We start from the raw sequence: 72,089 nt of genomic DNA on the forward strand, positions 1-72,089 counted from the left end.
CCACATTTGTTTGTTCCTTAGATACCCTCCTTCAACCCTAGGGTTTTTTGAGTTCTTTTTTATGGTCTTTAACTTCCTATAACTAGTTATATAACTTCCTATAGTTAATATTAATATAATATAATTATTAATATAATAATAATTCCTATAAATAGTTAATCATTTTTGTACTTAATAGTGCCTGTCGAAATTGCTCTGTGGTGTGTTGTCTTCTGGGTGGACTTGGCTGAAACACTAGTAGAACTGAAGTTGTATAACATGTAGGACCCAGCAGTTGTGTGTGTGTGTGAGAGAGAGACAGACAGAGGCAGAAAGAAAGAGAGAGAGAGAAAAAGAGAGGAACTTGTATATGTATGACAAAGTAGAAATACAAAAATATCCATAGCAGTGTTGGTCAGGATAATCTAAAGCTGAAAATAAATCCAGTCATCTGTCAATAGGAGACAGACTTGTTGCAATATTTGAAAAAGAGAGAGGAGCCAAGATCTCTAACCTAAACAATTGGAAGATTAGAGCTGCTATTCCCTGAGATAGGAAAGTCTGTAAGAAGAGCAGGTTTTGACTTTAGAGATAGTATCAGAAGCCAGTTTTATACATACTAAGTTTGAGATGCGTATTAGGCATTCGAATGGAGGTGTCAAGTGGGCAGTTGGATAAGCAAGTCTGGATGACCCTGCCTGGGTGACGGTTGAAATTATATATTTGTAGGTCCTCAGCATACAGAGTCCTTGAAGTCAAGCGATTGGATAATGCCACCAAATGAGTGGATAAGAAAGAGAGGGACAGTCTTCTTAGATGACTGCCACTGTCTCCTCACTCCACCTGCTTTGGTGGTCATGCCCACGCTTCATTCCGACCACAAAAAGGTCATCTTCTCTTACCATCCACAGTGATCTTCTAAAAGCAGGATTCAGGTTATATGACTCTGCGGTCCGAGCCTCTGCAATGGCTTCCTGTTGCTTGTAGACTAAAGTCCAAACTCTTGACCACGAAGCTCTGGCTCCTCCCATGCCTCTGCCTTACTTGACTTTCATTCACTGTTCTCTACAGATGGTTCCTTCCGCTATGTAGTGCTATTTATTCCTCAATACATGGGTCTCTCTCAGGGCATTTGAACTAGCTGTCCCTTCTGCCTGGATGGGGAAGCTCATCTTTGCAAGGCCAGCTCCTTCTCTTAATTCAAATTTCAGCTCAAAATGCTGCTTCTTCATAGAATCCCTTCCTGAATACATTCTTTAAAGTAATTATCCACTAGCCCCTTGATAAGCACTTTTTCATGGCACTGATATCTGACATTATCTTATTTAGCAGCTTATTGTCTGTCTCCCCTACTAGAATCTCAGCTCCCGCATGGCAGTGATATGGTCTTGTTTACTATTACGTGTTCCCAAAGCCTTGAGCAGCACTGCTACCTGGTAGAGTGCCAATAAAATATTTGTTCAATAAATAAATATGGGACTTACAGGATTTTGCATCCTTCTCAGCATCCTTCTTAGCTTCCAAATTTAGGGAGAGAACCCAGCATAGACAATTTTTCTTTGTCCAGGCTTTATCTTTCTTCATGTCCTCCTTGTATTTCTTCACCAGCTCCCCCAGGGTCACAGAAGGCTAATGGTGCTGTAAAAATATTAGGAAGAATACTTTCTTCCAAAGCCTGTGAATCAGAGGATTGTGTAAAGAAGTTACTCTAATCTAAATGTCTCTACACAGTGGAATGCAGCAGGTGGCTCCAAAGGGTGACTGACGTGCCTCCGGAGTAGCCACGCCCTTGGAGGTCTGTGGAGGGGCCAGACCAGGTCTGAAACTGGTCTAGTGCAGTCATGGGGGTGGCTCTGGAACAGTTCTTCATTTTCGTAGGGCTGCTGGTGTGCCTGGTGTACCTGGTGAAGTGGGTGAGATTCTCCAGATATATTTTCCGGCACTTCTGGAAAGTTTTGCCGAAGTCTTTCTTGAAGTCAATGGGACAATGGGCAGGTAAAGACAGCTTTCCATCTCTTGTTTCTTGGTATGTCTCATTATGATACATATCTCAAAAGATAAATTGCATTTTTCCCCTTTTGAGAGCAAAGATGTAATTGCTTTGAGTGACTTTTATTTAGGTGCCTGGAAAGTATGAGTGAAACTGGAATTGTCTAAAAGACAAGCTGTGGGGCATGAGAAGAATTAACTGGAAGAATGCCACCCAATTCTTGCCTCTGTGCTTGTCCTCTTGTCCTTATTAGTTGGGTTCTCGCCTTTTGGGAATTTCTGGTGACACAAACAATATGTAGTGCAGAAATTTCTGCATTCTTTTCTACAGATTTTTGAAGCCTCAAAGTACTACCATTTTGTGGAAGGGTGGATCAAAATTCAGAAATACAAAGAATTTTACTTCACTGTATTAAAAAAAAATTCTCCAAGCCCTTTCATGAAGTGAGGGTATTATAAAATCAAGGTAACAAATGCCCCTATAGGAAGAAATGTTCAAGATGGTTAGAAATGGAATCTGGGTCTGGTTTGTGTCCCAGGTAGATTAATCACTGCTTACCAACGGGATTTATCTTCTGGAACTACCACACAGAATGTCAGCCTGATGACTGGGTTTAAGGAGAAAAATATGAGGCTCTGGTTTTAGTATCTCTTTGAATGACATGCAAAGGTTACATGAAGAAATCCAAGAATTACAGTGACTTAAAAAAAAACACACAAAAAAAAAAACTAAAGAATTTAAACAGCTTTAAAAGTACAATGCCACGGGGCACCTGGGTGGCTCAGTGGGTTAAAGCCTCTGCCTTTGGCTCGGCATGATCTCAGGGTCCTGGGATTGAGCCCCACACCGGGCTCTCAGCTCAGCAAGGAGCCTGCTTCCTCCTCTCTCTCTCTCTGCCTACTTGTGATCCCTGTCTGTCAAATAAATAAATAAATAAATAAACAAACCAATAATTTCCAATGTCACTAGATCAAATGTATATTTTAAAATCCTCATCCCTTGAAGAATGTAAAATATTAAACTGACATTTTTAAATTTGAAAGGAGAGAAACAAACTTCATTTTGTATGTAAACCAAGCTTTTTTAAAAAGAAAAGCTCAATTTCATATTATGGTCAAGTCAGAATGTGAGAAGGGGAAAACTTAAGAATGTTATCAGAAAAAAGGAAAAAAAATGAATAAGATTATACGGGCACCTGGGTGGCTCAGTCATTAAGCAGCTACCTTCAGCTCGGGTCATGGGCTTGAGGCCCACATCAGGCTCCCTGCTCCAAGGACTCTCCTGCTCCCCCCTGCTTGTGTTCCCTCTCTCTGTGTGTCTCTGTCAAATAAATAAATAAAATCTTTAAAAAAAAATTATACTACAGTCCAAATGATAAATGCCAATGTTAATAAATGCCAAAAGTAAAATTTCATAGACCATTTTTACCTTATTCTACTGTATTTTGAAATTCTATTAAACTTATTAACTATTGTCCACATTTCTTTAATTGGTTTAGTCATTGTATTTATAGAAGTTCCACCTTAAATGGATCTCCCAAACCCCCTATTTATGTAGAACTTATTCTCTGAGCTTTAAGAAAAATAACTAGAGGGGTGCCTGGGTGGCTCAGTGGGTTAAAGCCTCTGCCTTCGGCTCAGGTCATGATCCCAGAGTCCTGGGATCAAGCCCTGCATCGGACTCTCTGCTCTGCCGAGAGCCTGCTTCCTCCTCTCTCTCTTTCTGCCTGCTTCTCTGCCTAATTGTAATCTCTGTCTGTCAAATAAATAAATAAAATCTTTAAAAAAACCCAAAACTTTAAAAGTACCATGCCAGGCTAAATAGGAGAGATTATAAACAACCTTATAGGGCTTCCAGATAAAATATAGGTCGTAGAGTTAAATTTGAATTTTGGATAAAGAAGGAATGATTTTTTTAGTATATGACTTCCCAAATATTATATAGGACATACTTATATTAAAAAAGTATTTGTTGTTTTCTTGAAATTTAAATTTAGCTGGGCATGCTGTATCTTTAGTTACTAAAGCCGGCAACTGTACAACCTTAGTAGCAGATATAAAAAAAATTGCCATATGAAAGTTGTTTGGGATGAAAAATGGGTTTTTAAACTGTCGCATGTTACATTTGAAGAGTGTGTGTGTCTGCAAACCCGCTTTCACTCTTGGGGCTATATCTCCAGAAAACTTGCTAAATAGCTTGAACTTCAGCATTCTGGATCCAAATATCCTGTTCCACACAGATCCAAATGCTCACACACTTGGCTGGGGGTGGGGTTGTTCTTAAATCTCCTTGGCTCACATTTAAAAAAAAAATGTAATCTTGGGGAGCCTGAGTGGCTCAGTGGTTAGGCGGCTGCCTTCAGCTCAGGTCATGATCCCAGATTTCTGGGATCGAGCCCCTCATCTGGCTGCCTGCTCAGCGGGAAGCCTGCTTCTCCCTCTCTTATTCCCCCTGCTTGTGTTTCCTCTCTCACTGTGTCAAATAAACAAAAATCTTAAAAAAAAAAGACCCCCCAAATGTAATCTTAACCTATTCTTTGAGTCAATATTGAATAGAATTATCACTAGCAAGATTAAGATGTCCTTGAGCCTAGGCAGATCTCTGGGACACCATATATTTCTGGTGGAGAGCCAGAAGAAAATCCAGTTACTAAAGAAGAAAGTGTTTAACTCCTCAGAACTCTGTAGTTGATTAGGAAATTATCACTGGTGTATCTTTCTAGAATTGCGGCCCCCAAAATCAGATAGCCGGGTTTCAAACCCTGTTGTCATCATTTTTAGCAATGTGACATTGACTGAGTTACTAACTTTCTCTCCCTCTGCTTCTTCCTCTATAAACTGGGGGAAACAATGGTCCCTGCATCATGAACTTGTTTTGAATAGTAAATAAGATAACGCATCTAAAACACTTGAAACAGTACATGGCCAAGAGTAAGCACTCAATAAAAACCAGCAATTTACTGATCTTATTACCTTGTCTATAGTACAGACCCTATACTGGGTGAGTTGGAAGATTCCCATAAGGTGGGGAAGGTGAGGTAGAAGATGACCCTGAGCACAACACTGGGGGGAACAAGGTAATATGCACAGATTCACCTAGGAGGAAAAACAAATAAGCAAGTGAACAAATAAAACTATCAGCAGTTATGAAAATGAGAGTGTCCTGGGGCAGTTAAGTGGCTCAGTTGGTTAAGCATCTGACTCTTGATTTCAGCTCCGGTCATGATCTTGGGGTCGTGAGATCAAGGAGAAAGTTGGACTCCATTCTTAGTGTGGAGGCTGCTTGTCCCTCTCCCTCTGCCCCCCACCCCCTGCTCACACTGTTTTTCTCTCTCAAATAAGTAAATAAGTAAATAAATAAATAAAATCTTTAAAAAAAGAGATAATGAGAACGTTCTGCTAATGTGTTTCTGGAACCTTGCACAGCTTGGCTCTTATTCTCCAATAAGCTAAATGTATGTTCTATTCACACTTGGAAAGTATACGCTCTGATCATTGTGCAAAGGTAAATTGCAGATGCGTAAATGCTGAACTGTAGCATAATTTCAAATTGTGACATTCGCTTAAATGTGGTTTACCTTGGAGCTCAGTCATAAAATATGTGCGTTAATGTTGGATATAAAAGAACTAAGTCAATCTGATTTTTACATGTTAATCAGTAGAGACTCTGACTGCAGATTCTTCAGGTCCCTTTATTTCATTGTATCCCTTTTTTGCATTTCTGTGTTTTCCTCTTTGTTAAGTTCCTTATCTTCCATGGCCTTTGAGTGCTGCTGTCCTGTGGGGGTGGGATGGAAAGAGTGAAACACTTGACTTTAGGAAGAATCTTGAAATGTCCTTACTGTGACAGTTGGGAGTGTGGGTTGAGAGATAATAGGGTACACTGCTTGGGGTCTGAATGAAATGTGTCTGGCTGAGGTTCTTTGTTTTGTTTTGGAGGCTATCCTCCCCAGCTTTACCAACCCCTCCAAAAAAAGCGCTTCTTTTGGGACATTGAATGAGGGGCATCAGGGCTGGAAGCTCCAGGGCTGAGTGGAGTAGGGGACTGTATAGCAGGTCCCAGGCAGGAAGCCTGCAAAAACACATCGCTGGGGGAAGAAAGAGCACTTTAAAGATTATGTCCTTTAAAAGCATTTCTGCTTTTTGCAGTGATCACTGGAGCAGGAGATGGGATTGGGAAAGCTTATTCATTTGAGGTAAGTTGTGTCCTTGGAGAATTTCCCTTCCCCTTGTACTGAACACACCATGATCACATGACAGGCACCCCCAACGCTAGGTTTCTGGTTATAAAATCCATAGACATGAATTTATGAAGGCAACTATTTTTCTACAAAAAAGGAAATTTAAAAATCATAATCTCACTCTATGGATATCTTTCAAAAAAACACAATGGTATTTAGAGGTGTCAGCCATCCCTTAGGAGCTGTTTTAGGAATTTCTGGAGACACTGTTATTTTCTAGTGTAATTATAACATAAAAGTTTATATGTTTAAATACAATTAAAACTATGAACTCCTTACTTCATAGGTAGGGTATACACTGATTTTTCAAAGAATATTTGTGTAGGCAGGACATATTACCTACAACTGGCATCTCAAAAAGATGAATAGGCATTCTAAAATATTACATAAAGAGAGGATATGATAGGGCTGAGAGTCACTGGAATTCAAGTAGTGTCTCTGAGTATTTCCTTCCAGGCTTTGTGTTTATCTGCAGATAGATAGATGTATGGGTAGTTAGAGTTTTTAAAAATGCACTTATGGCATGTATAGTTTTGTATGTTGCCATTGTTGTTATGATTATTATTCTTACAAAGTCCACATTTTCATTCATGAAATATTGTTTCCTGGAATTCCTATTATTTTATTTCTTCATTATGCTGATTACACTGACCTCTAAAATCATACAACAGAAGAACGAGAATCATCAAAATTATGACAGGATAAAAAAATCAATAACGCTTACATCTATAATGACAAGCACTTCAATTACAGAAGCTACATTCAATGACAGTGCATCCTCCTGTCCCCAAAGACTTGAGTCATGATAGTGTCAAACCATCTTGTGTGAAATGGACAGTGCAAGGTACATCAGAGTACAGAGTACAGAGTACCTGTACAGGTCTGTCCCCTAACTTCCAATATAATTTCTTTGGTGCGGACATTGTGCTTCAACTCTTTTTTTGAGTTGAAGTGTCCTTTGCTCTTTTTTTTTTTTTTAAGATTTTATTTATTTATTTGACAGAGAGATAGAGTGAGAAAGCACAAGTAGGCAGAGTGGGAGGGAGAGGGAGAAGCAGGTTCTCTGCTGAACAGGGAGTCTGACTTGGGGCTCGATCCCAGAACTCTGGGATCATAGACCTGAGCCAAAGGCAGGCGTTAAATGATCTGAGCCACCCAGGTGCCCCAAGAGTTCTTTGCTCTTATCCTAATTTGTATGTAGCAACTTTCTGATGACTGGTAGTGCCCAACATTCAGGAGGTTGTGGAGGTTGGGGAGACCTCTCAGCAACCACTTTCCACAGCCTTGTGTCTTCCTCACCCAAAAACCAGAAGGAAAGCTTTTCTGGCTGTTTGCATTAGAACTATATCACCTTTTACATAACTATTTTCCACCTTAGACCAGGTTTCTGAAGAAGGCCTAATCCCTCATTCAAAAGATCTATGGCCCTACCTTACCAAGGTACTAAGATTCTCTGGATTGCATTGAAATCCAGATTCTTTCTTCATGATTTTCCAGATTCTTTCTTCAAATTCATGCTGATCTGACCTACTAAGGGTCCCCTGATGGCTTAAGACTCAGACACTTTTCTTTCTAGTTAGAGGAGACATTGTGAAAACTTAGCCATTCGTTTCTTTACTGCTTCCAAAAGCGATGGCCTGTAGGTCAGGAGCTGTCGGTTCCTTCCCTTGCTCTGGTACCCACTGTCTGGAGATTTTGGACAAGTTGCCCATCCTCTCTGGGATTTTGTGTCTTTACCAGTGCAAAAGATACCTCCCAACTTCTAAATTGTTTCTGTTCTAATTCTTGCTTTGCTCTTTCTTGTAGAATCTTTTTCTTCATTTTCTCTTGTTCTTTTCTAAGTCTGTGTTAAACAGATTTCTGGGTTCCTTACTTCCCCTTCATTCAGGCTCTTCGCCTTCCAGAGAGCCTGCTCTGGTCTGCTTGCTAATTGCTTTTCCAAGGGAATCACTTCAGAGTGAGATGCTGCAGACCGACTGACCTAGAGGTTAAGAGCCCAATGTTGGGAATCAATCAGACATCTGTGCACTCAAACCCTACTACAGAGTTCTCACACTGATAAACCAGAAGGCCCTGGTAATCCCACTGGGGCTTTTGTAAGGGTTTAATGGGATGAGGCAGGCAAAATACTTTGCCTGGAGTAAGCTCTCCAGGGTTAGCCACTATTATTACTGGATGTTTAAACTGTTCTTCTTTTTCCTATATTCTGCTTTTTTTGAGAGGGACGATGTATTATACTTACCCATATTTGTACTCTTTCCTTTATTCTTTCTTTCCCCCTGATGCTCCAAGGTCATTTCTTTCATCATATCCTTTCTGTTTAGAGAACTACTTTTAGCTATTCTTTTAGGGTAGGTCTCTTTGTTTTCCTTCATCAGAGAATGTCTTTATTTCCCTTTCATTCCTGAAGGATAATTTTGCTGGGTATAGGATTTAGCACTGGCAGTCCGTTGCTTTTTGCACTTGAGAAATGTATGGTTTTCTTCTTGCCTCTCTGGTTTCTGATCAGTCTGGTGTAATTTGAATTGCTTTTTCCCTGATAAGGTATTTCTCTCTCTCACTGCTTTCAGGACTTTCCCCCTTGACTTTAGTTTTCAGAAGTTTAGTTATGATGTTTCTTGGTGTGGACTTCTTTAGGTTTATCTTATTTGAGTTTTGCTCAGCCTCTTGAATTAATTCACTATTCTTTGAATAATTTATCTGCCTAGGCTGCTTCTCTTTTTCTGGGACTCCAGTCACATGGATGTTAGCTCTTTCTTACAGTCTCATGGGTTTCTGAGATGCTGTTCATTTTCTTCATTGTATTTTTTTCTGTTGTTTAGAGTGGGTAATGTCTATTGTTTTATCTTTAAATTCACTGATTCTTTCATTGATGCCCTCCCTTCTGCTACTGAGCCCATCCACTGAGTTTTTAACTTATTTTATTTTATTTTTCAGCCCTAAAGTTTCCATTTGGTCTCCTTTATATCTTCTATTTCTTTACTGAAATTTTCTTTTTGCATTTGTTTTAAAAATGTTTGTAATTGCTTGTCAAATCATTCTTAGGATGGCTGCTTTAAACCACTAAGTATTTACCCCAAAGATACAGATGTAGTGAAAAGAAGGGCCATCTGTACCCCAATGTTTATAGCCACAATGGCCATGGTTGCCAAACTGTGGAAAGAACCAAGATGCCCTTCAACGGATGAATGGATAAGGAAGATGTGGTCCATATACACAATGGAGTATTATGCCTCCATCAGAAAGGATGAACACCCAACTTTTGTAGCAACATGGACGGGACTGGAAGAGATTATGCTGAGTGAAATAAGTCAAGCAGAGAGAGTCAAGTATCATATGGTTTCACTTATTTGTGGAGCATAACAAATAACATGGAGGACATGGGGAGATGGAGAGGAGAGGGAGTTGAGGGAAACCGGAAGGGGAGGTGAACCATGAGAAACTATGGACTCTGAAAAACAATCTGAGGGTTTTGAAGGGGTGGGGGGTGCGAAGTTGAGGGAGCTAGGTGGTGGGTAATAAGGAGGGCACGTATTGCATGGAGCACTGCGTGTGGTGCAAAAACAATGAATTCTGTTACCCTGAAAAGAAAAAAAAAACACAAAAAACACACACAAAAAAACAAAACAAAAAACAAAAAAAAGTATGGCTGCTTTAAAATCCTGGTCCAAGGGACGCCTGGGTGGCTCGGTCAGTTAAACATCTGTCTTTGGCTCAGGTCCTGGGATTGAGTCCTGCATCAGGCTCCCTGCTCAGCGGGGAGTCTGCTTGTCCTTCTGTCTGTCCCTCCCTCTGCTAACTCTCTCTCTCTCTCTCTGAACAACAAAATCTTAAAAAAAAAAAATCTTCATCCAAGAACCCTAACATTGGTGTCATCTTAATGTGGGCATCTATTGATTGTTTTTAACTCACTCAAATTGAGATCTTCCTGGTTCTTGGTATGATGAGGAACTTTTGAATTGTGGTCAATTTTGGTTTTCTCTTATGAGAGTCTGGACCTCCTTTAAATCTGCTTTGGGTCTGTACCCTGCTTCAGCAGAAGGAGGAGGGGGTGCCGGCTGGTTCCTAGCAGCTAAGGTAGAAGCTCAGGTTTTCTACTTGGCCTCCATTGGTGGGTATGGCCTCCTTGGTACTGCTGCGTGGGGCTAGGAGTGTCAGCTCCCTGCTGGGCCCCTCAGGGTGGAGAGGCAAGAGTGCCTCCTTACTGCTCCCTAGGAGGCTGCCCGTGGTACTTGGAGGAGGTGGCCTCACCACCACTAGCATGGTAGTGAAAGTTCTGACCCTCCTCGAGGCTTCCTCTTTTTCCATCCCAGGGGAAGAGGGAGGGGAGGGAAGGGAAACGTCACCTTGGTATTGCTGGGTGGAAGCAGAAGTTCAGGTCTGCTGAGATGGGAGGAGGAGGCTGGGATGATTGTTCTACCTCCCCATTCAGACTTCCCTGATGCCAGCCTGGCTGGGGGGCGTCTCACAGGATGGAAGTCTCAGGTCCTGACTCAGCCTTTATGGATGAGGGTGGGTTGGGACCACAGGTTTTTTTGTTTGTTTGTTTGTTTTTGTTTTTTAGCTGTTTACCTGCAGTAAAGCACTTCTTTTCTATACTTTTCTGCCTTGCTAGGCTGTCTCTTTTCTGGTCCTTTGGTTAGAGAGAGCAGACTTTTGTTGGGACTTTGTATGTCTGTACCTGTGGTGTTTCTGAATTGCCAGCTTTTCCACCAGTAAGTCTGGGGTATATGAGGGAAAAGAAAAACCCAGGAACTCACCACTGTGCTGTTTCTTGGGTCTTGGCCCCTACCTCATCTTCTCCCTATCTTTTAGAGTCATTTAGGTGCATATCATGGTAGGAATGGGGAAAAGTACTTCTCCATCTTTCTGGGAGCCTACTCTACATTGCATTTTAGCTTAATCTGTATTTATATTTGGTGTGGCAAGAATGGCTTTGCCTCCTGCTAAGGGAATTTCAAGTAGTACTGGAAGAAGGTGGAAAACAATTGTGGTGAGGGGTGGGCTGGGGGAGGAAGCACGAGAGGGGTCCACTACTCCCTCCCTGTGAGGCCACTGCTTCACCCCGTCTTCACACCAGTTTTGTTCCTTCAGCACCTGAATTTCTTTTATTCACTGCCATACAGAGGAGGCCTTGTTTTCCCTTGTGTTCCCACCACCTGTTACAGATTAGCAGTCACAAGCCCCTTCCCTGAGGCAGGCCATAACATAAAGAAGGAAACAGGGCACATTCATCTCTGAAGCAGCCCTTCTGTAGGACGGTGCCACAGTGCATTCTGGGAAACGGAGTGCTTCTGTAGCTTAACTCCCTAAAGGAAAAGAGGCAAAACCTGTGTATGGAGCCTGTCAACCAGGACATTCTAGAAATAAAATTGAGCCCTGCTCAAGTGGACAAAGGGAACAATGCTAGACCAGACAAGTGTTTTCTACACCACCCCCTCCTGGCCCAGACCACTTCACATAGAACCTTTAAAATGTCTGTGGCTCTTGAGAGGAATGGCAAAACTCAGGAGAGGCTGGAAGCCCACCAGGAAGCAAGCATCCTTTGTGCTGAAAATGTAAATTGCTTTCCATTTAATGGACAATCTTCTCTTCAGGAGGCTGATGAAGAGAATTGTGAGACAAAGGTACCTCATTCTTTGACCACCATTTTGATGGATTCCAAGGCTCAAAATGAGTGTTTGGGGGTTCCTGTGGGGAGTGTTTTTCATAGGGAGAGAGGCAGGGTCAGTCAGAAATAGGACAGTCCTGATTTTTTATTTTTTAATCTTTTTATCGTCCACTTATTTTTAAAAAATTAAATAGACTTAATTTTTTTAGAACAGTTTGAGGTTGACCACAAAATTGAGTGGAAGGCACAGAGAGTTCCCATACCCCTTCTACCCCCAAACATGTGTAGCCCCACACTATTGACATCCCCCTCTAGAGTAATATTTGTTATGATCAATGAACATACACTAACACTTCATCACTACCCAGAGACCATAGTTTACTTCACGGTTCATTTCTATTGGCTTGATTTTTCTGCAGTGGTTGTTTTTTTAGAGGAAGGCATGAGACATGCGCCAGGTGAAGATGTTTTTGTTTTAGAGAACCTTCCTCCATTTTCCCCTCCATTTCTCAGTCTGGCCTGAATGGAGCTCTGACTAGAGTCACTCAAAATCGACATCATAGTCCTTGAGAGATTTTCTGTGGTTTTTAGGACCTTTTAAATAATAGTTGTGTTCCAGTCGAACCATCAATGAACACACTTTTTTGTGTGTCATGTTTAAATGTCTTTGTTATTGACTATTGAAAGGGAACAACAGATGCAGAGGATCACCCTCAATTATCTTTTTGTATGTCTGGGTATTGGTTGACTATTTTTTATAAAGTGAAACCTCACTGTAGAGATTCTAGGCCAGGGGTGGAGCTTGTGAGAATCCTTCATGGCTGAAGGTCACCAATTAAAGTGAATGTAGATTAATTTTGAAAATACTTTAGCAGAGAGCATGTAGGTCAGTTGGTGTTCTATTTTAAACAGCTTCTTGAGATTTAACTCACATACCATAAAATCCACCTGTTTTAAGTATACAACTCAAGGATTTTTAGTAAATCCACCAAGTGTTCATCCTCATCACCATCCAGCTGTAGAGCATTTCCAGCCTCCTTGTAAGATTCTAATAAGATCGCTCTTGCCTGATTGCACTTAATTCCCTATTCCTTCCCAGCCCTGGACTGCTATTGATCTTTCTGAACATTGTGTCCAAATGCTACCCCACAATATGCAGTCCTTTTTGACTGACCTCTCTCACTTAGCATAATGTTTTGGACTTTCACCGGTGTTGTAGTGTCGGCAGTGTTACCCTTATTGCAGAACAATATTCCGTTGTATGGATATACCCAGTTTATTCACTTGCCAGTTGGATGAATGCATAGGTGTTTCCATTTTTTGGCTATATTGATCTTTCTCAACTTACAATGGGTTTATATCCCTATAAACCCATTGTAAGTTGAAAATATCATAAGGAGTCAATGCATTTAACATCCCTAACCTACCGAACATCACAGCTTAGCCTAGCCTACCTCAAATGTGTTCGGAACACTTACATTAGCCTGTAGTTGAGCAAACTCACCTGACGCAAAGCATATTTTATAATACAAATTGACTACCTCATGTAATTTATGGAATGCTATACTGAAAGTGAAATGCAGAAAGGCTGTGTGGGTACAGAATGGTTGTCGGTGTTACAGGTCCTTCACCCCCTCGTGATCGCTGGCCGATGGGAGCTGTGGCTACTGCCTAGTAAATGAGAGAGGATCCTGCCACCTTTCACTAGCCCTGGAAAAGATCAAAATTCAAAGTTCAGAGTATGAAAACACAAAAACAAACAAACAAAAAAACCCAAAGTTCAGAGTATGGTTTCTCCTGAATGTGTATTACTTTTGCACCATTGTGAAGTCGATAAATCCCAAGTCAAACCATTGTAAGTCAGGGGCCATCTGTCTAATAACGTCGCTGTGAGCATCATATGCCAGTTTCAGCGTGAATATACGTTTCCCTTTCTCTTGGACAGATTACCCAGGAGTGGAATTGCTGGGTTGGATGGTAACTTTATGTTTAAGTTAGGTGAGTCTTAGTCCACATTTCTGCAGTGGTTGGTTGTCTGTTAAAGCTAACACCCAGAGGTGGTGTGTGTTGGATTTCTTCTTGCCCCTCCAGACCCACTATCTGCCCTTCCTCATCCTGCTCTGTGCCCAGGAGGCTTAGCTGCCCAGACAGGCTCAGCTTGACTCTAGTTTTTGGTGGGTTGGACCACTGGGAGCCACTGGCAACAGATAAGAGGTGCGGAGGAGAGCGGGGTTCTTTTCCAGCTGTCTCCCTGCGGGTCTAAAGGACTGGCTGTGTCCTTCTGTTTCAGTTATAACTCTGTTAGGTGGCCCTTTCCACACAGCTGCCTTTTCCAGCTCTGGCCACTGTTCATTCCCCAGCCCTTTGGGGCACGCAGGTGTAAGAGGCTCTGCTATTCTTAGCCCCAGAGTCCTGTCGTTTCCTTATACCATACCCATACATTGCAAAACATCCTTTTATTAAACTCTCCCCAAGTTACCCAATTTGCAAAGCTGTGCTGTTTCTAGCCAGAAATTCTAGATTCTAGCCAAATCCAATGTTCAGTTAATTTTTAAAGATGTTAAATCAGAGTTCATCAACATCTATGCTTCAGTTAACTGGACTTTCATTAGATGGTCTTCCCTTAGCCTAGCTGATGTTATAATTTCCTGAAGAAATGCAGTTCAAGATATGTGGATTGGCTGGAAATCTTGTACAGTCGCTTCTACCCTTGTAAGAACAAAACTGTCAGATCTGTGAGTGCTGCAGAGTAGCCCTTGGCCTTGAGCTGATTTAGTCTCCTGTCCCACTGCTTCATGGAGGATTCCTGACCCCACTAGAGGGCTGACCATGTCCTGCCTTTATCATATCTTCCTGGGATGGCCTCCTCACAGAGGGCCTAAGGGACAGAGAACTGGGACTCCACAAACCTATAAGAACAGGTTCATGACTATTTTGGTGCCAGCTTACTAATAAATCTTTCTGTGTGGCAGGGTTTGGTTGCAGACTTGCTTGCATTTTGAAACACACCATCTGCTGACAGGGTTGTGGGGGATGAGAGCTGTAGCATTAAATGACCTCTAATTATTGTAGGCTACCAGAAAATCCCAATAATTACAAACACCCAAGTAGGCTTAGGTCAAAGACATCAAAATTTACTGCCTTCCAGGGTTCTAGGCATTCAGGGTTCCCAGTGAGTGCTGCATGGTCACAGGCAGGGTTCCCTAAGGGAGCAGGTGCCCCTGCTCTGGTCAGTACAAAAAACAGCCAAACTAACCCTAAAGTGGGCCAGCCTTTCTGGCTTCCCAATTGGCTTCAGGCCCAGCTGAGCACCACACAGCACCCACCCACTCCACACACATCTCCCTCTCCTTCCTTAACCCCGAGCAACCACTAATTTGGTCCCTATTTCTATAATTTTATTATTTCAAGAAAGTTCTATAAATGGAATCATACACTTTGGAACCTTTTTGGATTGACTTTTTTTTTTTTTTCCACTCAGCCCAGTTCTCTAGAGATCTGTGTGGGTGGGTTCTCGTATCAATAGTCTGTTCAGTTTTATGGCTGAGTAGTATTCCATGGCATGAATGACCACTGTTTAGTGGATGTCTAGCCAGCCATCCACTAAAGGGCATCTAGGTTAGGTGCTTTCCAGTTCTGGGCAACACAAGTAAAACTGTTATAAACATTTGTATATAGGTTTGTGTGTGAAGAGAAGTTTCTATTTTTCTGGGATAAATGTTCCAGATAGCAATTTCTAGGGGGTGAGATATTTGTTAATTAGTTGGTTGGTTTTTTTTTTTTTTAAGAAAAGTATCCTATCTCCCCGAGTGACTTTGCACTTCCTACCAGCAGTGGATAAGAAATTCATTTTCTTCACATGGTCTCTGGCATTTGGTGTTGTCCCTCTTTTTTATTGTAGTCATTTTGATAGCTGGGTATTGATGTCTCATTGTGGTTTTAATTTGCCTTTCTCTGATGGCTAATGATGTTTGCGTACATTTTTTTTTTAATTTAAAGAGAGGTAAAGAAGAAAACAGCAAAAATTCCATCATCTACTTTCTGTTTCTCTGATGTATGAAGAAGCAAAATGCATGACTAAAGATTGTGTGGTTTCATTCCTCCACCTCTGGGTGGTTCCAGTGGTGCTCCCCAACGTCTGGGACTGCGCAGCTGCGGGTCCTGCTCAGCTCTAGTGTGACCAGGGCACAGTGCTTCTCCCATCAGTGTTCTTGGCAGCGACAGGTAATGGCATGGAGTTGGCCCTTGGATTAAAATCACTTCACCCGTTCTGTCTCAGACCAACCCAAGAGAAATAACCTCTTTGTCCTATTTGTGAGTATCATTGCATGTTTACCTGGCAACTTATGGCGGTGTTTTGTCTTTTCAGTGAGGAAATTCTTCTTCCTCATGTCTCAATTCCTCTGCTCTAAAGTACTCCTGTTGCACACTCACCTTACTCTCCTTGACATTGCCTTCAGTGAAGATAGCAGCTTTGAATTAGTTTTATGTTTCACTGGTCCTTGCTACCCTGCGGCTTGACCTCAGCCTGATAATTTCTGATCCAGCTTTGACTATGCCACATTACTGTAGTGTGTGTGTGTGCGAGACAGAGAGACAGAGGTGTACGTAATCCATAGACGTGATTACAAAAAGTCATAAAATGAGTAATGTGTCCCTTATCACTCACGTTAAGAATGAGAACATCCGGGGCTCCTGGGTGGCTCAGTGGGTTAAAGCCTCTGCCTTCGGCTCAGGTCATGATCCCAGGGTGCTGGGATCGAGCCCCACATAGGGCTCTCTGCTCAGCAGGGAGCCTGCTTCCCTTCCCCTCTCTCTCTGCCTGCCTCTCTGCCTACCTGTGATCTCTGCCTGTCAAATAAATAAATGAAATCTTAAAAAAAAAAAGAGAGAGAAAGAGAACATCCCCAGTGTCCTTGAAGCCCGCTATCTGGTCACACATGTCTTGTTATGTGTTCCCCCTCTGTAACCCCAAGACAAAAGCATGATCATGAACATCGTGTTAACAATTTTCTGACTTTAAAAAAAAAGTCATATTATACACGCATGTATCCCTAAACAACATATTGTTTGCAGTGTTTGTTTTGAACCTAACGTCAATGGATTCATTTGTCTTCTGTAATCTGTTTCTTATTGGTCAATATTATGCTTTTGAAACTCATCCATGCTGATGTGTGCAGAGCACAGTTTATTCATTTTCAATATTGCGTAATATTCTGTGACATACATATATCCCGGTTTAGTTATATGTCGCTTTTTGGACGGACATTTTAGTAGTTTCTACTTTTGCTGGTATGAACAGTTTGTCCATGTCTCCTGAAGGTCTTGTGCAAAAGTTGAGAACATGCCCTGGGGCAGAATTGCTGGTGCATAGGTTATACATTGTCAACATTACTAGATAATGCCAACTAGCTTCCGAAGTTTTGGTGTCAAAGTTATACTGACCTCATAAACTGAATTGGGGAATTTTACCTTTTTTTTAATATTTGAAAAGTTGTGCAATTTAGGCATTATCCTTTTTGAGGGGGTATTTGATAGAACTTATCTGTAAAACCATCTGTTACTAGAGTTTTCTTTGTGGTACAATTTAAAGTACTCATTTATACCATTATCAGCATCACCTATTATTACTGTTACTATTTTTAGTGGTAATAGAACTATTTGAATTTTTAATTTTTTCTTGAATTAGTTTTGGAAATTTATATTTTTCTTGAAATATATTCATTTCATCTAAGTTTTAAAATGTATTGGCATAATTTTTTTGTAGCCTTCTCTTCCTATGTTTGAAAAAATGAAAACAGGAAAGGAATTGAGTCCAAGGTTGTCATCTGGTTCACAAAATAACAGAATGTTTAGAAAGTGAGCAGAAGTATCGAGAGGTTAGGTGGTGAGGGACACAGCCAGGTCACCCCATAAAGCAAGTTATACCAGGGCATTTACTCTCTCCCCACTTTCTCTTCACTTTCTGGAATTCCAATTACTCAGCTGTCATTTATATTTTTTTTCTGGAACTCCTATTATTCAGATCCTGAAATCATCCTCTACTTGTCTCTTTATTTCTCACAATTTCCATTTTGTCTCTGCTTTCCTTTCTGCAAAAGGATTTTATTAATTCTATCCTCTGTTTTATGGAACTTTTCACTTTTTGCTATTTGATTTTGAAATTTCAAATTTCTAAGAAATTAAGAATGAAAATTGTTTTTAAGAGATTAAAAAATTGTTTCCATTTCTGAACATTTGTTTGCATTTTGTTTGCACCTTTGTAGAGCTACCTGTCCTTTGTATAGAGTAACAGCTTTTCTTACCTGTCTGGGATGGAGATACATACATGTATATATATATATATATATATATATATATATATATATATATATTTTTTTTTTTTTTCCTGTTTGGCTCTCTATCTTTTATGTTAGCAGCTTTCCACAGATACTCCTTGGTCCGTCTGGGTTGGAGAGCTGGCTCAAGGGGATGAGAACTCTACCTGGACTGTCTGAGTGTGGGGTCCGTCTAGGCGCTGAGTGTGTGGGGCTCGTGCTGTGTTCTGGGGAGCCCCAGGCCAGTGTCTTGATGTGGCTGAGATTCCCCAGGGAAGAGCTAACCTCCTGCCTGAAAAGGCCTGGCTGTCATCTTTCTGGATTCAGAACTGGCAGGGGCATAATTTGTGTGGCCGCTTGCTCTCAGAGAGGAATCCCCTATTCTGATGGTGTATTTTTCAAATCTCCTTGCACCTTTCCTAAGGCTATTTTGTTAGGTAATCCAGGATTAGAATTGCTACATCTTTTTGATGACCTGACCTTTTTACTAGTCTTTATTTTTAGTAACAATTACACGCTTCATTGCCTATTTTGATTGACATTAATAAAGCCATGCTTTTTTTCTTTTTGGTTGGTATTCACCTTATGTTTCTCCTTTTAGTTTTAGCCTTTCTGCGACCTTATGTTTTAGGTGTATTTCTTGAAAATTTCGTAAAACGAGATTTAAAAACTATGCTCTGATATTCTTTGTCTTTATGAGAACACAGTAGTCTAGTCATTTCTGAAATCTTGTAGGTATTGGGGTTATAGTCTAACTGTTGTGGACCTTTAGCCAAGTAACTCAAAGGATCAACCAGTATTTTTTATCTTCAGTGCTGTAAAAACACAATTCTCAAACAAAGTGCATGGTAGCACTTGTTAAAGTTTTATTCAACTTAGTAAGGAAGGATCCAGTAGGAACCCAAATTACTGATTGCAGAGTGTTTGAGAAATAAGGATTTAAATAGTCAGTTGGAAAGGAATGCCTGATAATATTGCCAAGTTAGTTATCAGATGGTCTAACTTTCTACAGGGTTGAAATGTATGACAGTTATGGTCTGTCACCTCTGGGTTAGTTTCCTTGTCAGACTATGAAGTCCTGACAAGTCCTCTGTCCCTAACTTTGCTGTCTGTGTGCTGTCTGTACCTTCTTTGGCTAAGGACTGTTAAAATTCTGTAACAGCAAAGCCCCAAATCATCAGATGAGGCCAAGGCTTCTTAGAAAACATTCTAGGGTGATCTTAAAAAAAAAAAAAAAAAGAAAATTTGGGGCACCTGGGTGGCTCAGTGTTAATTGCTTTCTGTTCAGGTCATGATCCCAGGGTCTTGGGAACAAGCCCCACATCAGGCTCCATGCTCAGCAGGGAGCTTGCTTCTCCCTCTGCCTGCTTCTCACCCTGCTTGTGTTCCCTCTCTCGCTATCTCTCTGTCAAATAAATAAATAAAATCTTTAAAAAAAGAAAAATCAAGCCATCATCATTTTGCTTGTATTTAAGTTTGAGATGAAGTTTTCTTTCACAGTTTAACATGGAAATACAAAATTCTTTGTCAGAAAGTGTGCAAATGGGTTTATTCATTGATAAGGTCAGGTGTAACCTTAGCTAAAAAATAAACTAGAATGGCTAAAGGTAGCTGTAAAATAAACTTTTATAAACAAGAAATTAACTTTGGTAGCATGGGTATTGTAAAACTCAGAATTGGTATAATTAATGAGTAACAGATGGTTGGGAGATGGCACACCAACTACACTGATTTCCATGGAAATATAGGTCTATCCAGGCAGGTGTGCTCTAGTGTTTTTTATTTTCCTTCCTTCCCTGTTCCTCCCTCCACTCTCTTTTTATTCTTCTTCCTTCTCATTTTTTTACAGTAAAATTATATATACACACACACACACACACACATATATATATATAATTGATGTGTAGTTGACGTGTATGTCACATTTTGTTAGTTTCAGGTGTATGACACAATGATTAGACAATTTTATCCATTACTCAGTGCTCACCACAGTAAGTGTAGTTGCCCTCTGTCACCATAAGAAGTTATTACAATATTATTCCCTATTCCCAATATTAGTCCCTATTCCCTATTATTCCCTATATTCCCTATGCCATACTTTCCATCCCTGTGACTTAATTATTTTATAACTGTAAGTTTGTATACCTCTTAATCTTCACTTGTTTCACCCATCTCCTATGTTTACTGCAGCATTATTTACAGTAGCCAAGATGTGGAAACAATGTAAGTGTCCTCTAAGGGATGAATGGATAAAGAAGATATGGTATTTATACACAATGGAATGAAATCCTGCAATTCTCAACAATATGGATGGACCTAGAGGGTTTTATGCTAAGTGAAATAAGCCAGACAGGAAAAAACAAAAACAAAAACAGATGCCGTATGATTTTATTTATATGTGGGATCTAAATAACAAAACAAACAAACAAAACAAAAACCAGAGATAGACTCTTTCGTATTTGTTAATCAGGGACACAGAAGACTGAATTGCTGTCATCAATCTATATGTGGTCCCTCTCTCAATTTCTTTTCTTTCATTCCCATCTGCCATTTCTCTTCCTCCCACATACAAACTTGTGGTTTGATGTATATTCCTTTGCTTATAAGTATTTTTATGAAATGTTTACTGTTTTGTTAATACTTTTTCATTTATGGAAATGCTTTACTAATCCACATACAGAACTGGTTGTTCTATATTTAGTTTGGGGGGAAAAAAAGGCTGTTCTTGTTTTTCTAATTTACTTTTCAAAAAATACGAATTTTTAAATTAACATATAATATATTATTTGCCCCAGGAGTACAGGTTTGTGAATCATCAGGCTTATACATTTTACAACACTCACCATAGCACATACCCTTCCCAGTGTCCATAACCCAACCACCTTATCCCTAGCCCCCCTCCACCGTCCCAGCAACCTTCAGTTTGTTTCATGAGATTAAGAGTCTCTTATGGTCTGTCACCCTCCCAATCCCATCTTGTTTCATTTTTTCCCTCCCTACTCCCCACACACCCCCCACACTACCTCTCAAATTCCTCACATCAGAGAGCTCATATAATAATTGTCTTTCTCTGAATGACTTATTTTGCTTAACATAATACCCTCTAGTTCCATCCATGTTGTTGCAAACGGCAAGATTTTGGGTTTTTTTGATGGCTGCAGAGTATTCCATTATCTATATCTATATCTATATCTATATCTATATCTATATCTATATCTCACATCTTCTTTATACATTCATCTGTGGATGGGTATCTAGGTTCTTTCCATTGTTTGGCTATTGTGGACATTGCTGCTATAAACATGGGGTGCATGTGCCCCTTCGGATCACTACATTTGTATCTTTAGTGTAAATACCCAGTAGTGCAATTGCTGATTCATAGGGAAGCTCTATTTTCAACTTTTTGAGGAACCTCCATACTGTTTTCCAGAGTAACTGCACCAGCTTGAATTCCTACCAACAGTGTAGGAGGGTTCCCCTTTCTCCACATCCTCGCCAGCATCTGTTATTTCCTGACTTGTTAATTTCAGCCATTCTGACTGGTGTCAGGTGGTATCTCACTGTGGTTTTTGATTTGTAGTTTCCTGATGCCAAGTGTTGTGGAGTACTTTTTCATGTGTCTGTTGGCCATCTGGATGTAAAAGACATGAATTTGTCTTTGTTATAGTATAATGAAGTTCAGTTCTCAGTTGCCCAATATTAGGCAAAGCCATGGAGGTCTTGTGTTGAGCCAGTGGATGCTGGGACTGAGGTGAGGCATGTGTGGTGACCATGAACCAGAGAGTGAGGCCCTCCTTAAATTTTGCACCTAGGTCCTTTGCTTGCCTCGTCTCAGTTTGAACCCTGGGAAAACACCTAGATCCCTGAGTCGTTGCATGGAGGGAACTGGTCTTGGACTGTCTGGTTCTCTGCAGAAGACATGGTGTGAGGAAAAACAAACCTCTTTTGCATTGTGCCACTGAGATTCGGGGCTATTTTGTCTCTCCAGCTTTGCCTATCCTGTCTTGCTTGCTACAAAGCAAGAACAAAAACAAGGGAAACACTGTGAATAGAAAAACTAAAACAAGATAGCCAGAGCCAGTGTAGTAAATTTGCAGTCTCAATACACATGATTTGGTTGTATTTCCTGATAAATGACAGACACTCAGATAGAGCTAAAAAAAAAAAAATCTAATGTTAGGTACAGTAAGGTTGAAGGTAAAGGGATGGAAAAACAAATCTTAGGAAAATGCAAAAAGAAAGGAAAGGAGTGGGAGCAATATCAGTATTAGACAAAATAAAATTCAAGGTAATAAAAGAGAAATGGTCATATCAATAAGCAACATATTATTCATATTGAGCCTATTCTATTTCTGACAATATAACCTCAAATACTGAAAGTAGAAACTGATTGAAAGAGAAACATTTGATGAATTTGCAACCACTGTGGGAGATTTCCATGACTCTTTCAGAAACAGTAGTATACAGTGTGACCAGTTTTTGAGATAAGTGTTCTTGGCAGGACTCATGGGACACACTCATGATCACAGTTTCCCTTTGTCTCTTTGAACCTGTCCCATAGTTCTGGTTCTTTCTTTGCCTCTGGTCCCGTTACTTCACTGATCCATCTTAGGTAAAACAAAATCTTCTGGTCATTTCCAGATGCGAACATGTTTTCAGGAACTGTGTAGACAGATTAACATGATTTTGATATCAAAATGGGACAAAGGTAGTGTAAGAGAATTGGGATCCAAATTAAGTACTAAGAATTAGAGCCCAGACGTTTAAAAAAGAAGGGATTTGGCAAAAAGGAATAGATGAAAATGTTCTCAAATTGATTAAAAATAACTTTCAGAAATAATGGGAAACCTCATACTTTGTGCTGAGAAACATTGTAAGTGTTCTCAGTATGGTAGAGAACAGACCATATATTTGCTTTAAGGAGATATTAGCCAAGATAATGAGACCAAAAATATGCAAATATTAGAGAGGAAGGGACAAACTGTGCCTTGTAGAGAATATCATTGTCTTTGGTGAAAGGCCAAGCATTGATGAAGAAACTATTACAATGAATAAAAGAATTCATTTGGCTTGGTGGCTGGGCAGAGTTCCTAATCACAAAGAGTAACCTCAGCTCCAGCCCTACCTTTTGTATCCCCTGGCTCCACTGGCTCAACACAAGGCCTCCACGGCCTTGCCAAGTATTGGGCAACTGAGAACTGAACGTCATTATACTATAGCGAAGACAAATTCATGTCTTTTACATCCAAATAGCCATGAAAAAATGCTCCACAACACTTGGCATCAGGTAACTACGAATCAAAACCACAGTTTTGACACCAGTCAGAAGGGCACTTCTAGTGAGTTTTTTCATTTGATTCTCAGAACAATTTAAGGAAGTATGTCTATTGGTGCCCTCTTTTTGCTAATGAGGAAAGTTTGGTTTGGGTAACTTGTGCTCACAGGTTTAAGTGGTGGAAATAGGAATTGAACCTAGGTATTTCATTCTAGAGTTTCTTCTGCTTTCCATAATAACTTAATCCATGGAAACAACAAATAAATGTAAAGTATCTGCAGGAACACCTAAATGTCCTCCCAGATCCCTACTCTTTTTTCCACGGTGGAACATCATAGCTGGAGGAGGCTGGGCAGCCAGGGGATTTCCCAGACTCCCTTCCACCTACATTGGGCCATGTGACCAAACTGCCCAATGGTATCAAGCAGAAATGACGTGTGTCACATCTTGGTCAAGGTGGTTACAGGAGGGGGATATATCTTCTCTATCCTCTCTTAGTCTTTGCACTGACTGGAACTGGACACCTGAAACAGTCTTAGAAACCTAGTGTTGAAGATGGCAAAGACTTTCTCAGCCATGGGACCTGAACGACTATGTGAAATAGAGTTTACTACATAAGACAACGAACAAATTCATTGTGTGAAACCACTCAAAATTTGGATTTCTTTGTGATGTGAGCTAATGTTATGCTAACTAATGCAAACTAACAAGAAATGTCCAAGATGTATATGAAGAAACTTCTGAAAGTTCTTAGAAGCACACATAAGTTTGGGAGGCATGGATACCAAATTTATGGATGAGACAACTGATTACTGCAAAGATCATAAGATCATAAAATATTATTTCCCCCACCTATCTCTAATTTCTATATACTACTTGACTAGACAATTTTATCATTTGTTTGGAAAGGTAAAATAAGAAAATAAAACAAACACATTTTAAAGAGAATAATAATAACTGATAGGAATGTCCTGTTCCACATATCAAATAACAAAACCTATTATAAGACTGTGATTAAATCACAAGTGGCCTTGGAACAGAAATTGGCCAGTCAGTGAAACAGACCAGGTAGATCATAAACAGATCCATGTACATGTAAGAACTTGGCATATGACCAAGTTAACATTTAAAATCAAGAAGGGATGGAAAAATAGAAAAATGTTGTGTAAAAAATTGCCACTCATCTTGAAAAAAATAATGCTGGGTGATTTCACTCTCACATTAGTCTCAAAAACAAACAAACAAGAAACACAAAAACACCGTAAAGGGTTGTGGGAAAATATATTTATATTTTTGGAGTTAGGGAAGTTCAGAAAGGAAATTTTTCAGAAGACTTCACAAATATCCACAAACCCAATAACATGAAAATTAATATATAATGTATGACCAAGGTGCCATAAAGAAAGGAGAAAATACTTGCTAAGTATATAGTAGGCAAATAATGAATACCCAGAATATTTTAAAAAACCACAAGACCCCTACAAATTTATAAGGAAATGACAACCCAGTAGAAGAAGGGGCAAAGTGTATACATGTAACTCACAGAAACCTACAAAAGAGTGCTCAGTCCCACTGATAATTGGAAAAATACAAATTAAAACAATATAGGGATATAATTCCTTGACCACTAGGTTGGGAAAAGTTGAAAAGGTTGCTAATAAAAAATACTGGCCAGAGTGTGAAGAAATTGCTATGGTGGTATTTTTGGTGGTAGGCTTTATTTAATGGGATGTTATTTTGGCAACACTGCAAAAATTTAAAAAGCAGACACTCTTTGATACAATAATTCCACTTCTTCTTCCCTATCTACTCTAGGAATTAATTCACTTGTATACATAAAGAGCTCTATAGAAGGGAGTTTATAGTAGCAATATTGGTAAAAGGAAAACTTGAAATTAACGCAAGTGCTCACCCAAAAGTGAGCCACGGGACACTAGGAAGCAATAAAAAAAGGATCAAGGGATTCAAATTGGACTGATACAGAGATAGACGTGATATTTAGAAATAAGACACACCCTTAAGGCAAAAATACAGTATTTACAATGCCACTTAGGAAGGGTGAAAGGAAAAAATCCCCGACAAAACGAAGGTGTCTTTCTGTATCTACTCTATGCCCGTAGATGCAGGGAAAAAGGCAAGAGGGTCAACACCAAACTGAAGACAGCAGGAGCCTGGGGCCGCAGGGAAGTAGGACCCAGGGGCCGCAGGGACATATTTTACAATGAGCTTCTACTTGAGTATGTCACAGTATCATTTACTAAGTTAAAATAGAAAAAGGTGTAAATGCTGTTGCTTCAACCCTGGATGTTTTTATTTGGTTGGTTTGGGTGGGAATTGGTGTTTTCTCTGATGTCTCCCTGGGTGATTTGGAAACCCTTGGCTTGAAGATTGAGCTATTGGCTATTGGAGATTGCATATGGTCTTTAATTCAACTTTTTATGTGTTTTCTGTCATATATAATTATGTATTGAAATAAGAACATGGTGCTCACTTCTGCAGCAAGTACGTCTGGGACGACACAGAGATTAGCAGGGCTCTGCACAAGGATGACATGCAGATTCATGAAACATTCCATATATTTGTTAAGATGGCAGATTTTTTGTGCCAGTACCATGCTGTCTTGATGATGACAGCTTTGTAATAGAGCTTGAAGTCCGGAATTGTGATGCCACCAACTTTGGCTTTGTTCTTCAATATTCCTTTGGCTATTCGAGGTCTTTTCTGGTTCCATATAAATTTTAGGATTATTTGTTCCATTTCTTTGAAAAAAATGGATGGTATTTTGATAGGGATTGCATTAAATGTGTAGATTGCTTTAGGTAGCATAGACATTTTCACAATATTTATTCTTCCAATCCAGGAGCATGGAACATTTTTCCATTTTTTTGTGTCTTCCTCAATTTCTTTCATGAGTACTTTATAATTTTCTGTGTATAGATTCTTAGTCTCTTTGGTTAGGTTTATTCCTAGGTATCTTATAGTTTTGGGTACAATTGTAAATGGGATTGACTCCTTAATTTCTCTTTCTTCAGTCTTGTTGTTGGTGTACAGAAATGCAACTGATTTCTGTGCATTGATTTTATATCCTGACACGTTACTGAATTCCTGCACAAGTTCTAGCAGTTTTGGAGTGGAGTCTTTTGGGTTTTCCACATATAGTATCATATCATCTGCGAAGAGTGATAGTTTGACTTCTTCTTTACCAATTTGGATGCCTTTAATTTCTTTTTGTTGTCTGATTGCTGAGGCTAGGACTTCTAGTACTATGTTAAATAGCAGTGGTGATAATGGACATCCCTGCCGTGTTCCTGACCTTAATGGAAAAGCTTTCAGTTTTTCTCCATTGAGAATGATATTTGCGGTGGGTTTTTCATAGATGGCTTTGATAATATTGAGGTATGTGCCCTCTATCCCTACACTTTGAAGAGTTTTGATCAGGAAGGGATGCTGTACTTTGTCAAATGCTTTTTCAGCATCTATTGAGAGTATCATATGGTTCTTGTTCTTTCTTTTATTAATGTGTTGTATCACATTGATTGATTTGCGGATGTTGAACCAATCCTGCAGCCCTGGAATAAATCCCACTTGATCGTGGTGAATAATCCTTTTAATGTACTGTTGAATCCTATTGGCTAGTATTTTGGCGAGAATTTTTGCGTCTGTGTTCATCAAGGATATTGGTCTGTAGTTCTCTTTTTTGGTGGGATCCTTGTCTGGTTTTGGGATCAAGTGGAACAGAATAGAGAGCCCAGAAATCGACCCTCAACTCTATGGTCAACTAATCTTCGACAAAGCAGGAAAGAATGTCCAATGGAAAAAAGACAGCCTCTTCAATAAATGGTGCTGGGAAAATTGGACAGCCACATGCAGAAAAATGAAATTGGACCACTTCCTTACACCACACACGAAAATAGACTCCAAATGGATGAAGGACCTCAATGTGAGAAAGGAATCCATCAAAATCCTTGAGGAGAATGCAGGCAGCAACCTCTTCGACCTCAGCCGTAGCAACATCTTCCTAGGAACAACGGCAAAGGCAAGGGAAGCAAGGGCAAAAATGAACTGTTGGGATTTCATCAAGATCAAAAGCTTTTGCACAGCAAAGGAAACAGTTAACAAAACCAAAAGACAACTGACAGAATGGGAGAAGATATTTGCAAACGACATATCAGATAAAGGGCTAGTATCCAAAATCTATAAGGAACTTAGCAAACTCAACACCCAAAGTACAAACAATCCAATCAAGAAATGGGCAGAGGACATGAACAGACATTTCTGCAAAGAAGACATCCAGATGGCCAACAGACACATGAAAAAGTGCTCCACATCACTCGGCATCAGGGAAATACAAATCAAAACCACAATGAGATATCACCTCACACCAGTCAGAATGGCTAAAATTAACAAGTCAGGAAATGACAGATGCTGGCGAGGATGCGGAGAAAGGGGAACCCTCCTCCACTGTTGGTGGGAATGCAAGCTGGTGCAACCACTCTGGAAAACAGCATGGAGGTTCCTCAAAATGTTGAAAATAGAACTCCCCTATGACCCAGCAATTGCACTACTGGGTATTTACCCTAAAGATACAAACATAGTGATCCGAAGGGGCACGTGTACCCGAATGTTTATAGCAGCAATGTCTACAATAGCCAGACTATGGAAAGAACCTAGATGTCCATCAACAGATGAATGGATCAAGAAGATGTGGTATATATACACAATGGAATACTATGCAGCCATCAAAAGAAATGAAATCATGCCATTTGCGACGACGTGGATGGAACTAGAGAGTATCATGCTTAGTGAAATAAGTCAATCGGAGAAAGACAACTATCATATGATCTCCCTGATATGAGGACATGGAGAAGCAACATGGGGGGGTAGGGGGATAGGAGAAGAATAAATGAAACCAGATGGGATTGGGAGGGAGACAAACCATAAATGACTCTTAATCTCACAAAACAAACTGGGGGTTGCTGGGGGGAGGTGGGATTGGGAGAGGGGGAGCGGGCTATGGACATTGGGGAGGGGAGGCGAACCATAAGAGACTATGGACTCTGAAAAACAACCTGAGGGTTTTGAAGGGTCAGGGGTGGGAGGTTGGGGCAACCTGAGGGTTTTGAAGGGTCAGGGGTGGGAGGTTGGGGGAACAGGTGGTGGGTAATGGGGAGGGCACATTTTGCATGGAGCACTGGGTGTTGTGCAAAAAGAATGAATACTGCTACGCTGAAAAAATAAATAAAATGGGAAAAAAAAAGATGGCAGATTTTATGCTATATGCATTTTATAGCAATTTTTAAAAATGGAAGTATAAATCACTTAATTAAAACCACAGAGAGGGACGCCTGGGTGGCTCAGTTGGTTAAGCGGCTGCCTTCGGCTCAGGTCATGATCCCGGCGTCCTGGGATCGAGTCCCACATCAGGCTCCATGCTCGGCAGGGAACCTGCTTCTCTCTCTGTCTCTGCCTGCCTCTCTGTCTGCCTGTGCTCGCTCTCGCTCTCCCTCTCTGACAAATAAATAAATAAAAATCTAAAAAAAAAACGTCTATTAAAACCACAGAGAAAGATTTTGCTTAACGGGCCCCTTGGTCACCCACTCGAATGTCATCAGTCTCTGGTGAAACAGGGCTGGTTTTTCCTTTTGTCTTCAGGGAAAACTCTAGCTTTTCTCACCGTGGCAGTTTCAGGTGTGAGGAGTCTCGGCCTGGCGGTGACGGGCACAGCGAGGTTGCCTGTTGCCTGTGTCATGTTGACACGCAGCTCTCGGCACGCTGCCACTTAGCCCCCTGCGTTGAGACACTACCCACTCTGAACAAGAGCTCTTTCCTGATCTCAGGGAAGCCTTGGTTTACCCTCTGGTTCCTTATTCTATTTTTTTGTCCTGCTGGGCGCCAGAGAAGTCTCAGGCCCATGACCATGCCCGAGGGAAGTGAACCATGAGAAGAAGGTCCTTGTGAGTAGGAAGGAGCTCAAAACTTCCTGCAGAAATACTGCTTTGCAACAGGGGGAGCTGCCTAGAGCTGTTATCTAAACTGTGGTTTAAAATCTTCCACCTGTTGAATTCCAGCACACATTGGACCCCAGACGTTTCTGACGAGAGGGCATTCAGATTGCGGGTCTGTAGACAAAAGACTAGTTCTTGGCACCTAATGAACACAAAAATTAAATGACTATTGTCAGGTCACCTATAGGTTGGCCCAGTGTGGTGGTTTCGCTCGTAAGCCAGAAAACCTTTGTCACATTTAGACCCAGGAGAAGGAAGCACGCCATGCTGTGACTGTGGGAGAGCAATGCTCCAACTCACCTTTAAAACAAGACTTCCTGATCTGCTAATCATCTTTCTCCTTTCTGGTTTTCCCACCCTCGCTCCCAGCTGGCAAGACGAGGACTCAACGTTGTGCTCATCAGCCGGACACTTAAGAAACTACAGGTCGCTGCCGCAGAGATTGGTGAGTGACCCCCAGGAATCAGGGAGATGTTTGTGGAGCCCACCAACCAAGTCTGCTTTGTCCTTCCTGGAGGGGTTCCTCGGCATTCCTAAGGCTGGCTGTTCCAGGGGCCTGGGGCACTGGCCCTTCTGTGGGAAGCTCATTAGACAAAGTTAAGTGCAGGACAAAAGACACTATCATGCAGCAGGGATTCGTTGGGCTAGGAGATGGAGGAACAGACTCAGGTACACATAGGTCCATTACCTCCTTTGGCCTGTTGCCTTCATCTCCAGAGTTAGTTTGCTGACCCAGAGGTCCCAGCCGCTTTGTTGCTTCTGCTCCTCCCTTCAAAAGCAGGATCTGTTCCGGACTTCATTTCCCTATGCCTGTGCCCTGTTCCTTGCAGGAAAGTGAGGGATGAGGCTGACTGGTGGTTGTCAGAGTTTTTAAAACAGATTTGATCCACGTGTGGCTGTGCAGGTTGTACATGGTACAACTCTATGAGGCAGCATTTTTATTCCAATCTTTTATTATTATGACTCACTGTGAAGTGTTCTTAGTTAATAATAATCATATCCCTCTTTGGGTAATTTATCTTAATAATTAATTATTAATTTAGTAATTTGGAATTTCCTTAATGCAAAGGAAGGAGTCTTCAGTTATGAAGACTTGTAGGGACTGAGACAGACTGTCAGGGAATGGCATTGTGTCCTTGGGGGAGATTTGGGACAGCAGACAGATGTGGGAGGTGTGGAGCTGGAGGCCCAGTGTCCTTCAAGTAATGAATCTGCTTTTGTTCCATGTCTGGATATCAAAAGTACTCTGACAGGGACTAAGACATTCTTCAGTGTTTCCCTCATAATGATGCTAAGATGGGTTTTTTGTGTCCTTTTTGAAAACCAAGAAGTGTCTTTGGACTGAAGGCACCTCCCACTCCCCAAACTAAGCCTCAAGATCACTTCTCCCAGAAATATTCAGTTTAACCCCAAAGCTGAGCAGGCAGAAGTTGGTGAAGACCTGTTGCTTTTATGTCCATAGCAAGCTTCTTCACAAGGCCAAGTCTACATGGAACAACAGAACGGCATGGATGTGGAGGGAACAGGGTGTGGGTGTCTTTGGGCAAGCTAGCCTCTCTGATCCTTAGTTTCTTCCTCTTGAAAATGGGCGTAAAACCTACAAGGTAGTAGAGAAGACTAAAAAAGGTACTGTGTATGTAAATGCTAAAGTGTTAGACAAACACAAAGAATTGCTCTGTCTAAGCCAAAGGGACCTGACACTGAACAGAGGAAACATCACGCTGTAGTCTTACAGCCTCTAGACCGGGGGTCTCATGCCTGAGCACGGAGCAGGGTCACTGGGAGTGCATGTAACAACAGATCCCTGGGCCCTAGTGTCAGGATGTCTGGTTCAGTAGGTCTGGGGTGGAGCCCGAGGATTCATGTTTCTAGTTCAATTTCACGTTCCCAATGATGCTGTTGCTGGGGCCTATGGACCCCACTTTGAGAACCGCTGCATTACATTTATTTTGGTGCATACACTTGTCACCGTAGTAACTCTTAGAAACACCAGACACCATCACTCACAAATCTTTTAGCCCATTAAGGGAGCATTGGAGAAGTCCTTGAGCAAGGGGTGGGATTTGGATTCCTGTTCATTCAAGAGTAACTGTTGTCTCCAACGCAGAGTGCACTACAGGGAGTAGTGTGAAGATAATACAAGCAGACTTTACTAAAGACAACATCTACGAGTATATTAGAGAAAAACTTAAAGGCTTGGAAATTGGAATTTTAGGTAAGGAAATTGCAAAATGCAAAGCTGATTGTAAGATATCAGTGAAGTGATGATCTCAGTGACACTTGGTTTTTCTGTGGTAAACTTGACCTTAACCCAGGACTGTCTTTTAAGCTGTAGCATTCAACAGACTGTTACAGCTCAATTCTTCGGGAGCCAAAATTTTTTTATGGCTCTGGAATGCATGAAATGAAGATATTTCAACCTTCCCAACCATATTTATAATGTGAAAATGGATTTTTCCCCCCACTGACATGGACATTAGATGGGAGGAGTCTCAAAAACACCTTCCTAAAGAATTAGTTTAGCAAATAGACATTGCTGCGATTGATTCATAAAATACTGAGTCAGCATGGTTCTTTGAGAATTGACTCTGGTATTCTGGAAACAAGATAATAATAATGATAATATTTAACATTTTTTCTGTGATAAGATATTTTATAACATACAGAATACAGTGTAAGTCTTGTACTTGGAAGGAAGGTTTGATTTCTAAATTTCCTGTTGAATTTTAAAAATAATTATATTTTTTACTAATAGAAGTGTAAACTATATTATTGCAGAAAAACCAAAAAGAATACATGAGCATATAAAGGAGTTAAATTTCTTTTATTTTTTTTCTTTTATTTTTTATTTATTTGTCAGAGAGAGAGAACACAAGCAGGGGGAGCAGTAGGCAGAGGGAGAAGCAGGCTCCGTGTTGAGCAAGGAGCCCAATGTGGGACTGGATCCCAGGATTCTGGGATCATGACCTGAGCTGAAGGCAGTCACTTAACTGACTGAGTCACACAGGCGCCCCAGGATTTATAAATCTCTTAAAATCCCAATAGCCTGAGATAACGTTTTGGTATATATCCTTCCAGACACATATACACAAATGTTCAACATGGGAATAAAATTTACATACTGTTTTGTAATATTTTTTAAAAAACCATACAACACAAAGGTTTCCCCCATGCCTTTAAACTGCTAGGCAGCCGCAGGGTTGACTCTGCGTGTGGCATTCCACCAGATGGCTGCCCGGCGGCCCTCCTGATACGCTCCCTATTATAGGACGATTGTTTTCCCCTCCAGTTTCCTCACTGTTAGGAAATCATGTTGCAAAGAAGGGCCTTGTCTATACATTTTTTTCTGTACGTGTTTTCTTAGGAAAACTTCCCAAGAAATGGAACTTCTGGGATTGAATATGAACATGTTTAATGCTTTTAAGAAACTTTTGCTACCGGCTCTTGTGACATCTTTTTATTTTGCCTCTACCAGTCAACAATGTCGGAATGCTTCCAAACTTTCTCCCAAGCCACTTCCTCGATACACCAGATGAGATCCAGGTAGGCCTGGGCTCTTCCTGTGGACGCTTTCCTCTCAGTGTGAACTGGGCCCCCGGGCTGCGTCATCGCTAGGGCCTGGGAAGGAGGGCCTGGGAAGGTGTCCCTGGAAGACGGTCAGGCTGAAATTCTGTATTCCACATGGATGTCTGTGGCTTCTCTGTTTGCCTTAGTGCTTGAGACGCAGGCGAGGGCACTATCTTTCATGACCATGTCTGGAATATAGACATCTTCCTTCTTCTCTGCATATCAGATCTTACCTGCCCACTGTCCCATTCTTTTGGGGTTCTGTGTTCTGTTTTATTCTTTTGGGGCTTGGTGTCAGCTCACAAATTTACATCTGTGCTTGTAAGTGGAAGAAGGCCAGTTCTTTGGCTTTCTTGTCTTCCCAAGTCATAAGATTTCCTTCAGCTCCCAGCGTGGGGAAGGTCAGTGATACAAACTGTGTGGTGGTGGGAGGGGGGTGTTGCAAGTGTGGTGAACTTGGTGGACCCATGGCTGCCACTGTGGGGTGTGAGTGTACTTGGTGTGCATTTAACAGTCCTTGAAAGCACTATTGACAGACTCTTCTCCAGGCTGTGACTTTTGAAATCGTGGAGTTATTATACCCATTCTAAACAGGCTGCCATGCTGTTCCCCTGGTCCTATTTAAGCCCCAAGTCTCCTGCGTGGACCAATAACGCCACCCTGCTTGGCATGTCCTTGCAAAATTCCCCTCCCCACCCCATGTCTAACCCCTTCTAGCTCCCTGATCCTGGCACAAGTCTGTGTCTCTCCATTAAGCAGCCTCCATGCTTGCTTTTCTTTCCCTTTTTATGTCTACATTAGTGCTGGCTTCTATCTGTCCCTCCTTTCCTTTCTGCCTATCCTGGGTGATTCCAGTACTTTCTCTCTCGGGCATCTTGTAGCCCAGAACCTCTACTTTAAATGACCATTTGCCTTTCTATTCTCTGTGTTATTGTCTTTTGGGCCCACATAGGCTAACCTTGATTCCTCCATGTTTTCCTTTGAAATACGATGTTTTTAAGGAAAATCCCCCAGTTTTGAAGGAATTAATTTGCTTCTATTCAAGATCACATTCTTCTAGAATCCCAGGGGCTATCAGATGTTTACCCATTGCTGGGGGCACTGCGCAGACACACACTTGGGCCCACTTTGTCCCCTTCTTCTGAGATCAGACGAGAAAGGGCGCTTTCAGGATGGTATGGCTGTAGACCACTTTGTCCACTTCTTAAGCACTGATTGCTTCTCAAGAGAATTTCTCCAATCCTCCGGCTAATTCGTGTTTGTGATTATTTATTACAGAATGTCATCCACTGTAACATCACCTCGGTAGTGAAGGTAAGTAGCCAATATACGTGCTAAATGCCTTACGATATAGTAGCTGTTGAAATCCGGCAACTTGGTAGAAGTTGTTTCTTCCCTGCAGAAGACTTTGACATTGAACTGCACTTGATTGAGAAGCCAGTAGTGGTCTTTTAATTACCTTACTCTGTTTTCATCAAGAAAATACAGTGATAAATTTATTCTCCGGAGTATCTGGATCTTATTTTTGCTTCCAGTTTTGTCACATGTCGGAACATACCAGGCCTGATGACGCTGAAACTTATTCAGGATAACAAGGCAACTTGGAAAAAAAATACATTCCTCTGGTTTTAGTCTTTGTTAATAGTGGAAAGCTCACTCGGTTTGGAAAAATGACTGAAGGCCTGGTTTGGATTTTCTGGACTTTTGATGTTCAATAAATATTTGTTGAAGGGAAACTCAAGTTTGTGTGTATTCTGATCTCATCTCAACCACTAGTTAGTTGGGCAGTGTTGCTGAGTACCTCCCTTGAGCTTCAGGTTCTTCATCTGCTATTGAAAGAGTGTTGGATTAAAAAAAAAAAAAAGATTTTATTTATTTATTTATTTGACAGAGAGACAGTGAGAAAGGGAACATAAGCAGGGGGAGAGGGAGAGGGAGAAACAGGCTTCTTGCTGAGGAAGGAGCCCAATGCGGGGCTCCATCCATAGGACGGGGATCAGGACCTGAGCCAAAGGCAGACATTTAACGACTGAGCTACCCAGGCATCCTGAAAGAGTGTTGGATTAAGGAATGTGTCAGGTGCCATTCAGAACTCAGGTTCTTTGATTCGAGTCAAGTGCATCAACATTTATAGGCATGATTATCACAAAAGGGTCCTATATTGTGCTTTTGAATGAATAAGAAAAAGGCACCCCCTCTGGGCAGACAATTTGGAAAAAGGTGCTGCTTGGGATAAATGAGGCTTTTGGGTGAACACAATGTTTCCCTTTCCTTTGAATGAGGAGAGACGTTCTAACTGCCTGTGAGTGAACCCTGGGCTTTCAGCTTACAGTGACTCCCACAGCTGGACACCTTGTTCAGTATACAAAATTCACAACTATGCATGGCTGTCCTTGTGACCACTCTGATTCACAGTAGTGAATCAGGTATGATCCCTGGTTTGGTGGTGCTGGGACCCCAGTTAGGGAGCAGTAGGTCTCATCTTTATAGCTTGGCCTGGCAGAAGAGGGCTGGTTTCCCAAAGGAAAACAGGATGCTATCAAAACAAGGAGGGAGATGGGTGCTGAACAAACCACGTAGAATTATTTTTAGGTGGGTAAGTTGAGTGGATCTTTGGTCATTCTTCTGTAAGGATACTGGTATTGTATAGTTTCCTGCTCAGCTTTTATTGGTACATACATTCTTTGTATGCTGAGCAATCGATAGTTTTTTTTAAAACCCCAGCTGATGTAATTATAAGTTTTATACATCCAACTGTTGTCTGCTGCCTTACCACTGAAAACTTTCATGTTATTTTACACATCGATCTTTCAGGCTTGATCCATTTGGTCACAGGGTTTCCCAAATGTATTTGACAATCCTCTGACCCTTTAGCAGAGAATTGCTTTGACTTGTTAAAAAATTATATATATATATATATATATTGGTAGGCACAAATTTCCTTAAATAGTGAAGAAAACTAATTGAAGATTAGCTAAGTACCTCATGCCTCAGCTGGCCACGCTGGTTGGAGCCATGACTAATATCTCTTAGTTACCCCAAAGGAGCCATCTGGAAATAGTAGAGTTCTTTGTCAAGGGCAGAGATGCAGGAATGAGTTTGTGGGCAAAAGGAAGTTTGGGTAAGAGACTAAATTTTGGAATTTTTGAGACAGAGAGAGACACACAAAGTCCAATGTTATCTCTCTGTTGGGATCATTTGTCAGGTAAGACTAGGGAATTCAGTTGGGAGGTTTTGAGGAAAGGCTGGTGCTGTCCAAGCATGCTCCCATAGTGCCCTTCATGAGGCGGGTGGAACCAAGGGGGAGGTAATGGCAGGATCTACTCTTCATGCTTCTCCCCCTCCCTCCAAACCCAGTATTTCAGGAAGTAGACTCTTGCCAGTCCATCGCCCACTGCTGCTCCAAGGCCGTGGAAACATTATCTGGAGGTCCCCAGGTTTGGGCTTAAGCCTGTCCCATGATATAGGAGCAATGGCAGGCATAGAGCCCACTTTAGGGCACTCCTGCAGGACCCCCAGACAACTCAGAAAAATAGGCAAAATTTGTCTCTGGTCTTTAGCCTCCTTTATTTTTCTGCCCCTCCCCATGTGTTTGGGTCCTTTCTCCTCCAACCTGCTCCTGAGACAAAGCCTGATGCTGCTCACTTGTCCTTTTGAGAGCATTTCGCTCTGTGGGTTTGCCTCTTCCTTAATTCTTCAAAGGGGTGCTTTGTAATTATGAATGAAATGCTCTTTTAATGGGCTATTTAAGTTCCAGAACTGGTCGGAAAGACGTCTTCCAGGGCCAGCAAGTTGGGACAGGGAAAGCACTTCTCCACACTGCTGTCATTCCAACAGATAGACAGACATGGTCTGTCTATGGAGCTATTTCACAGACCACCTGCAAGCTGCTTATGTGGCTGTGGTTAGATTGAGATGTCCAGCCTGTGCCTTGTATGTGTATTGTTCGTGGACACTGGGTAGATTTCCTGATGTCCCCCCCACTTCTAACTCATGGGTGAGGTTTATGATGGCCAACCCGCTTATGTCTATCTCCCAGAATGAAGAGTATCTGGGGAACCTCAGAGGTGATCTCATGGCCAGAAGCCAATTTCCATAATTTTTCACTGCCCACATTTCCTAGGAAGACGTTCACTTTATGGGGGGAAGAAACCAGAGACCTCTAATGGTTTGCTGCTTGTCTAGATCACCTTCTGTAGGTTTTAGTCAGACTCTAGTGTTGTCAGAATTACCTCTGACAAGTGTCAGCAGAATTCCAAGGCCACCTGAGAGATTAAGCTCATTTTCTGGCTTCCTCCCGCACCTGCTTCCCTAAGCCCCACCCACTGCATACTAAGCTCCTTTGTCAGAGGGCTTAACTCTCTCCCTTCTCTTATAGATGACACAGCTAATTCTGAAACACATGGAATCAAGGTAAGGTATTCTTTTGAAAAAGCACAGAAAAGCACAGCCTCCCTGGCCTGGCGGTTAGCTGACCTGGGGACGTGGGATGGGGTAAAGGGGATGGGTTGATAGGCTTCATCTGTCTGCGGCTTTAACCAATGGTAAAACTCCATGAAGGACATGGAGATTGCAGGAGAAATTGTAACATTCTGGACCAGGCCAGCTTTGCAAACAGATATGTGTATTTGAAGGTCAAGTGTAGCACCTACTGGAGGAAGAGAAGAGCCATTTCAGCACACATTTTATTAAAAACATTAACTCATGTTGAACATAAAAGAGAGTTCAGAGGTTGGCCTGAGATCAAGGCCATCTCTTGTTATTACTCAAATTTGGTAGTAAAAATCGCCACCTATCAGTGTCTCTATTTAGTCCATGGTTTTATTATCCTATTACAACACCCCTTAGGGAACTGACTTTTCTCACGTGGTATTCATTAAACACAAATTGTTGATAGTTTCATCTTCCCTAGAGGAAGAAGGGGTTTGGCCTTATGGTCTAATTTGCAGTTGCTTGGTTTTCCAGATTGAACCCTTCTATTTGGGAAGGATTAAAGTTACCAAATTTCAAAAGGATTAAGTAAGGACCCCTGAGACTCGTATGAGGGTTCCTGTGTGAGCAGAGGATGGACTGTCAAATTCCACCGAAGATAGGATTCTGCATTTGACATCTGTCCCAGTATGGGTCATCTTTAGAAGTTAAAAGGGACCTTGAACTCATGTGGTCACATTTGATAAAGAAGGGTCCCTTGCCCCTTGAGTCATGTCTGATCTAAATTGGTCCTTGGCATTTTGGAGGGGACCTCTTTTGAAGCAGAATCCCTGTTTCCAGTCACCAGGCCTTGATGTCAACTGACTGCTGAGTCATTGCTTGGTGTCATGATCCAGGCCGTGGGGAAGCACCACTCAGTTCTGTCTGGGGAGCAGAACTCGTCTTGCACATGGAAGCCTAGAGAGGATGGACTTTTCCAGTGAAATCACAGGAGCCCCTTTGCTTTCTCTTTCTCTTGTGGTATGTGTCATCAGGCAACAGACCATTCAGAACTTTACTTCTTTGTGTTTTAGGCAGAAAGGCCTTATCTTGAACATTTCTTCTGGGGTGGCCCTCTTTCCCTGGCCTCTCTACTCCATGTATTCAGCTTCCAAGGTGAGTGACAACACGTGGCCCAAGCTTCCTTCTCCTTCTTTCTCTTGTTTCTCCCACTTGGCATTTTCCTCTGAGCTTTGGATCATCTGGCAAGCTGATGGACAGATTGGCATAGAGGACAAATATCCAGGGCCTGTCACCAGATGTTTGGGTGCAGATTAGAAAAAGGCAAGCCCCTGGGCTGATGGAACCCTGCAGCAATACAGTGGGACAGGCTCAGGCCCTGTGGGACTTCCAGGCCCCACTTGTCCCGGAGCCCTGCTCTCTCGCTGCCAGCAAGTAACATTGGAGATTTCTTCTGTCCTAGGGGCCTGGCCAGATGTCTCCATGTCCTAGTCCCAAAAACAAACCCTCAGAGGAGGGGATGTTCCCAGGCCAGGAGACAAGGGGGAGCTCTTCCTGGGTAGGGTCACCTGGATGCCATGGCCCTCGGTGTGTATTGATCCCAAAATGTATGTTCCTGTTCATCAAGGGATCTTTGTCCAGGCCAAGAAACAAAGTCCCAACTCCTATCAGACAAACTGCTGCATTTTGAGGTCAAGCAAGTAGGCTCCCTGCAGTGCCCTTTGAAAGCTGAGTAAGTTGCCTCCATGACAAAGCAGGCTCTCCCCTTAGTGTGTTCTCCTTCTTGTTGCAGGCTTTTGTGTGCACGTTTTCCAAGGCACTGCAAGCAGAATATAAAAGGAAAGGAGTCATCATCCAGGTGAGGTCCACAGCTCTGGGTCCTTGGCACAGGAACTGTGGTGCCCCAGGGAGCTGGGGTCTCCGCCTCCTGCAGGTCTGGCTAGACAGACATGGCCAGAAGGGAGTGTCTGGAGGACACCCCGGGAGTTCCTGGGACAATCACAGAAGCAACTGAGCCACCCTTATGCTGTCTGCTGCTGTTCTCACCCATGCCCTGGAGAAGGAACTGGGGCAGGGTGAGTGGGCCCTGCCGTAGGACAGAAATTGGGGTCTTGTCTAACTATCCTTTACTCACTGACCCAGGTACAGGAGAAAGGCTTAGGTGGGAGGAATTGTGGAGAAGAAACAAAAGAAAACTGAGCAATCGATCCAAGTGGGAACGAGGCAGTGGGTGGAGGTTGGGGGTACTTTGGGAGCTGGTCATCTGTGATGGGCCACGAAGACCCCCACGCAGTGGTTCTTGAGCAGTTGGGTAGAGGTACTTGGCTTCCTCTTTCACCTGGCAAGGCCCATGGTCATTGTGGAGATGACCTTGTCCCACCTGTCAGCCGGGCTGTGTTGTCACAGCCATCGGTAGTCTCGAGATGTCAGTGACATGCATGGGCTGGGTTCGGCAGCATCATTAGAGCAAAGTGCTTTCTGGAACCCGGAGTAAACAATTTGCAGACATTTTTTGTTTGGGAAGAAGTTTTTTGATCCACTATTAGGAATGAATGAGAAAGGCACACTCACAGCTAAATCTTTAAAATGATGGCTGTGCATACTGATGGTGTCGGCCCTGTGGGCCGCAGTGTGTAACTGCTTGTTTTTCTTAGCACAACAGGAAAGATGATCAGGAATGTGTCACTCCTGGCTCCTCACTGAAGTGTGAAAGTGGGAGTCCAAAGAGCTTTAAATGGCTCCAGCTTTGGCTGTATGTGTTCGAAAGAATTGTCTTGCTTAAAGTTGCCAGATAAAATACAGGACGTCCTGTTCCATTTGAATTTCAGACAATAACTTTTTTTTTTTTTTTTTTAGTATCAGTATATCCCATGCAATACTTGGGACATATTATACCGTAGTATCAGTATATCAATATATTAGTATATTGGGACATATTATACTGAAATTTTTTTCCCCTTGATTATCTGGATTTCACTTTTAACGGTCCTTCGTTTTTGTTGTTAGTCTGGCCACCATGTTCTAAGAGAGAATTCATGCCCTCAGTCATCCTGTGTACATTTGAACCAGCTGATATTCTGCGTTAGTTATAAACCAGAAACCAGTTTTTCTGATTCACAGCTCTGTGCCAGTTCTCTGCCTTTCCAGTGCGCCGTGGTTCGCGGAGATCCTGCGACTCCTTGCGGAAGAGCAGAGCTGGAAAACAAAGGGAGAGTTAGACTAGAGGTTCGCTTCTCGGGGGTGGACGGATGGCTCCTGTGTTATGGCCTTTATTCCCCATTGTAGGTGCTGACCCCATACGCTGTTTCAACCCCAATGACGAAGCATCTACACACCAACATGGTAACCAAGACTGCCGATGAGTTTGTTCAAGAATCACTGAATTATGTCACGATTGGAGACGAAACTTGTGGCTGCCTCACCCACGAACTCTTGGTAACTGAGGGCTTCTTTCTCAAAGCACAGGAGGCAGGTGTGCTGGTAGTCCCAGCAGAGCTCTTCTTTGCTACTGGAGCAGCCAGCCCTGTCCTCTCATAAATTATGTCACAATTATGAATCATGATAAGGATTGCGCTGTCAGAGGCCATTCAGCTAAGCAGTCACATAGCTAGCTAGAAATACGTGGCAATGGGGGAACGCTGCAGGCCTGAGGGCTCAGCCCAGAGATAATCCCCAGATGGACAGACATGACCCTTGGCTCACCCTCACCTCTTTCTTCAGAAAGTAAGGTGGCTTCCTGAGCTCTCGGGAAGGGCAGACCAAAGACACAGGGAACTTCCCTGGGTGGGGCTGGTGCGGGGTGCTGCGGGTCTTCTCTGGTTCCCTGTGTTGAGAAATGTTTTAATACCTGGCTCTCCAGGAAAGAACCCTAAACACTTCGATTTGTAGGGTTTGCTGATTTCCGTGGTTTAAATGCTCCCCTCGTGCCTGATTGGAAGCTCCCATTGTGTTGTCACTGCCCCTGAATTTAGGCCTGTGCATCGTTGGTTCCTGAGAGCAAGTACAAGCTGGTTCTAGCACAACACAGACTCTGTCGAATCTGTAAGTAAGATTCGGAGGCATGTGGCTTGAGGAGTTCTTGGCATCCCCGGGCTGCTTTTAGAAGCAGCCACAGGCATGAAACAAAGGTAGACTTGACTATTGCGCGCTTATACATGAACACACACAGTGTCACGGTGGTTCTGTTTCCAGTGTCACCAAAAATTTCTAGACATCTTTCCTTTCCCTTCATACGTCAACTTTCTCCTCGGCCTCATGGGTTTTCTGTCATGGGAATTAGGTTTCTCCCCTCTCTCTTTCTCTCTCAGGTGCTAGAAGGAATACACAAAATCTTCCCAAGCATTCAGTTACCCCCTGAGACTTCTGGTGACTCTACCAGAGACACTGAGTTGTCTTGGAGGATCACTTGCTATTTTTACTGTAGAACCTCAACAATGTGCAGAAACGCCAACTTAACACACACTACAAAGGGGACATGCAGAAAGAACATAAGATCTTGATTTTGTCTGTTGCTGATCTGGTCTTTCTCCAGATTACTACTTGCCTCATGTCAGGAAAACAAATTAATGGGATGTCCAATGAGTTTTAATTGAGTTTGATCTAGGAATCTAAACTGGACATTGAGGAAATGTGCCTTTTGTCCATTAGTTAAAGCATTGAGCCTTTCTGGGAGCATGCCTTTCTCCTGCCTCTCTCACTAAGATGATATCAGAGGGAAGACTGTTCACGATCTCCTGCTGGTCCTTAAGTGTGTGTGGTTGTTGCTCCACATCTACCTGGTGCTTGTGCACCTGTGCTCTGGGGACCAATGACCCTTTCTCTCCATTTGGCTTGGCCAGTGAACCCTCAGGTACTGAGGACTTCAGAGCCCTGAATCTCTGCTACTTCCCCTATGTAGCCACAGGCCCACGGGCCATCTGGGTCTTTGGTTAATAAAGGCCCTTTTGCTCTCTCTGCTGTATCAGCATCAACATGGACTTGACTGATGCTGGAAAACGAAAAGTCAGCTCCTCTCTTGCCACACCGAGATAATGTTCTGGGGTTGCACTCCCAAAGAATGGGGGCAATATTCTCGTTTGCCCTCAGTGCTCCTCTAACTTATTTGTCACATGTTCATATTCTTTACCTGAGTCCCCTGGGCCACCCGCCCTCCACTCAGCCTAGCCCCACATATAGAAGGACACACATCCTCTAGGATGTTGATGTCGTAAATGGAACCCATCAGCACTTAGAAAATGTTTTCTTGACACCTTAGCCCAGCTTGTGACGTTATCGTCTTGCTACACAAAGCAATTCTGGATGTCGAAAGTTGGAAAAAATTTTTGGCTTTTCTCTTTAGATTTCATATGTGTCAAATTAAATCTCTTCTGGCAAATAGATGCCAAGAACAGACTGGGCAAAAGAGTCTCTGTGCCTGTTGAAGCAAAAGAGAAAGCAAAAGAGAACACACAAATCATTAAAGCCATTAAGGCCAATTTGGAGCTTGCTGGAATTTAGAAAAATCATTGAATCTGAAGTTTGAGCAATCAAATAGAATTGACTGGTAAACAAGCAAAACTTCTGTTACAGAAAAGGCAAAACAAAGACAGCATGCTCTTCACTCCCAGGGAGTTTTAGAACAGCAGCTAGGCCTGGAATAGAACCTCTGATATAGAGTCCTTGCGGTTCTTGGGGTTACTGCTCTTAATCCTCCTAATCATCTTCTAAGACAGGTCATTTGGTTCCTGTTTTACAGTTGAGGAAACTGAAAATCAGAGCTAGATCAGATGCCCAAGGCCACTTGCCTGGTAATGGTGAAGCTAGGGTTTAGGTCCCCCTTCGTCCAATGCCATGCTTTTCCTGGTTTCTTCCACACCATCCTTCTAGGTTGGGAGGAGGTAGATAACAATGGAGATGGAAGAAGGGAACTTCTACAACATTTTCTAGGGCCCTGGAATTTTAATTTATTTTCTTTATTGCTGACTTCACTATGTCAAAACATTTAGCTTAAGGCTAATGAAAGGGCTGATTTTGCTGTGATATTAAAATGCTCTAAAGGGGAGAAAAATGAAGTTCCCAAGGAAAAAGTTGTATTCACTCATTGACTTGGCTAGTGGATGAAGGGTGCTATTTGTTCCCCCAGAAGCCACCTTTGGTCCCCTGCTTTGAAATATCTCAATGAGCACAATAGTCTTAGAATCTGAGCTGTCTGAAGAATGGGAACACTCCCCGAAAAGGTCACATTTCCCTCTGGTTGAAATCCTGTTGTTCGGTGGGCACTGGGTAGGCTGAGGAATGTTGGAGGCACAGGATTACTCCATGGACAAACTGATTATTTCCGGGGCCCAGACAGACGTCTTACAGGACATGGATATGGTTTGAGGGCAAGAGGTCTTCCAATGCCTGTTCCTACTGCCTTATGTGTGCATCCAACTAAGCCTTCCTGCCTTGACTTGAAGCTCCCCTCTATGACTCCCCCCAACTCTGCTTTTCTAAGCAAACGTTCAGTGTTGTTGATTTATACTTTTCTGTGTCTGACTTTTGTTCATGGACTCATCGACGCATTTGTGTATCTGCTTAGTGCCTACTATGACTCAGGCATGGTGCCAGGTGGTAAAAGTGTTTCCGATTGTCTTCTGGAATCTCATTTTAGTAGAACCTTGGCAGAAAGAACACAAAGACACTGGGAGATTGAGCACTAGGACAAGGAAGTGCGCTTGAAAAGAAGGAGAAAGGCAGGTAGGGTGTTAATGCGGGACAGAGTTCTCTTAATTTAGAATTTCCTCAGGGCTGGTTCTACAAGTGACCGTTTTGGTTTCTGAGAAAACTTGTTTGCTGAGCAAGGATCATAAGACCTTGAAATTTTAGCACAGGCCTAAAAGATTTTGCTCTTTAAGTTCAGGAGTCAGAAAAATATTTTTAAAGATGATGAATATACACTGAGATGTTTCCTTCTAACGTGCTTGCTCTTCTTTCACCCCCAATACCCATGGTTTTGTCTATTGAAGCGGAGCTTCCTGAGCCTGGTCCCGTCATGGGTTTTGTGCAGCAGCGCATTCCAGAAGAAATACATGGAGTACCTCAAGCACAATTCCAACATCAAATAGTCCAAGTGAGCTGATGTGCCAGCATCATTCTCTTGGCCACGTTCCCTGTTGGTTGCAGAAAACTAAGGAGCCCCTGCCACATCCCTGAAGCTGGAGAGGCTGTCACAAATACAGTCCCCAAATACAACTGTTCTGTGTTTTTGTTATTGTTGTTGTAGTTGTTTTTGCCATTTTACTTGGGTCTGGAGATCTTTGGGAAAGCGGTGGTGTAAACACATATTTTGTGGAATGGGGTTTTCAGGCTTTGTGTGTGAAAAGATGAAGGTGTCTATAAGGGAAACTGGAAGAATTTCTATGTGGGATTATAATACAAATGTGGTGAGAAGAAGGCCTTCGATACTGTGAATATTGAGAACAGTTATACATGAGGCTCCTTTTATAGCTATGTTAAAGAATGTTAAAAGTTACTAACTTTACCAAGACAGCTATAGTTTGGAGCACTCAGACAGGGCTCCTCGGAGACCCAGGAAGCTCTAGGGGAAAGTGTGGGTGCAACAGCTACATCAGGCCAGTTTCTAAGGCCTCCCATTTCAACGAATGCAGAATTTCTCTAGTTTATTTCTATTCAGAGTTCTATGTCAGAGTGTGTTCGTGGAAATAAAACAGAAAAGTGTACATTCATAACAAAGGCTGAAAAGCCATTGCTCCTGTGCAGGAGTTGATATCTGCAAAAATAATATATTTTTTTAGGTCTCCAGGTTTTGGGGTACTGGGTGGAGGGCTTCCCTTGTCAACACAGAGAGGGTGGTGTGTTGGGGGAACTACTAGCCTTCAGCTCTGGAGGGAGTCGGAGGAGGAGCATGTGTTTTGGCTGGCCTTGGTCAGTCTATCCTGGGATATCACCATGTTCTAGGCACTGCAGGTGCTTGGTGGCACTCGTCTTTTCTGAGACCATCATTGGCATTTATTGTGTGAGAGAAGAATTTATGTACTGTTGCCCTAGTTATAAAAGGAGTCTGGGAGATTTGGCTGGAATTTATGGAGCATTTTGATGTTTGGAGGGAAGCACAGGGTAGATAGAACATTTAAAACCTAGGTAAGCTTGGAAAATCATGGGCTGAAATTAAACCTGCTCTGGGGAAAAGACTGGGAAAAATTCATTCTAAGGTATGGGTATCTATTTAAATTATCTCAGTATGAGTAACAATAATAACTACAGTACAGAATGTTTTTATGGTACCCATTGGTATTGGTTATTTACCTGTTGTCCTCTGTCCTAAGCCTCCTATCTCATACTCTGATTGTTGATGTTGGGCTGGGAAATTTCCAACGCTTATGCCAGCTGGCTTTGTGTTCGATTCTCCCCATGGTCAAATTTGGGAGCGCAAAAGAAAACGAGGGCTGAGGGAAACTCCTTCCTGTTTGGATTCTTGTTACCATGCCTCTGCGGAGGGGAAGGCATTAGCCAGACTCAGCACCTACCAGTAAGCTGGAAGTTAGCACTAGTCCCACAGTGCCCCCTTTAGGGAATTGAGCATTAAAACCATACAGAGGCTTCCCCTTGGAACACCCAGTTGCTAGAAACACCACCTCCTCTGCTGGTTCTACCAGCCCTGCTGTTACTTATAACTGAATTACTTAGTATCCTCTTTTTGCTTTCAGCCTTCTGCTGCGGTGTTACCAATTACTTCTACTAAATCCCTTCTCTCTGAAATACTCAGTGTGCTTGGTCCTGACTGAGACTATGCTCAGCTGATTATCTTGCCTGATCTGGGATGCAGGCTAGATGGGTGGACTTTTTTTTTTTTTTTTTTTTGACAGCGAAGAATCAGAAACTCTTTATCAATCAGGGTCCCCACTGGAAACAGAAGTCATGATCGAGCAATTGGAGAAATTATTTGCAAACATGTGGGGAGGGTGTAGGGAAGTCATCAGGGACATCAGGAAGTCATCATCACCCCCCAAAGCCTGAGGGGGCTGGGAAGGGATCAATTATAGACCCCATGAGAGAGACAGAGAAAGAGAGGTGGTGGTTGGGGGAAGGAGGGTAAGAAGAAGAGGGGATGGAGAAAGAACAGTATAAGGAACACTGTCTCAGAGGAGCTGTGACCTCTAGCTAACAGATGCTACCAGACTTTGGCCACCCCATAGAGAGAGAGAGAGGAATAGGAATTGTGATATTGTGATCTATAATAAGACATATTAGGTCATCCCCATTCCCATTCCTTGGAATTTCCCAGGTGATAAGAGCAATAAGTGAGCCATTTGTTGTTCATAACAAGTCCCTTTCAACCACAGTTGAGTTTATGTCAATGAGGTGACTTTTGGAAAGCCCCTAAGGATGGAAGCTGGTTGCTAGGGGCAAGTGACCATGTGATTAGAAGGTTGGAACTTGCAATCTTATTCCTCAACCTTTGTGGAGGGTAGAGAGACTGGAAGTTGAGTTCAATCACCAATGACCACTAATTTGATCAATCATGTCTATGTAATAGACTATGGGGTTTGGGGAGCTTCCAGGCTGGTGAATAGGTGCTAAGAGGGCAGCATGCCTGGAGAGGGCACGGAAGCTCCACACCTCATCCCATATACCTTGCCCTATGCATCTCTTACATCTAGCTGTTCTTGAGTTGTATTCTTTTACAATAAACTGGTAGTCTAGCGAGCAAACTGTTGTCCTCAGTTCTGTGAGCCATTCCAGCAAATGATTGAACCCGGGCAGGTGTCGTGGGGACTTTCAATTTATAGCCAGTAAATTGATCAGAAGCTCAGGTGACAACTTGTTGGCACCTAAAGTGGGGGATGTCTTGTAGCACAGTGTTTAACCTGTGGGATCTGATGCTCTTCTCGGGTAAAGAGTGTCAGAATTGAGGGGCACCTGGGTGGCTCAGTGGGTTAAATCCTCTCTGCCTTCGGCTCAGGTCATGATGTTGTTGTCCTGGGATCGAGTCCCGCATCGGGCTCTCTGCTCAGTGGGGAGCCTGCTTCCCTTCTCTCTCTCTGCCTGCCTCTCTGCCTACTTGTGATCTCTGTCAAATAAATAAAATCTTAAAAAAAAAAAAAAGAGTGTCAGAATTGAGTTTAAATTGTAGGACACCCAGCGGGTGTCTGAAATTTCTTGGTGTGGGAAAACCTCTCCACACATGTGATGATCAGCATTATTGAAAGTAGAGTGTTGAGAGGAGAAACTGTTTTTCCTTTGCAGGACCAGGTACCTCAATTTCATTCTCCTGCTGTCCTCTGGGTCTCTTGCTGGTGCTTCCCATTGGTCACAGCTAACTGGAAGCTAGCTCACTGATGTAGTTCACAAGGTTCCTCTCCTGAGACACCAGGTCAGAGGGTGGGGGAAGAACAGAGATTGGATTTGGAGGGGAGGGATACAACACAAGATCCACATATTAAGTGCTTTTCTCAAAGTAATGCCATTAATAGTTGGTACCTCCTGAATGGGGACCCTGGGTTTCTGCCTATACTCAACTCTATGTTTCAAAAGGGGTAATATTTGAAACCCAAAGAATAAGTATCTTATTGTGGAATTCAAGATTTCAGCAAAGTAGAAGCTATCTTACAGACATTAAAGCCTAATCTGCTTAAATGCGAGACAAACAAGGTTGCTAGCTGTTCCAGTTACTGTTGCCGTGTAACAAGATATTCCCCAAATTAGCGATATAAAAGAACAACCATTTTCTTGTGCTCACAGATTTTGTGGGTCAGAAAGGGTAAAGTGGGGTGTTTTGTTTTGCTCCATGATATCTGGGGGCTAAGTTGGGAACACTCAGAGGCTGGAAATGAGTCAGCTTCTGGAACTGGAAATATCTGAAGTATTGCTTAGTTACATGTCTGGTGACTGATGGCAGTTATTTTCTGGGACCCCAGCTGGGGCTGCTGGATGGAAACTTGTTCTTGGCCCCTCTATGTTTTGCTTGGTTTTACCCACAGCTTGGTGACTGGGTTTCAAGAATGAGCATCCCAGAGAAACCTAGGAGGAAGCCATATTGTCTTATAAGACTAGCCTTGAATTTCTCATGACATTATCCTCAAACCCTTCCAGATTCGGTGGGAGGGAACACAAGTCTCACCTTCTGATGGGAGAAGTACCTAAATATTGCTGTGGCCATATTTAGAAAACACAATGACTCATGCTAATTAATCTTACATAAGTGTTTGTTCTAGCATGGGGAATTAGTAGGCATTTCAACTGTTGAAGGAGCAGCTTATAAAAGTGTAGACACTGTGTTTCTAAACCTTCACATCCAGTCTTAGTAAATTTGCCTTTGGGGAGTCACTTTCACAACCAGCAGCTTAGGTGAGCAAAGGAATGTGCTTCAGCGTACACAACCTGGGGCAGATTTGAGATAGAGTTTTTAGTTGTGTAATATGTGGGTTCATCCAATGTATTAATCCTGGATTGATTTGAATGATTATTTGTCTAGCAAGCTTTTTGAGGGCCTTTATTATATTTTTTTAAAGAAGATTTGTTTCTTTATTATTTGAAGGGGAGGGGCAGAGAGAGAGAGAGAGAATCTCCAGCAGACTTCCCTGCTGAATGTGGAGCCTGATGCGGGCTTGATCTCACAACCCTGAGATCAGGACTGAAATGAGGAGTTAGACACCACCCAGCTGCCCTAAGGGCCTTTAACTTAAGGGAAGAGTTTCTCACAGTAAAGGCCCCAGGATGTTGAGTTGAAGTGAGGGTAGAAAAACTCTGTATTTTAAGATCTTTGTCCCAGTAACCACTAGCACTAGAAACTAGTTGACATTTGTTAAATACTAATAATGAGTCAGGGACTATATAAATTTTCATGACAACTTAGAAAGTAGGAACTATTATTAATATCACCTTCATTTTACAGTTGAGGAAATGAAGGCACAGACAAGTGGAGTGTTGCTCACAGGTTCACCTGACCAGTGAGCGGCAGAGCTGGGTTTTGAACATGGGTTCAAATGCGATGAACATTTGAATGAACATGGGTTCATCTTCCAGGAGATGGTAGAGTCCTGCCGGCCCGGGATGAGGTTCTTTAATTGGGCGTAAGATCAAGGGGTGAGCACTATTCCCTCAACACTGTTTTTCACTGTCATGTGGTGAAGAGAGGAGAGCAATCAGGCTTTGCAGCCAAGCCCACACACCTCAATTTCAACACTGACCACTTGCCAAACTTACCATTGTCTGGGAATCATTTGGGAAGAGGGAGGCTTGCCAGATATCTCTGAACTTTTGTTTTCGCTGAGCAGTACCGGGCTCTTGTCTCTCGCCTGATTCTTCTTTTTGTATGGACGGCTTGGAACCTCAAGGAGCAGCATCAACAGCTGGTCATTTTGATAGAAGGATTCCCTCTGTGTTCTTCCAGCCTTCCATCTGTGCTACCTCCCAGGATGCCAAAGTCTGGAGAATCCCTCTGACAACACTTGGAGCAAGAGAATGAAGTGATTATGGGCTGCTGCTCTGAAAAAAACTTGGGAGCTGTTGCTGGGGCAGCTCCCTGGGGTGTCATCTTTGCCTTGCTCTTTTGGGATGGGAACCAGAATGTTCCACTTCAAACAGACTCTGTTAGCCGATGCTTGCCAGAGAAAACTGAAGACGGTCAAACCAGGGTCAGCATGATTTTAATCAAGTTTGTCTGCTTCTATGCCAAAGAATGATGTTTATTCTCACTGTAGTTTATCCACTTTGTTTAAGGCTCAGTCTGGCCTGACATGCTACTGCCCTCTAATGGGCTGGGTGGGTCTTTCTAACTAATCCTGTAGGAATTTTAGAATAGAATCCAATTTGAGAAAAGAAATCCCTCAAAACATTTTTCTAGTTCTTTTTTTTAAAAAAAGATTTTATTTATTCATTTTACAGACAGAGATCACAGGTAGGCAGAGAGAGAGGGGAAGCAGACTCCCCACCGAGCAGAAAGCCTGATGTGGGGCTCAATCCCAGGACCCTGGGATCATGACCTGAGCCAAAGGCAGAGGCTTTAACCCACTGAGCCACCCAGGCGCCCCCTTTAGTTGTTTTTTTTTTTTTTTAATTGAGATGTAATTGGCACGTAACATTATATTAGTTCCAGGTGTACAACACAACGATTTGCTATATGTATTTATCACAAAACGATCACCACAGTAAGTCTAGTTAACATCCATCACTACACATGGCTACAATTTTTTTTTTTGCAAGAACTTTAAGATCTAGTCTCTTAGCAACTTTCAGATGCAGATATGGCATTACTACTGTCACCATGCTGTATATCACGTCCCCAGGACTTACTTATTTTATAACTGGAAGTTTGCACCTTTTGACTGTCTTCTTCCGTTTTGCTAATTCCCTAACCCCCCCCCCACCTCTGGTAATCACCAATCTGTTCTCTGTATCTATGAGCATGGGTGCTTTTTGGGGTTTTTTGTTTGTTTGTTTGTTTGTTTTTGAGATCCTACATATAAGTGAGATCATATAATATTTGTCTATCTCTGCTTGACTTATTTGACTTAGCATAATGCCCGTATGGTTTTTCTTCCAATTTTTTTTGTGTTGCCCATGTGTGTGTGTGTGTGTGTGTGTGTGTGTGTGTGTAAGTGGGTAGGGGGTTCCTCAAGAGACAGAGAAAAGGAGCAAAGAAGAAAAAAGGACTGTTTCAGGTTCACACACTGATGAGATGGCTGACAGTGGGCATCTGGTTCCATCATCAGTAAAAGTAGAAGGCCTGACCACATGTTCCATAATTCAGCTCTTATAGTTTATAAATTTTAAGTCAGTTTTGGAAATAAATTTTCTTTCTCAATCTTTAAAAATAAATTCCTGGCTATAATCATTTATGCAGAGTAGGAAATACAGAACCCATCGATGAAAGAGAAGAGAATAAAGATCACCATTTCTCCTGTCACCCAATATTAATCATTCTTCATTGATTGTGGATTTCTTAAACAAATTTTCAGTGTGTGTCTAAGGGCAGATTTTCCATTGTGCCTTTTGCCTTAAGATTACAGGATGAGGGGCGCCTGAGTGGCTCAGTGGGTTAAAGCCACTGCCTTCAGCTCAGGTCATGATCCTGGGGTCCTGGGATCGAGCCCCGCATCGGGCTCTCTGCTCAGCAGGGAGCCTGCTTCCTCCTCTCTCTCTGCCTGCCTCTCTGCCTACTTGAAATCTCTGTCTGTCAAATAAATAAATAAAATATTTAAAAAAAAAAGATTATAGGATGAGATCTCCTTCTGTTAATAAGTATTCAAAAGGCGTTTACGGTGGTTACTTAATACTTCTTCATATGACCAAACATAATTTATTTTACCATCCCTTTTGCTTTGCATTTAGATATTTTGACTTCTAAAATTGTGTAAATAACTTATAACAACATGCATCCTTGTACATGCATCTTTTTGTTTTGTTGATATTGAGGACAGTATTTTTATAATGGCTTATTAATTCCCATGCTATACAATTCTCCTGTTTAAAGTTTACACTCAGATTGTTTTTAGTATACTCACAGAGTTGTGCAATCATTGCCACAATCAATTTTGGAATAATTTTGAACACTTCATCACCCCACCTGGGAGCCCCATGTCCATCAGATGTCACTCCTCACCCCACACCCCCTCCCAAGCCTCCGACAGCCACTAATTTACTTTTGGTCCTATGGACTTGCCTCTTCTGGACTTTTAATATAAATGGAATCATGTGATATGTGACTTTTTGTTATTGGCTTCTTATCACTTGGCGTAATGTTTCCAAGGTTTGTCTGTGTTGTAGCCGGTGTCAGCACTTCCTTCCTCTTTACTGCTGCATAATTGTCTAGAGTGTGGATAGATCATACTTTATCAGTTCACCAGTTGATGAACATTTGGGTTGTGTCTGCATTTTGTCTACTATGAATAATGCTGCTATGAACATTCGTGTACATGTGATGCGCGGACATATGTTTTCATTTCTCTTGGGTAGGTGCCTAGGAGTGGAATTGTGGATCTGAGGAACTGCTAGACTACTTTCCGAAGTGGCTGTACCAGGTTTACCCCCCCACCAGCAGCGTGTGAGGGCCCCAGTTTCTCTCCACGTCCTCACCAATACTTGCTATTATCTGTGTTTTTTTTTTTTTTTAAGATTTTATTTATTTGACAGAGAGAGATCACAAGTAGATAGAGAGGCAGGCAGAGAGAGAGAGAGAGAGGGAAGCAGGCTCCCTGCTGAGCAGAGAGCCCGACGTGGGACTCGATCCCAGCACCCTGAGATCACGACCTGAGCCGAAGGCAGCAGCTTAACCCACTGAGCCACCCAGGCGCCCCTATCTGTGTTTTTGATTCAGCCATCCTAGTGCATAGGAAGTGATATTTCACTGTGGTTTTGATGTTTACTTTTCTGTTGGCTACTGATGTCAGACTCCTGTTTGCATGCTTATTGGACATTTGTATAGTCTTTGGAAAAATGTATACTCAGACCATTTTCCAACTTTGAAATGAGGTTGTCTTTTTAAACTGACATGAGTGCATCTTTACAAACTATTTCCTTGAAGCAGAATTTGTGGATGAAAACATCTAAGCATTTTAAGTTCCTAATATTTATTACCAATTTTTTTTCTGGAAAAGTTATATAAACGTATACCTCCATCTTTATATTCTCAACCAGGGGTGTCCCCTGGAGGACATTTTGCAAAGTCTGGAGATGTTTTTGGTTGTCCCAACTCAGGGAAGGAGGATGCTACTGGCATCTCCCGTGGGTAGAGGCCAAGGTTGTTTCTACTTATTCTGCAGTGCACAGCTCAGCCCTCTTCCCTCCACCCAAGACAGAATTTTTGGCCCCAAAAGTCGCTAGTACTGATGGTGAGAAACTTTGATCTTTGGTTTATGAGGATGTCTGTCTCAATATATGATTGTTTCCCCCCATCAGTTCTTGGTTTTAGAATTATGTTAATCGTGCCTGGCTAAGTGATAAACCATTGTACTTTTTAATTATTCCCCTTTGGATCAGTATGTCCTCCTTCAATAAAAACTGAAGTGTGATACATTTAATTTACCCCCCATAGTTATTTGTTACTTAGTGCTAGACCCAGAGTCATTTACGGAAAACCAATAAGACTTTAACTCAAAGGATGCAAAGCTATTATTTAGTATTATTTTTGGAGACCTAATTATCTATATACTATACTATACTATACTATACTATACTATACTATACTATACACTATACTATCTATATACTATAATGTTATGGATGCATGCATTTCCACTTGTCTCAGCACACTGTGAAGTACTTATCATATTAGTTAGGTTCAAGATCATTTGTGAGACTCCAGCAGTGGCTTAAAAATGGAATACATTAATTTCTTATTCATTTGAAAGTTTGTAGATAGGCAATAGAGGACAGGGATGGTAGCTCAGCTGAATGAAGCTTGGAAATGACCAGGATCCTGCCAGCTAATCACTACCTTACTCCTAGCATGTCAGAGCTGGTGGCTGAGTCTCCGGCCATCATATTCACATTCAGGCAGCAAGATGGAAGAAAGGGATGATAAAAAAGGAGTCTAGAATGTACGTCAGTTTCATTTTAAGGAAGACTCCTGGAAGCTGTCACGTGATACATTCTTTTCTTCTCATAGGCAGAGCTTAGTCATTCTGTCCCACCTAACAGCAGGGAGGGCTGGCTTTCTGCAACACCATACGCACATCCCAAGACTTCCATTACTGTGGAAACAAACAAACAAACAATTTTGTCCCCCTTTTACAGATAAGGACATAGACGTTAACCTGTCATAAGCCACATAGATTAAAAATGCAAGACCTGAGATTTGCCCCTACTCGGTCTGATAACAAAATTCTTGGGTTTTTTTTTTTCCTCCTGGTATATCTATCACATCACATTTCAGTTAAAATTTTAATGAGGTACCAAGACATGAATCAATTATGAAACAAGGCAGATATTTGTTAAGCGTTAGAATATGTGGCAGAAAGCAGTAATCCTCCTCCAGCAGTAGGCTGTGGTTTGGAAGCTCCCATGTGCCGACCTCACACCAGATCTATGACTTAGCCCTCTGGAGAGAGTGCACAAGGATCTGTGAGGCAGAGGCCCCTGACTTGGGCCAAAGTTGGGCAGCTCATCAAAAAGGTTGGTTAAATCTGGGAATCATAGAGGATAATACATACTTTAAACATTTTATTTTATTTTTTGAAAGATTTTATTTTTGTTTATTTATTTGAGACAGAGACAATGAAAGAGAGAGAGAGAGAGAGCATGAGAGGGGAAAGGTCAGAAGGAGAAGCAGACTCCCTGTTGAGCAGGGATCCTGATGTGAGACTTGACCTGAGGACTCCAGGATCATGACCTGAGCTGGAGGCAGTCACCCAACCAACTGAGCCACCCAGGCGCCCAATACTTCAAATATTTTAATTTAAAAAATTGCTATGAAGAATTTCAAACACACAGAACAGTGTATCATATCCTCATAATACTATTCAATAATTATCAACATTTTGCCATTTTTGCTTTATCTGTAATTTCATTTTTCTGCCCACCCCCCACTTGTTTTAAAATTCCATTTTCTTTAGGTAAAATTTACTTACATTAAAATACACAAATCTTAACTATACAATTTTGACAAATGGATACAGGTGTGTGAACCATAAGCCTATCAAGATCTGGAGCTTTTCTATTACCCCAGAAAGTTTCCCAAGTTCTGTCATAAGAGATTAGTTTTGTGTGCTATAGAATTTTATATAAATGAAATCATACAGTACAGATTCTTTTGTGTTTGGCTTTTTTAACTTGGTATTTCATCTATGACATTCACTTGTGTTGTTGAATTTGTTCCTTTTACTGTTGAGTATTAATTCATGTAGGAATATATCACAATTTGCTTATTCATTCTCCTTTTCATGGACATTTAATCTTCCAGTTTGGGTTATCATGACAAATACTGTTATGAACATTTTTGCCTAAGTTTTTTTTTTTTTTGACATATGTTTCCATTTCTCTTAGGTTTATACCCAGGAGTGAATTTACTAGGTCAAAGGGTGAGTGTATTAAACATCTTATTTTAACTTAAAACATATAAAAACAGATTCTTTTGCCAACCTTTTGATGTTGGGCCAAGTCCTTTCTTTTAAGTATGCGTCCACTGATTGGAATTGCAACTAGTCTTTCTCACATAAATCACATTCATATAATGCATCAACTCTAATATATAGGTTTTATTTCTTTAAAGGGGAATGAGAACTTAAAGACATTTAAAAACAATCAAAATGCTGAATCCTTTCAGATTTTCAACCCCCCCAACAATCTTTTTCAGTCATCATATCCACATCTAATATAACTAAGGTAATTTTTATTGATTTGCTTTTATTGAGTCTTCCCAAAGCATTCACTTTAATTTTCATAATAATAATAATTCTTTTACCTTTGATGTCAATATTTTATTGGTTTATATAATTTTAAATTCAATTGCATAATTATAATAATAATAAATACAGCTGACACAAACAGGTTTGGGAACAACAGGATGCCTTTTCATCAGCACAGAACTCAACGGGTAGGAAGAAATGAAAGGGTACATAGCAGAGAGGAACTTTATACTTGGTAGTAGATGGGTAGTAGGTTTGGAGACAGTACGTTTTATAGAGAGAACATAGAGGGCCAGTTTGTTCTGGTTACTATTGCTGGGTAATGACTCCAAAACTCAGCAGCTTAGAGCAGCTATTTTATTGCTCATGGATTCTGCTGGTTATGAATTCATATAGGTCTTGGTGAGGAGGACTTGTATCTGCTTCAGGGTGTGTGGAGTCTCAGCTGGGAAGGTTTGATGGATGGATGTGACAATGGCTGGGGACGGGATATCGTATGAAGGTCTCTATTTACACATTTAGCAACTGATGTGAGTTATTGGCAAAGGACTTCAGCTGGAGCTGTCAGTTGAAGCCTCCCTGCTTGGGCTTCCTCAGAGCATAGAGATCTTCTTGCTTGTCAAGTCGGCTTCAACAGAGAGTGTCCCGGTGAATTTATAGAATACACATTTTTGAACCTGGTATAAAGTTATTTCTGTTTAGTCCAAATAGATGATATTGAACATCTTTTTATGAACTTTTTTGCCATCCATGTATCTTCTTTGGTGAAATGTCCACCCCAGTCTCTTAACCATTTTTGAAATAGGATTTTTGTTTGTTTGTTTCTTACTGTACCCTTTCTTACTGTAGGGTCTAGAGAGTTTTTCTGTATCCTGCATAAAAGTCCTCTGAGTTTCGCAGATATGATTTGCAATCCTCTACTGCCCCCTCCCCTGTCTGTGGCCTTGTCTTTTTATCCTCTTAATATTAAGGATCTTTTGCCAAGCAAACATTTTAAAATTGGGTGAGGTCCAGTTGATTAAAATCTTCAGTGGAGTGTGCCTTTGTTGTCATATCTAAAAATTTTGTTTGTAATCTTAGGTCACAGATATTTTCTCCTGTTTTCCTCTAAAACTTTTATAATTTTACATTTAGATCTATAATCCTTTTTAAGTTAATTTTTATATAATGAGTGAAGTTTAGGTTGAAGTTCTTGTTTTTGCCTATGAACGCCTAATTGCTCAAGTACCATTTTGTGAAAAGACCACCGCTTTTCCATTGATTTCCCATTGCATCTTTGTCTAAATTCAGTTTGCCTCCTTGTGTGAACCTATTTCTGAAACTTCTATACTGTTTCATTGATTTATGTGTCTATGCTTCTTCTGACACCAAATTATCTCTATTGGTATAACTATAATAAGTCTTAAAATCAGGTAATACTTTAAAAACATCTTTTTAGTTACTTTGCCTTTCTGTATAAACTCTAGATTTAGTTTGCCTGTATCTATAAAGAATACTGCCAAGAATTTTCATAGAAATTGTGTTAAATCTGTAGATCACTTTGAGAAGAATTAACGTCTTTACTATATTGAATTTTCACAATCCATTAACATGGTATGTTTCTCCATTTATTAAGATCTTCTTTAATTTCTTTCATTAGAGGTATGTAGTTTTAAGCACACAGATCCTATACATATGGTGTTAGATTTATACCTCTTTCTTTCTCTTTTCTCCCTAACAATTATAAATGGTATCATGGTTTAAATTTCACTTTCCATTACTAGTATATAGAAATTAATTTTTTGCATGTTGACCTTAAATTCTATGCTTTGCTAAGGCCATTTATTATACTAAGAGCTTTTTTTTTTTTTTAAGGGTTTATTTATTTATTTGACAGGCAGAGATCACAAGCAGGCAGAGGCAGGCAGAGAGAGAGAGAGGAAAGCAGGCTCCCCGCTGAGCAGAAAGCCTGATGGGGGACTCGATCCTAGGACCCCGAGATCATGACCTGAGCCGAAGGCAGAGGCTTTAACCAACTGAGCCACCCAGGTGCCCCAATACTAAGAGATTTTTGTGGGGCTCCTGAGTGGCTCAGGTGGTTGAATATCTGATTCTTGGTTTCAGCTCAGGTCATGATCTCATGGGTTGTGAGATCAAGGCCTATGTCAGGCTCTGCACTCAGCAGGGAGATTGCTTGAAGATTTTCACTCTTTCCTCCTCCCCCCACTTGGGTATGCACACACTTTCTCTCTGTGAAATAAGTAAATCTTTTTTTTAAAAAGAACTTTTTGATAGATTTCTTTGTATTTTCTACATAGACAGTGATATCATCTGCAAATAAGGACAGTTTTCTTTCTTCTTTTTCAATCTGTATGGCTTTTATTTCTTTTTCTTGCCTTATTGCCCTGGCTAGACATTCCAGTAGTATGTTGAATTGGAGTAATGAAAGCAGAAAAGTCTTTGTTTTTTTTCTGAGATTAAGTGCAACCATTCAGTTTTTACCATTAAGTAAATGTCAGCCATTGATATATTACATCACTTTTAATATTCTAGTGTATTTAGCCAATGTCTCCATTGGGCATTTGGTTTATTTATTTATTTATTTTAATTCTAAACAATGTTTCAGTAAATGTTCTTATAGCAAAAGCATTATGCACATCATTGTTGAACACCCCTAAATGTCTACATTCTTTGCTTTCCTCCTTTTACTATGAATGAAAGATCATTGCTCTCATCCAAGGCCACTGTCCTTTGGTTTCCATCTCATCTTGTCTGTAAGTGTCTTTTCCTTTCTTCACTGTCAGTTCTTCTCCAACTCCTTGATCATTCTCATCAGCATACAAACAAGCTCTAGTATGTACCATTAAATAATCCCCCAGCTGCTGCCTCCTGTCCCCTTTCACAGGGTTTCTGAAAGAGTTTCCCTTTGTCACCATCTCACCATCTCACTTCACATTCTCTGTTCAGCCAATTCCATTCAGCTTCTGTTCTCATCTCTCTGCTGTGACTATGCTTGTCAAAGTCAGCAATGACCCTTATGTTGCTAATCCAGCAGTCACTTATTCTTTTTTATTTTGATTTTCATACATGTGACTTCATGATACCACACCTTCATTTCCTTCTATCTCACTGGCTGCTCCAGGACAAGCCTACTAAATTATCCTTCCACCAACCATTGCATCAGGATTGTGTTAGTTTAGTAAAATGAACTTGGAAGCTTTTAGTTTGTTTCTATTCTACAGAACAGTTTAAATAACAAAGACATTTCCAATTCCCTGAAGGTTTGAAAGAACTTGGCTCTAACACTGCCTGAGTCAGCATATTTTTGGGAGATGATTCTTAGTTAACAAAGTCAGCTTATTCCTTAGCTATTGACTCATTGACATTTTTCTCTTTTTCTTTTGCCTGATTCTTCCCTGCTTGTTGGATAGTGATGTAAAGCATGGACAACTAGCTTAGAAGATTTTTTATGTGTGTATGTATGTATGTATGTATGTATTTATATTTAATGAACCTATCCTTTTCATTCTGATTTATTTTATTTATTTCATTTAGGTCTATAGAATATTATTCTATAAGGAGAATGAGGATGTTTGCAATGTTAAGCAGTCAATCTGTCCCACACAGACTTATAGGATTAAAGGAAATAAAATTGAAGTATCTCCATGGTCTTCTACTCTCCCCTTCCACTTTGTATACTTTGCATACATTGCATAATGTGTGAAAATCTGTGGCTTTGCCTGGACAGTGAGCTGTCTGGGATCTCACCAATCCCAACAGGATTTGTTACCTCAGGTTCAGTCTCCCACAGGATCCTTGGCTTCTTCCCCTCCACCAACTGGATGAGCTATGACTTCCCAAGGTCCGTAGGTGTTGGGCAATTGGCTTTCCCAGATAACTCTTCTGATCTGTTGGCACCCAAATACAGATTGGTGCCCAAGCAGTTTGTAAATCTCTTCACTAACTTGGTTCCTCTTGTGCTTTCCCTATAACAGAGAGCAATGAGGGCTGGAGACTTTCCCCTGGAAAGCAAATCCACACTAGGTCTCCCGCAGAGAACCCTGGCCCTGGAACCCACTTCATGGAGGATAGTGCTGATCTTTTCTATTGAGTTTCCCCAGTGGTATGATCTCAATTGTGTCTCCCCACATTTCATATCTGGAAGTCCTAATCCTTGGAACCTCAGAATGTGACCATGTTGGGAGATCTTTAAAGAGTTCATCAAATTGAAATGAGATTGTTAGGGTAGATGTCTTAAATCCAGTATGACTAATGTCCTTACAAGAAAAGGAAATTTATTTAATTTATTTTAAAATTTTAAAAATATTTTTATTGTGTTATGTTAGTCACCATGCAATACATCATTAGTTTTTGATGTAGTGTTCCAGATTCATTGTTTACATATAACACCCAGTGCCCTCCTTAATACCCACAACCAGGCTCACCCATTCTCTCAGCCCCCTCCATTCTAAAACCCCTGTTTCCCAGAGTCCATAGTCTCTCATGGTTCATCTCTGACTCCGGTTTTTCCCCTTCATTTCCCCCTTCTCCTACAGTCCTCCACGCTATTCTTTATGTTCCACAAATAAGTGAAACCATACAATAATTGACTTTATTTGATTTATTTCATTCAGCATAATCTCCTCTAGTCCCACCCATGTTGATGGAAAAGTTGGGTATTCATCCTTTCTGACGGCTGAGTAATATTCCTTTGTGTATATGGACCACATCTTCTTTATCCACTCATCTGTCAAAGGCATCTTGTTTTTTTCCACAGTTTGGCTATTGTGGACATTGCATACCCCCATACATTGGGGTATGTATGGCCCTTCTTTTCACTACATCTGTATCTTTGGGATAAATACCCAATAGTGAAATTGCTGGATCATAGGATAGCTCTATTTTTAATTTTTTGAGGAATATCTACACCGTTTTCCAAAGTGGTGGCACCAACTTGCATTCCCACCAACAGTGTAAAAGGGTTCCCCTTTCTCCACATCCTCTCCAGTATTTGTTGTTTCCTGCCTTGTTAATTTTTGCCACTCTAGCTGGTGTAAGGTGGTATCTCAATGTGGTTTTGATTTGAATTTTCCTGATGGCTAATGATGAACATTTAAGAAAAGGAAATTTAATTTGGACACACAGAGAAACACCCTCTATGTCAGGGAAAGACCACATGAGGACACCAGGAAAAGGAGACCATCAGCAAGCTAGAGAGGCCTCAGAGGAAACCAAACCTGCTGACACCTTGATCTTGGACTTTTAGCCTATAGAACTATGAGAAATAAATTTCTATTGTTTAAGACACCCAGTCTGGTATTTTTTTTTTTTATGACTAAGCTGACTAAGCTGACTAAGACACCAATAAAACCTGTTCCTTGGTCTATGATACGTTATGTATGGCAGTTATTTTAAGCTTAGTGTCTGATGGGCAGGTGGTACCTGGAATGGGCCTGATTTGTCTAATCCCACAGTGATAAAACAAACCCATAATTGCACATTAAGAGATGTCAACAGAAAATGAAAAGAGTGTGAAGGTAAAAGGAGTTGCTGAGGGAGAGGGAGCTGCTATATTAATAGTATGAGCACTTTAGGGAAGCCAACCCAAAGGTCTCATTATATTAAATTTATAGACAAGAAAACTGAGCTCAGTGAGATTAAGCAGACTGCCTAAGTTTTATGCTGAGTGTTAAAACCAAGACCAGAACTATTACAATATTGTCTTAACTGTGAAGATGCTTTACTGACCACCATCCAAAAGATAACACATGCATGCTGGGCAATGTTTGGTAGCTGGGTGGGATCTGTAAAGACTCTGGTGGCCATTGGGTGCATGTTCTGCAAGACCAAGAGATGATACAGGTGGAGTTCCAATGTGATCTAGATGAGGAAGGATGTTTTATTTCCCAGAAGACTATGAACATGAACCACTGTGTAGTGAGTAGTGGTGGGAGTGTCAGTCACTGATCAAGGCCTGAGTTGACTCCTTAGGAAGAGAAAGAACTTCTTGGCTGAGAATTTCTATTTAAGGGAGTTTTAAGGACGGTCATCTGGATGAGAGTGGGGGCTAAATATCCCATTCTACTTGGAGCGTGTGTTACTGGGATCACACAGGATGTGGGGAGATAGCATTTTTGAAAGGCTCACTTTCTGAAACTGCCACCTGGGGTGATGATTGTCAAGATGTGTGGCACTTGACTGTCCCCAAATATTTCTGAGAAGACCGGGGTGTGGACTTCGGGTAGCTGTCTTCTCTGATGTGTGCCACCTGAACTGTTGACTTCCAGACCCAATTGCTGTACTGGAGTCATTAGGACGAGTTGGAAAACAATTTTTGGAATCTACTCCTGACCATTTGAATTAGCATGTCTCCAAGGGCAGAGCCCAGGGATCTGCTGTTTGTGGTTATTGTTTTTAAAAACAATTTTATTGACTAAAATGGACATACAAAAGTCTTGTATATACTAAGTGTATAACTGAGCAAGTGTTGAAACTATGGTCACCATCAATCACCATCACTGCAACATCAATGGCTACCTGTTAAACTGTTGTTCAGGTCACCCAGCCTGTGGTATTCTGCAATGGCTGCTCTAGCAAACTAGCCCTCCCCCAACTTCACCGTGCCCTTTATAGTCCCTTACACCTGCCCCATCCCAACCCCAGGAAACCAATGATCTACTTTCTGTCACTGTAGATTGATTTGCATTTCCTAGAAATTTATGTGAATGGAAGACTGTTTAAAAAGTAATCTTTATGCCCAGCATGGGGTTTGAACTCAGAACCCCAAGATCAAAAGTTACATGCTCTACTGACTGAACCAGCCAGGTGCCCCAAAATTTATGTAAATGGAATCATACAGTATGTACTCTTCTTTGGTCTGGCTTCTTTCACTCAACATAATTATTTTGAAATTCATTCATGTCATATTGTGTGTATAGATCGTTCTTTTTTACTGCTGAGTAGTATCCCATGGATTGGCTGTACAGCAATTTATTTGTCCACTCACCTGCTAGTGGGCATTTGGATTGTTTTCCATTTGGAGCTATTACAAATGACCTTGTTACAAACATTCATGTTCCAGTCTCTGTGTGGACATGTATTTGCTTTTCTCCTGGATAAATACATAGGAACAGAGTGGCTGGGTCATATGAAAGGTATATGTTTAATTTTTTAAAGATTTTATGTATTTATTTGACAGACAGAGATTACAAGTAGGCAGAGAGGCAGATGGGGGAAGCAGCCTGTGGGAAGCAGGCTCCCCGCTGAGCAGAGACACCCCCCCCAACGTGGGGTTTGATCCCAGGACCCCGGGATCATGACCCGAGCCGAAGGCAGAAGCTTAACCCACTGAGCCACCCAGGTGCCCCTATATGTTTAATTATTTTAAACTAGCAAACTACTTCCCAAGGTGGTGAGACCATTTTACATTCCTGCCCCCACCCAACAGTGGGTGAAAGCCCCAGTCGTTTCACCTTCTTGTAGCATCTGAGTCTTTAATGAATTCTGTTCTACCTGTGGAGTAACAGGTCCTGTACCAGTCTGAGACTGTTCTTCGGCCACTATGGATCCAGGCAATGCTTCCAAGGACCCTGATCCATTGGGTGGAGGTGGGAGCAGGGAGGGTTGGGGCCTGGAATGAAATTCCTCTGGCTGAGAGATTTTGAAATATCGCATGCACGTGAGCTGTGAGCTACTCCAAGATCCTGTTATTTTCTTCTTTTTTTTTTCTGTTATTTTCTTCTAGAACATCCCTGACATCTATGCCAGTTGAAATCCTGATGTTAAAAACATCAAAGCCTATCTGAAATTCAATCTGTCTTCTTTCTCAGAACCTTCTTATCACTTGGCACCTCTTTTATACGATGCCGCAAGAACAATATAGGGTTCAGAGCTAAGTACGTGTGCCTTTTAAATATTATGTAATTTCTTATACCTACTTTCTTATCTTCAAGACAAGATAAAGAAGGCAGCCCTTGGGGTTGTTGTGAAATAACTCAGGCAGGTGAAGCCTCTAGGACCTGGCTCATGGCAGGCACCCAGTGAATGTCATCTCCCTCCCCTTAGTGTTCTGCTCCGCAGTCAGACATCTATGCCTCAGGCGCAAGAAATGAACCCACCCAACTTTAGTACCTACACAGGACTTTGTGTTCCTCCATGAACATGTGCTGGAATATATCCAGCACACGGAATATATCCGAGGACACTGGGCCTGATTCTTCTCTTGGGGCCAGGACACTGGGTTATATCCCTTTGGGGACCCCTAGAGTCATTGAGTGGGGCTCGGCTCTCCTGGGAACCCCCATCTGGTGACTCTGACCCTACTTCATAGGCTTTGCTGAGTTTTTCTTCTTTTTTGTTTCCCCCATTTGATCAACGAGTATTTTTTTGTCTGTCTCACATATGCCCGGCGGTGGACAAGGCATGGGAGATCTGGTGTAAGGGAGCGTGGAGCTGCGGCCCGATGCTGGAGGCGGACCACTGAGCCACATAGGAGCTGAGGTTAGACGTCAGCTGTGGCAGGTGCTGAGAAGGGTTGCCCAGGGCTAGGAAAGCCTACTGAAAGTTTGCACTGGTCAGAGGCTTGAGAAGCAGGGCTGGCGCTGGGGCAAGGTGAGCAAGACAGCCAGGGTGCCGCATTTAGGGAGTGTTCACTCTCAAGGTCGTGGCCTTAGCAGTCTCAGGTCCTACTGCTTCTCTTCGACATCTAGTTGGAAATAAAGGGCACATAAAAACTTGCTGATTTTTTCCTGTGAGCAAAATGTTATGAAAAGAATGGGATTCAAGAAAAGCTGTTTTTGATGAATTGGAATCTTTCATCCGGGGTGAGGATGTACAGGTCTGTCCTCTGCCAGGTTGGAGAACACACCTGTCTGTGCCCTCCGAGCAGCTGCCCGCGGAAGGGGTGCTGGAAGTCAGGCCCACCCTGCTCCCCAGCCTCTGAAGCTAAGTCCACACTTGCCCCCAAGAAGGCACCTGCCTCCCAGAGGCTCACAGAGCTAAGGAGAGGTGCGGTTGACCTCTACCTTTAATAGTCATGAAGCTTTTATTTTTTTTTTGAGTTTTTAAAATTTACATTGATTTTAAAAATAATTGTTTAGCAAATACGAAGATGCAAGCTTATTTTGACCACAGAGCTTGCTTCACATTTCTCAACCCATCAAAAGTTTACGAACCCTTAGTCTCTATTTTGAATATGAATCAGGTATGAGGACTCGCTGTGCTGATTCCCACTTTTGAGTAATTCTTGGTAACGGGAAAAGTCTTTCATCAAAAGCATTTGTTGGTAATGCCAGGTTGGGCCTTATGTTGGAATAGGCCAGTTTTTTAAGAATAAAAACTAATAGTCATGAAGCTTTGCTCTCTGCCTCAAGATGCCTTTGGAGCCCCTGAAACTCAAGGAAAAGAAAAGAAAAAAGCCTCTACATCAGCATCCAAGAAGGGGGTGCGGCCTTCAGTTTCCCCCACCTTCCCCCTGGGTCTTTGGCCTACATTATTGCCCTGTTTGGCTCATGGCCCCGTTTCAAGGCACAAGCATATTTTATGCCAAAATCTCTCTTTCTCTGGGTCTGGGTGTGAGCCACGCTTAGGCTGGTCAGTGCCTTCCATGGCCTGGCTCTACGAGGGCTCATCAGATTTCTCTTTCAGGAGTGTGGGGATGGGAAAAGGAGACACTGAGGCTGGGGACAGCTTTTTGTAAATGTGGGAATGTGAACAGATAGGACAGTTTGAACCGGGACATAGTGTCTCTTGAGACAGAAACCATGAGAGTGACAACGGGGTGAGTCAGGCGAAGGAAGGGCACTTAGCAGGGGCTATGACATGACATGTCAGCCAAGTGGACACCCCATGGAGGCTGGGCCTGTGCCGCGGTTGAAGGGTTGGCTCTGTCCTTGGGTATTGCCAGTACCCATCACAGTGGTAAAACACGCCTGACACTGACCCCATCCTTGGACTCCAGGAGGTGGGTGGGAAGATGCCTGTTCCTTACAACCAGAAGATCCCAGGTAAGCCCAAGCCAGGCTGGGCTGTGTTGGAGAGTGTCAAAAGGCACAGTGTTTCTTGAAAATCCTTTTAAAACCGGAGAGTGACTATGGTGCTGTGTGCATGGCACGTTGTGTATGTGTGTGTGTGTGTGTGTGTGTGTGTGTGTGACAGTCTGTATCACACACATTACCTCATGTAATATTTACAACAACTCTGTGACGTAAGTGCCACAGCTTTAACTTCTTTTCCTTTTGTGGAAGAGAACAGAGAATTCCAGCACCTTGCTCAGAGTTCCAGAGCCAGACCTTAAACCCGTGGCTTTAACTCGCCATTTGGAATGTTCTTCTTCCCAGTCTCAGTCAGCTGTACGGATTCGTACAGCAATCTTTAGTTGTGGTGTAGGCAAGTCAACCTTCTAGTTTAACTTTCCCCTCTTCAGGGGGCAGAGGTGATGAGTGAGGGACCTGGATGGGAGTGCCGGCCCCCATCATGCCTGAAGCCACCACACGAGGGCAGTGTGCCTCTGTGCTAGTGCTCCAGCCGGCTCCCACCTTCTCCCCCCCAGAAACAGCCTGCCCTTTCTCTGGAATGTTGGGAAGTATTGGAATGGTTTGAGTCATGGGTACACCCTTCAGGAGTTAAAAAAAAATGGGGGGTTGGATAATGAGGGCCTCCCCCCATAAATGGGAGAGAGCAGCGTCTTATATCTTTGGTGACCATGGCCTCCATTCGCTTTTATTGATCCTGCAGGGGTCAGTCTGTCCAGGGTCCCACGGAGACCCAGGGGGTGGGGGGTGGGGAGTGGGGGGGGCTCAGACTCTTCTGAAAGGGAGATGAGGCTCAGATCTTGACTGGACTATGTTTCAAAGTAATACATCCTTGGGACAGCTAGTCAGTGTGATCAGCCTGGCCGTGGCGGGTAGAGCAGAGTGTGGGGGCACTTCCATCGTTGTTATGGAAAAAGTGGTCCTTTGCCCGACTGGAAGCACCTCGGAGATCAGCAGCCCCTGAACACTCTGCAGCGCCCCCCTGGGCCTGGCAAAGGACACGTTTCCCAGGCCCGCTCTGCACTGGGCTTGAGGAGAAAGAAGTGGTGAAGTCACTGGTTGGTTTTTGTCTCTTATCTTTTTAGTAAGAGTGATGCTGGGATTTCCTTCAGTTTCCTGAACCCATCCAAACAGAAGGCCATCCCTGTAAATCAGAAGGAGACTGTGGCCGTGACCTCCTGGCCCCTCCAGGAAGGGGTGACAGCAGAGCCCACCACTCCGGTGGCCACCCCGCTGAGGGACTGCTCATACCCAGCGGGGAGAACCGGCTGCAGTGTTCGACTTAAAAGAAACTTGCTCTACTCTGGCTTATGTCGGACAGAGCTCTGGCAGGGCTGGCCTCCTCTCAGCGAGCTGGGGGGCCGGCAGCTGATGAAGATGACCTGCAGGCCTTATCAGCACTTATCTTTCAGTAAAGCCCTCAGAGGCCAAGCTTTGTGTGTGTCTGGCACTCTGACAGCTCAGAAGGGCAGGGCTTTTGTTCCTTGTTCTTCCCTGGCTCTTGGGAACTTGGCTGTCAGCAAAAATCTATCCTGTGGTTTCATAGCACCGGCTTGGAATATGGACACCTTTTCTTTCTGGAAAGTTTTTCTTATTTATAGAGTTAACGCACATGCTATTTTTTAGCTTATTATTTGGGAATGATTTGGAGCTTATAAAAAGTGGAAAAATCATACAAAGAGTTCCCATTTACTTTTCCCTCCAGTTCCCTCAACAAGAGCATTTGAGGGGGACTTGTGGACGTGATGTCCCTTTGTCTCTCAGTGCTTCAGTCTATAATTGCCTAAAAATATGGCTACAGTCTAACAATCAAGTTGGGAAGTTAACACGATGCAGTAACTAGTGTTTCATCTCCAGACCCCATTTCTATTTCCCCTGTTGCCCACAAATATCCTTTTCGGGATCACACCTTGCGTTAGTTACTGCATCTCTAATCTTGAACAGTTCCTTAGTCCGGCTTTGTCTTTTATGGTCTGGATGTTTTTTGAAGCGTATAGGCCAGCTATTTTGTAAGAAGTCCCTGAATTTGGGCTTGTCAGACGTTCTTTCATGATACAGGGCAAAACCCCACAGAGGCGGCACTGGGCTCTTCCCAGGACATCAGATAATGTCCTTTTGTACCATTAGTGGGAAAATTACTTTTACCACTTGATTAAGGGGTGTCTACCAGACTTCTCCAATGTAAAGTTATAGTTTTCCCCTTTGTAATTAGCATCCTGTGACTATCCCATTTCTTACACACATTATACAGTTGAGATAACTTGAAAAGTAGAGTCAAGGAGAAAGGCCCAAACTCACTCAGAGCTCCCCACCCAGAGATCCCCACTGCTTTCATATAGAATATATACTCTTCTTACTTACGCTGGAATCTCTGTTCTCTTCTGCTGCCAATCCTCAAACCCAGATGAAAATCATGTGTTCCCACGGCTAATACGCTCACGTGGCCTCTCCCACCATTCCTCGGGGCGGGGCGAGGGCGGGGCACTGTGGTTGGAAGTGTGATTCTAACTGAACTTTAAGGCCAGAGAGGGAGCTAGCCAATAGCAGGTGAGCCCTAATTCAGCTAGCCCAGTGGAAGGCTGGAGCAGTCCCATGGGAACATTCCGGGAAACTCACATCTCAGAATTAGCCAAGGGATTTGGGGGGATTGACACACCAAACTTTGAGAGTAATTGACTCAGGGCTATTAGTCGGGGTGGCAGGGGTGTATTAATTAAATCCTCAAGCCTGACTGTTGCAGGCACATGGCAGAGTGACTTCTGAGGTTCTGGGGGAGAGATGCAGATTCCGGCACCAGGAAGCCAAAGAGTTGGGAGATGTGGGACACTGAGACATATGTCATCAGCAAGTCCAGCGGGCTCCACAACCAATGTATATCCCTGTCCATTCGTTTCTCTTTAGTTCGGTTGCTCCTGAGGCCGCTCTCCTAGCCGCTGTCCCCTCCCACCTTCCGATGGCAGTAGCTTCCTGAGGGGTCTCACTCCCTGATGATCCCTTCTCCACCCAGTAGCCAAAATAGTTCTTAAAAATTATGATTCAGACTAACCATTCCCTTGCTTGAAATCCTCCACCAGCTTTCCATGGGTTTAGGGTGAATTCCAACACTTTGCCTCAGTCTTTGGCCCTTGCACGATCTGGCGGCATACGAATGTAATTTCCGTGAGAGAAGCTTGGGAGCATTTGGATAATACAACTTTACTGGGCATATCCCTGAAGGCTGGTTCAGGAGCTATGTTTACACACACACACACACACACACACACACACACACACACACACACACACACATTTATTTAGTCTTGTTCTCCTGCCACATCTCCTTCATTCATCTGCATACAGGGCATTGGCCTAGTTCTGTGTCTGGGTCTTACTAAGCTTGTCGCCACCTCAGGGCCTTTGTACCTACTTACTGTTCTGCCTGGAGGTCTCCTGCTTCAGATTTGACCTGACTGCTGCGTGGTGGTCAGTTCTCGGCTCAGAGGTTAGCAAACCCAGCAGAGTTTCCCGCAGAGTGGGGCACGTTACCGTGACAGTCAGGAATTCAGGCTGGATAGAGAAGTGAGTATAGAGAGAGGTGGAGGGGCAGGATCAGGAAGCTCAAGGCCATGTGGAGTACAGTTGCCTCAGGGGCGGTGGGGAGGTGGAAGGGTGCTCAGCTGCCATGGGATGACTGGGGGAGAGCCCAGGGGCCCTGCTTGGTTCATGGTGGTGCTGTGTGTTGGCCCATGTGCTTGGGAAAATGCAGGAGACACAAAAGGAGAGGGACTAAGAGCTGGACCTCATGGGGTCATGGACACTGGTACTGAACTGAAGATGGTTATCCATAAAAGGGTACAAAGGTCTTGAGGCAGATAAAAATGCTTTTGATCAACATTAGTTAGACTGATAGGATTAGCAGAGAACTCGTTAGCTTCCATGGAGTGAATTTTGGCCAGATCAACTTTCAGGGTATCTTGAATTAAAGAAGCCCTCCAGGTCTTGGGGCACTAGGAGCAGGCCCCAGTGGATTCCCTAATGAAGGTAGGTAAGCTGATTATTCAGGGAGCAGCTGGGGCCCAGCAGTTAGAAATAGGAGTAGACAGCGTCTCTCATGATTTAGGCGGGCGTGAAAACCATGGGGGGCAAGGGAAGTGTTAGAGGAGCCTCTGAAAGCACATCTTCGATTTTCCAGCAACTTTGACTATCAGGGAACTAGGCTACCAGTCAGCCATGTGCACCTGTGTGCTGGGGACAATCCCTTGTTCTAATGTTCTGTTCTCTTTTTGGCTACAGTGTTCTCAGGTCTTCCCGTGGTCAGATCCAGTCCGTGGTGGCTTTTCTAGAACAGGCATTCAACAAAAGCCTGGCACCTTCACTTTGTTTTAGCTCCTTTTCAGCCACTATGCCTTTTTCCCAGTGTGCTTATTTTTCCCCTGTCGCTCATCACCCTTAGAAAGGTATTTGTGGGAATTCTTTGAGGCTTGGAATGAGGGAGTGTCTTCGGGGAGCATCTGTGCTTTCCTCTGCCACCTGAGGCCACTGTCCATCTGAACACTTTTAACTAGATTCACAGCTTGAGGTTTTGGATATTTGGCTGCAAACACTGGTGAGGGCGGGCTTGTCGGTACAACTTTTCAGAGATGGTTTTCCCTCCCCCTGCTCTGCTCAGCACCAGGCAATTTTTCTTTGTGGCTCCCTGGGGTAAGGGTGGGGCAGCCTCAACGGTCACACTTTTATATTAAGACCTGCCACCTTGGGTGGTCCCTAGGTGTTAGCTTCCTCCCCAGTGCTCCAAGAAGCTGTGAAAATTAGGGCTCAAACGTGCCAAGTTCAGCAAATGCCCCAGGGCAAAGAGCTTCAGATCACAGCTATCTCTCTGGGTTTTTGGTTTCATTTAGATTTGGCTTGATAATGATCCATTCTTTGATGCTCTACAGAAGAAAAAAAATCAGCATTTTTGGTTGTTTTCAGTGGGAGAGTTGGTTTAAAATTACCTAGCCGGGGTACCAGAAGTCTTAGGAATTCCCCATGGAGACCTTCACGTCAGTCGCCTTTTACCCCCGGCTCTTGTAGCCTATCAGTCATGGGCACAGACACTCTGGAGCGAGATTACGTTGCTTCCAAGTGGATTTTGCCTTTTACCTTCCGTGTCTTGCTGCCCGTAACAGTGACCTGTGAGCCGAGTGATTCCTAAGCGCTCAGCAGTCTGGGGTGAGCAGTGAGCTATTGGTTTCAGGGTAGTTGTGGGAAAACAGCCTTCTTCTCCTTCCACCCTCCCCCACCCTGGGATGTTTCAAGTGGCTTGTTTGGGAGCAGAGGGGCTTCTACTCTAGGGATTTTAGACAAAGCTCAAGAAAGAAAATGTTCTTTTCCTGGGGCATGAAACAGTCTCTAACCAAAGGACTTTATATGCCAAGGCTTTAAACAAAGATCTCATAAAGCATGTTTCCCTCAATCTAGCTTTAAACCAGATTTAAAGAACTTGCCCAGCCCATGCCCAGAAGGGAGGATTTCATTTTATTATTACTGTTTTGTGCCTGCTACAATTATTCATAGAGACACTGATTTGCAATGGATTCTCTATAACGTGTGTGTGTGTGTCCATGTGCGTGAGAGAACAGGAGTGTGTGTGCATGCACGCATGCATGTGCAGGAATGTCATTACAGATAAGGGCAGACTCCAAATTCCCTTGTCCATCTGACTTTGCATCATAGTCCCTGATTAGACAACTTGTTTAGACTGTGGTAGATGCTGAACAAAATTAAAGACTCAGGAGGGCCTTACCATTCCCAAGTGATTTTTTAAAATAATTCATTTAACTTCTCTGTAAGTTGAGAGTAAAACTCACACCTCACTGAGTTGTTTTAGGCATCTTTAGAGAGAAAAGTGACAGGGGCCAGGGTGGCAGCACGCTGCAAGATGATTTTTTATTCTGTTTTAGTTCAGTAACGTAAGCCTTGATCATGTTTTCATTGTCTTGCTGTTGCTGCGAGCTTACGCAGCGACCCAGGCACGCAGATGTCATCTCCCGTCCCACCCCTATACAGCATGTGGAAGGGCCCTGAGGATACCCACCCTACATCACTGCCATCTTGACTGGCTGCATTTCTGCCCTTAGTGAGGCTTTGCTGTGTCAGGTTCCCTGTCCTAAGCTCAGCGTATTCAGATTGGACTGGGAAATGGCTTTGCATTTCAGGACATAGGGTGGCCTGATGTATTGGAAGGCCTCGGAGGGTGTCATTCACACCGTGTGAGGTTTGACAGTACAGCTTCTCACAAAGGTAAGTTAGATTTCAGGAAAAATCACAGGCAATAGCAAGACAATAGTACATTGCCTTTGTATGGTATTTTAAAATTT

At 42.4% G+C, this 72,089-nt stretch overlaps 1 protein-coding gene and 1 pseudogene across 1 annotated transcript; both read left to right on the forward strand.

The window, feature by feature from the left end:
- The first annotated feature begins 1,813 nt into the window (after window positions 1-1,813).
- HSD17B3 (hydroxysteroid 17-beta dehydrogenase 3) lies at window positions 1,814-44,626 on the forward strand. Its single transcript, XM_046023518.1, has 11 exons — window positions 1,814-1,974; window positions 6,118-6,164; window positions 29,787-29,862; window positions 31,525-31,632; window positions 32,893-32,960; window positions 34,263-34,298; window positions 37,363-37,397; window positions 38,489-38,570; window positions 39,208-39,273; window positions 40,701-40,850; window positions 44,402-44,626. Exons 1-11 carry the CDS (start codon window positions 1,821-1,823, stop codon window positions 44,498-44,500), a joined length of 921 nt encoding a protein of 306 aa, XP_045879474.1. The 5' UTR covers window positions 1,814-1,820; the 3' UTR covers window positions 44,501-44,626.
- Window positions 25,898-25,993, forward strand: LOC123953680 (annotated as a pseudogene).
- Window positions 44,627-72,089: the final 27,463 nt, after the last annotated feature.

Source organism: Meles meles, chromosome 11 (genome assembly GCF_922984935.1).
Source record: "Meles meles chromosome 11, mMelMel3.1 paternal haplotype, whole genome shotgun sequence".
Lineage (NCBI taxonomy): Eukaryota > Metazoa > Chordata > Mammalia > Carnivora > Mustelidae > Meles > Meles meles.

Bases quoted from the DNA above. Each gene is read 5' to 3' on its own strand.
- HSD17B3 (XM_046023518.1), top strand. From the start codon at position 1,821: ATGGGGGTGGCTCTGGAACAGTTCTTCATTTTCGTAGGGCTGCTGGTG. The intron at 1,975-6,117 runs GTAAAGACAGCT...TGCTTTTTGCAG, and splicing joins GTCAATGGGACAATGGGCAG to TGATCACTGGAGCAGGAGAT. The intron at 37,398-38,488 runs GTAAGGTATTCT...TTTGTGTTTTAG, and splicing joins CTGAAACACATGGAATCAAG to GCAGAAAGGCCTTATCTTGA.